Source organism: Adelges cooleyi, unplaced genomic scaffold (assembly GCF_023614345.1).
Source record: "Adelges cooleyi isolate 19-005CV unplaced genomic scaffold, UGA_ACOO_1.1 ACOO_flye_CR_arks_rails_tigmint_CR_PRNA_23, whole genome shotgun sequence".
NCBI classification, from domain to species: Eukaryota; Metazoa; Arthropoda; class Insecta; order Hemiptera; family Adelgidae; genus Adelges; species Adelges cooleyi.
In genome coordinates this window covers 41,201-113,289 of record NW_026095893.1, presented here as the reverse complement: position 1 = coordinate 113,289, position 72,089 = coordinate 41,201, and the positions used below count along the sequence as shown (strand labels likewise).

General features: G+C 29.0%; 4 protein-coding genes across 6 annotated transcripts; 2 read left to right on the top strand and 2 right to left on the bottom strand.

Moving 5' to 3' along the window:
* The first annotated feature begins 5,454 nt into the window (after nt 1-5,454).
* On the top strand, nt 5,455-11,526 carry LOC126835237 (uncharacterized). The gene is made up of 11 exons (XM_050567689.1): nt 5,455-5,563; nt 6,878-6,947; nt 7,040-7,075; nt 7,150-7,179; nt 8,434-8,484; nt 8,734-8,763; nt 8,836-8,865; nt 9,019-9,066; nt 9,839-9,868; nt 10,646-10,738; nt 10,972-11,526. The coding sequence occupies exons 2-11, from the start codon at nt 6,884-6,886 to the stop codon at nt 11,220-11,222; spliced, it is 663 nt and encodes a 220-aa protein (XP_050423646.1). The 5' UTR covers nt 5,455-5,563; nt 6,878-6,883; the 3' UTR covers nt 11,223-11,526.
* Nucleotides 11,527-35,777: 24,251 nt separating this feature from the next.
* Nucleotides 35,778-39,599, bottom strand: LOC126835708 (uncharacterized). Of its 2 annotated transcripts, none has more exons than XM_050568468.1 (11): nt 39,477-39,599; nt 39,029-39,113; nt 38,931-38,960; nt 38,792-38,842; nt 38,335-38,394; nt 37,921-37,950; nt 37,805-37,828; nt 37,599-37,649; nt 37,314-37,346; nt 36,663-36,755; nt 35,778-36,194 (listed from the first exon to the last, which is right to left on the bottom strand). In XM_050568468.1, exons 2-11 carry the CDS (start codon nt 39,105-39,107, stop codon nt 35,947-35,949), a joined length of 699 nt encoding a protein of 232 aa, XP_050424425.1. In that variant the 5' UTR covers nt 39,108-39,113; nt 39,477-39,599; the 3' UTR covers nt 35,778-35,946. The 2 variants fall into 2 exon arrangements, with proteins under 2 accessions (XP_050424425.1, XP_050424426.1); XM_050568469.1 differs by having other exon boundaries at nt 39,047-39,113.
* A 585-nt stretch (nt 39,600-40,184) lies between these two features.
* LOC126835796 (uncharacterized) lies at nt 40,185-44,457 on the bottom strand. Its single transcript, XM_050568617.1, has 11 exons — nt 44,355-44,457; nt 43,997-44,063; nt 43,896-43,925; nt 43,721-43,771; nt 43,360-43,413; nt 42,724-42,753; nt 42,614-42,637; nt 42,428-42,478; nt 41,898-41,924; nt 41,333-41,425; nt 40,185-40,453 (listed from the first exon to the last, which is right to left on the bottom strand). Exons 2-11 carry the CDS (start codon nt 44,055-44,057, stop codon nt 40,185-40,187), a joined length of 690 nt encoding a protein of 229 aa, XP_050424574.1. The 5' UTR covers nt 44,058-44,063; nt 44,355-44,457.
* A 4,648-nt stretch (nt 44,458-49,105) lies between these two features.
* On the top strand, nt 49,106-54,604 carry LOC126835480 (uncharacterized). 2 transcript variants are annotated; one of them, XM_050568105.1, is made up of 11 exons: nt 49,106-49,244; nt 50,372-50,441; nt 50,560-50,589; nt 50,687-50,734; nt 51,883-51,930; nt 52,064-52,093; nt 52,711-52,746; nt 52,873-52,923; nt 53,002-53,031; nt 53,490-53,570; nt 54,284-54,603. In XM_050568105.1, exons 2-11 carry the CDS (start codon nt 50,378-50,380, stop codon nt 54,523-54,525), a joined length of 660 nt encoding a protein of 219 aa, XP_050424062.1. In that variant the 5' UTR covers nt 49,106-49,244; nt 50,372-50,377; the 3' UTR covers nt 54,526-54,603. The 2 variants fall into 2 exon arrangements, with proteins under 2 accessions (XP_050424062.1, XP_050424063.1); XM_050568106.1 differs by lacking the exon at nt 50,687-50,734 and having other exon boundaries at nt 54,284-54,604.
* The last annotated feature ends 17,485 nt before the right edge of the window (nt 54,605-72,089 follow it).

Here is a 72,089-nt window from a genome sequence, read left to right as displayed (position 1 = left end):
CTAACTTTTATACTCTTATAACTTTAAGTGAAACAATATAAAGAATTTATTTTATGGATATGGTTATTGTCATTAGGCTCACATTTTTAAGGGCTGATATTTTAAACGTTTTATCCTCTTTATTTTTAAGTTTATCTTCTTTCAAGTCTATCTATATAGTAGTCAAAAGTACAAAATAACAAAGCTAAACACCACAGTTCCAATTATATTCGCTGTGGCTGTTTATATCAAGTGTTCGACGATCAAGTAGACAATTAATGAAGTTTTTGAAGTGAAGAACATTACTATTAGCTATTTAAAAACAGCTATAATTTAATTTTAAATACTTAAACCTAATTTGAGTTTAAGGCATTGCATAAGATTTAGGTTGTTTATCCTTAAGTGTTATAAAGCGTTTGATAGGAATCGTAGCCAATTGTAGAGTTTCGTTATGATTTTTTCCTTTTTTGACTCTTTTAGAGTTAAAATTATGTAAATTATGTCCTTAAATCGTTAAAAATTATAATTATACGATTCTTAGAGGATTTGTGATTTATTTACATCGCAACAGTGGTTGTAAAAAACATGTTAACATTGCTAACAACATGTTTTTATGTTGAAAAATAACCTTGAAATTCATAACCATACAAATTGTAGGAAAATATTGTATAAGGTTTTAAAAAAGTATTGCTAGAGTTTTTGCAAAAAAAAAATCATAATACCTAAAAATGCCTATAACGCGTGTGATTCTACCGTGCAAGGAATAAAATAGGTCAAACATTTAAACACAAAACAACTGTAAACATAATATGTTAAGAAAAACAACTGGTTTTCGATAAAACAAATTAGAAATAAATCTATACAAATTGTTTTTATAAAATACGAAGACTTATTTATTTTATTCAAAATTTGTGATACCTATAGGGTCTTACCATTTGCTTACATTACAACAGTTGCTGTGAAAAACAGCTCGGTTTTAATAAAAAAATATCGGACTACATTTTACACGATAAACGATTTTACAAAAACTTTTTGTAATAAGTTTAATAATTATAAAACATTTCTGATTTAGGAAAACGCAATACATTAACTGTATGTAAATTTATAAAAATAGGTACTCACCCCAGTTATTATAAAAATAACGTTCTACAATGCATTCAAACACAATCGTCAAAACAAAATTTGTTACAAAAAAATAACTCATGTTTTCAATTGTTTACAACACCTCAATCGAAGCAGATAACAATTTAACTTCAATTTAAAAAATAACTACAATAAAAAACGCTCTGATTTGTCTATCTCTAGACCTAGAACGGTTAATGTAAAATACGTATCAATTGAAATTTTAAATTTTAAATACACAATATTAAAAATATTTTGTTTTATTATTTGTGTACCTAAATGTTTATACCATTTTCATTTACTACTTATTATAAGTAACGAACATTATGCTACCACTATTTTTAGGCATCTTGAAATAATAAACAAAAAATTACAAATATGTATTTCCTTTAAACAGTGATTTAAAATTAGTAGGACCCGGTTATTTTATGTATTATGCGCTGTAGCCACTAATCACAGTAATATTGTCCATAAAAACCAAAACAAATAACCCAATATATCACAACTCCCAATTGTAATATTTAAATTCAATTCTAATTTATATTTTGCCCATTAGTGGATACAACTATACAAGTGATGGGAACTGTTCGACTATCAATAATTCTTTTAAAAATTGTCTTTATTCTTATAGTGGAACAACTTTGTATAAAACATAATTTTTATTTTCTTTGTTACTCTAAAATATTTTCTAACTTGTATAATATTATTTTATGCGAACGCCTAAATTAATTTAACGAGTACGGTTAATATGGATTTTTCTTTCACATTTATGGTGTATGATAATATAGCTGTTGTATGTAAAAACATCAATCATCCTGACACGGTTCTAAAATAGGTATTACACAAAGTGACAAATTATAGTGTTTTTGAGTAGTTTATATATCAAGCTATGGATGTAGTGTCATCCATATACAATTTACTAACAATTAAAAACCATTAATAATTGTATCTTTTAACTATTCTATACTATAACTTTATAACTATACTATTACAGTATTTTCCCGAAAGTTGAAAAAATATTATATTATGTAATTTAATTTATTATTATGAAGAAATATCCGTCGGTACTAAATTATATGAAAAATGTTGTGATATTCTTCTATTGTTTAAAAAAGAAAAATCGTACTACGTTTTAGAATAAAAATTTTATTAACTTGTTTTGTAATTGCTTCAATTATAAATAATACTGATGTAAACATAAAATTCAAGACATAAGGAATTAAAATCCTTATTTTTTAAATTATCGTATGTCTTTGAGTATCTATAGACATAATGTTTTACCTCTAGTTTCACCTAATTCATTCAGTTTTAAGATTTAAATTGCGCTTTTACGATTAACGTAACAATTCCATTTTTACAATTTTTTTGAAGTATTGGGCAGACGTCAGTATCTCCTTTTTTTACTAATAATATGTAAGGTTGCATTTGAACTTATGGTCCTACGTATATTAGATATTTAAGTTTTTATTATTGTAAATAATTGATTTTTATTCCAACTACCAAAATGTTATAACTACAGCTGATATTAGTTGTACATTTCTTTTAGTTATTCTAATAAATATTACATATGTAATTAATAGTAATTATTAATTACAACTATAATATTAAGTCGAAATCAGAAAAATATAGAACATGTATTCGCTATAACTTATTTAAAGTAGAGTTCTACTTTGCATGTTTGTTTGTTAAAACATATAAAGACAAATAACAAAAAAAAAAAACCAGTACAGTGGGGTCGGGGCATAGTGGGGACGGAGCATAGTTGGGTCGGGCATATTGGGGACGGGGAGGTCACAGGTTTACAGGAATTTTTAAATCTGAAAGTGATAAAATCACTTTCGAAAAAACGCTTCGATGCAAATCGGTAGTTAGTATTTTCAAGCCAGTACAGTCCAAACCAAGCACAGTATAAACCAGCAAAGTTAGAAAGTTTTAAATGAAGGTTCTGTATTTACAAATGAGCATCAAAGCGTTTATTTGAAAGCGATTTTATCCGAGAGGACTAGTACAGTAGAGTATTGGCATAATGTAATCAAAGCAATGAGGAAACGGAGAGGTCCCAGGTCTACAAGAATTATTATAAATAAAAGTGATAAAATTGAATAAAATCGCTTTCAAATAAACGCTTTGATGACTCATAGGCTGTGAGACAGTTGTTATTGAAATTTGGGTTTCAAATCAGAGGCTCAACGAAAAATGATGTTATATTAAATAAAAATGTAAATTAATTTCATAAATACATTATTTCTACTGACCCCATAAGTGTTATAACGAAACACATTTGTAAGAATTGAATCAACTTCTCACCCACACTTTCCTTCCTGTCCTAACTTTATGTGAAATAATATAACGAATTTATTTTTTACTACAAATAGTCTTATTTCACTATCCATGGCGGACCAAAACATCAACTGTTTTGCTCTTGAAAATGTCTCCATTGTGCCCCTTATCTTATCCCTTATCCTATCCTCATAATAGACTACACCCTGTTCAACACAAATACTATTTTTTAAGTTCCAATATTGTATTACATTTTCTGGCAATTGTTTTTTTTTTTTCGTAGGCCAGCCACTTGTATAAACTTTTATCACCTCACTCAACTTAACATCATTTTCAGTTTCTTTTGCTATTTCCCTAATGTTAGTATTCTTATATTCAATTGCATATATCATTTCCTCCAATATTGCGCTCCGTCATCCTTATCACACATATAATTTCTTGACAGTAAATCTGCTAGAAACATTAACTTGCTAGGCAAGTATTCTACACATAGATCATAAATTATAAGTTTCATTTTCATTTTCTGTAACCGCACTGAAATCACTTTATAACATTTTTTTTTAAATATTAAAACTAAAGGCGACTGATCTGTCAATATATTTTGTTTATGCCCAAATACATAATTGTGAAATACCTTTCAAGCATTTAAGATACTTGGCATCCCGTTTGTGATTTATCACATTGTATTGTTATCTCAATTTCTGGGTCAAAATTCACTTATACTTGAGAACTTGCAACTATTTGCTTGAGTTTGTCTAATAATTCAGTACGAGCTTCACTCCACAACCAATTAACAATTTTTTTTAAATAAGTCTCTCAGAGGTGTTATTAAAGTAGACATATTTAATATAAACTGTCACTAGTAGTTAAAAGCTCCTGAAAATCTCTGTAATTCCAGTTTGCATTTAGGTGGTTTTAAAGACATTAACGCTTTATTTCTGTACTCATTTGGTTTCATTCCCCCACTGCCAAACACCATACCAATATAATTAAACTCATGCCTTTTATATTTAATCTTAAAACTATTAAACTTTATATTTAATTGTTTTGCCCTTTCTTATACCTGTATTACTACATCATCATGCAGAATTTCATCCTCTGTTGCTATAAGCAAATCGTCAAAGTATACGTACACATTGTTTATGTCACCAAAACACTCAAAATTTTCTTTTGAAATTCCTCAAATGCACACGGCAAACCAAAAGTTTAACTTTTACCGCTCATCTCACAAAAAACCGACTAAATGAGATTTAAAAATGTAAGCAAATCAAAACCCTACTCAGCTCGGAGTAATCACTGGTAGAAAAAAAAATCTTTACGAGAAGTTATTGTTTCAGAACTGAGTATCACTTGATGTTCATTGATGTTATGACTGATTTAATATTATAGTAAAGTGTTTTGCACAATACATTAATTTCTAGAATTTGGTCACGCTAAGTTAAAGAGGGTTTCAGTTATAAGTAAATGACAAAGTTCACCCTCTCGTTTTATCTAATCTGTGATTCAAGAGAGCCTTAAACATGAGGGGTCAAGGTTTAATCAATTTTCGGCATGCATTTTTAAAAAATCACCTAAACGACTTCTCATTTTGTGCAACTCGCATAAGCAGACAGCCGTTTTGAATATAATAGGCGAAACATATTGGTGGACAAAAGATGTGGCTTTGAAAACATATTTTGGAATATTTAATGACCCTTCGAATTATTCATTAATAACAGCATTCGAGTTATAGTAATACTAATTGGATTCTATGTTGGGATTTATTAACAATTACGTTAATATTAGATACTAAGAGTAGTTTAATGACATTGTTTTTCCTAACTATAATCCCCGTATAAACTTGATTCTACATTTTTATCTTGGGTTAACAAAAAGTTGAATCTGATAGATTTAATATCGCGTTTCCATTTGCGGTGATCGTTTGCACGAACTGTTTTGTAAGGTTTAGTATTTAGTATACAAACAAAATATTATACTCTGCTTGTTATTATGATTCAGAATTATGTAAATATGTTGTTCATAACGAAAAATGACTAATGTTGCTGTTGTTAACAAATTCGCATAACAAATTCTGCAAAATAAATCTAGATTTTATTGTTTCGGTCGGCAATATGTAAGCCATTCGATCAGTCGTAAAAAAACCATTGAAACAGTCAGTACAACTATCATTGCAAATATTTAAGTAAGTAATAAACGAAATTGTGTTCTTATATTTAATGGTTTTATTAAAACCATGTATTTTCAAAATATGTGTTTTGAACTAACTGAAAAATATCACCAGCAATTGTTGAGTACTCATATTATTATTATTATTATAACTATTTAAGTACTTCAAAAAGAGTTATCCAAAATTTTTTATCGATCATTTAAAATGTTTGGTACATAATTCTCAATTTAAAAATTTTTTTAGAAACATGCTTTCTAAAAAATAGTAAAAAAATTAACTAAAAAGTAAAAAAAATATTTAACTAAAAAGTAAAAAAAATATTTAACTACAAGAACAATTTACCAATTATTTGTAGCACATTTTATTTAAAATGTCATTTACTTTGAAAATAACCAAAAATTGAATACAATTTTAAATAATGTTAAACGTCTTTAATTTTCGATTAAAAATAAAAGCGTGGGTCTAATCAATTAAGTTCCTAATAAATTTATTAGTTAACATTCCAGATAATGTTTTATATATTAAGTTTTTTTGTAATTTAAATTTGGTTGAATAAGGCCCTTGCTTTTTTTTTTTAGTCAAAAGCGAGTTAAAAAAAAGCATATTGTAAAAAGTTAATAAAATTTATGTTTAAAAAGTTGCTATCAAAAAAACTAAGATTGAGGAGCTGAAAATGTATACATTTTTTGAAAATCGAGATCACATTTTTTTGAAAAAAAAAATCAAATTATTAATTGAACTAAGATATTGAGTGGCCTATGATAAAATAATCACACTGTAGAAATATCGATGACCTATGCGGTTATATGGTATCGTCTATACAATGTTCTAGTGTAAACATTTATAGAAAAGATACTATTTTCTTAACTGCGACACATTAATGAATGTAGAGGAATTTAATTTATTTATTAAGAGATCTAAAATATCAACACAGTAATGAAAAATGTGTGAACTAGAATACATGACATACGTAGGTAAAAACCATTTGTTTAAATATTTTTATTGGTTTCCATACAAAATTTGTGTTTGATATAATATTTGTAACAATAAGGTACTATCATGCAAACAAATGTAAACGTTCAAAACGACAAATGATAAAACGTAATACAATCCAAAAACGATTTGTTATCCATAAAAAAAAAAACACATTAGTAAAATTTAAAAAATTGTATTTGTAAAATACTTTAGTTTTTTTAACGTGGAAATTCAAACAAATGTTGATGATAACACTGTTAGCTTAATAGTCATTTGTCTTTTTTTCTACATTACTTCGAGTTCTTAGGCCAATAATTCCGTTTAATATGTTTTAATTTATATTATTACTTGCAGACAAAAATGAAATATATATATATCTTACTCTTCTGTGCTATTTCAAATGTTTTGGCAAATCATTCTTATGGTATGTAATTCGCTTTTACAAGTACTTACCCAAGGTACTTAGTTTACGTTTAAAAAAAGCTTAACAAAATTCAATATTCAACTTTTTTACAGATAGTACAGGCTGGAGAAGGACGCTTCATGCTACAAGTCAGTACATTTATTGTTAACAAAATACTTTTTAAGTTTTAAGACTTACAGTTTTTATACATAATTTGTTACAGACCTACTCATTGAAATACATGATGAAAAAGGTAAGACATACTTAAAATTATTAATACTATAAATTCAATGGTTTTATTGTACTTGCATTTGACCTGACTATAACGTAATTTATATTTGTGAATTATAATCTCTATGAAAAAATGCCACCAAATATTGGCCTTTGTGTGTATTTTTTTTTTTTTTTTTAAATACTTTTTACCGAAAAACTCCAGGAATTATCAATATTAGTGAAGTCAAGGTTTGTTGACAGGCACGGCGCCAGAATTTTTTTCCTAGGGGGGCGGGAAAGGTCAATTGAATTTTTCGGAGGGGCAACCACAATAGTTTTACCTACTTCTGTCAATAAAAAACAATCATAATGATTTATCAGTGAATGACTTTAATATTTATCAGTTAAATAGTATAAAATATGAATTTATTACAGATTAAGGAAAAATATATACTAGTGTACAATTTAAGTAAGGCAGCTTTTTAAAATAAGCGTTATTTTTACCTGTCGGCCATCATATAGCTCTTATTGTACTCTATGAAAGTCGAAGTAAAAATGAAGGCTTATAAAACGCCCAACAACCAGACAGTGGAGATTATAGTTATCGTGTTATACCTACATTCTATTAAACCAAAACAATCCGTCAATAAACACTGAATTTTTGGAAAACACACACACAAACGTAAATATTATAATTATATATATATATATATATATATATATATATATATATATATATACACACACACCAAAACACATAATTATATGGACGACGGATTATTGATAACCGATTGCAAAAACACTCAAAATATATTGATAAAAAAGGCCACATTTGGTGGCAATGTCATAACTAATAACTAAATTTGTATATATAAAAATACAGTTAATCAAAATCTGGGTTTTAGGAATAATAATCAAATATTTAAAATTATACCTATTTAGCAAAATATCTGGGGGGGCGACCGCCCACCTTCGCCCCCCCCCTTGGCGCCGTCCCTGTTTGTTGAGGATACTAAGCTCAAATAATGCAACTTGTATTGAGAATATTTCTCAAAAGAGTCTTCCACACGAATAATATCATTATATTATAATTCAGTTTGTACAATATTAGTGATGATCTATAATAGATTTTATATAATAATTATGTAATAAAATTCCAACACGGTTTATCACTAGTTCAATGGGCCACTTTTAACTAAAAATGTACTTCTAGTCAGAACACTTTTATACATATTATGTCTCATTAAAATTTCATGTGATTTTTTTAACGCAATCAATTATTTATTTATTTCAGGGACCCTTTGGAATAAAATAAAAGAAATTGTTGCACTTAATCTTCCCATGAGTAATTATTATTCTATAAGCAAACCGATTAAGTAATGAAACAATAATTGCAAAAACAATTTATCAATGCAAATTTATAAGTGATGGAAATATTAAATTTGAATCACTCAATTTTAATTCGTATATTTAACATTCTTATTATTATTAAATGTGTATTTTATACCTTGACTTTCTCCTTTAAATTTATAATTGAACATGAAATTAAGTCCAATATCGTTAAAAAATCAGTTTTTTGTAATCATAATTTCAGAGTCATTATCTCATATGTGTGCAGTATCTGGTAATAATTGAAAATATTTTCCTATATTTGTTTGTTGTTCACAATTATAAAATGTTATCGTTTTAATTTCAGACAATCCAATGGATGACTTAACATTACACCGTAATTCATGTTTCATATTTATAGTATTTCATATTACACAAAGCTTTCAGATTAGTTTTTAAACTATGAGAAAAATCATAAGCACATTCATTTTGAAATTGACAAACAGACATTAGATAAATATAAAAATGTGTTTTTTTTTTTAAATTTTAGAGATGATATTGGAGAACCAACTGCGAAAAATAGTACACAAAGGCTCAGGTAGTTATAAAATTCAACATATTTTCACATACCTTTTATAATACTGATAGTGAAAATATCGGGTAATTAAAAATAACCGTGTTTCACATAAAATTTTACTTAAAAAAGTTATAAAAAATATTTTTTATTCTTATGCGCTATACTTATTTTAGTTTGTAAGTACTAATTTTTCAAATTTATTGTTTAACCGACAGTATGAGTTTTAATTGAACGAATTTGTCCATTTTCACCAACAATGAGTTACTTAACTCCGTTGTTGAATAAAATTACTGAATCTTAAACGGGATTGTGTGCAATAGAGTGATGTAAACCAAAAATCTTTACTAATATTTTTTTGTATAATCTAATATTTTCGGTGTACCCTCGTTAATTAATCTTAAAGTTTACACTGGATGAACAAGTGTACAAATTTAAATGAATGAAAATGAAAAATAAATAAAATAATGGAAAATTTGTAAAACCTTATCGGCCGCTCGACCATTAGTGTCTTTTTTATTAGATAATATTCTATCTACACGTTTTACGCATAAGACTCTAGTACTTTTTCTTAATAAAATCACATTCTAGCGTGGATTGTTTGGGCATGGATGACTTTTTTAATAAAGGCTCAATCAATTTAATAATTAAAGTAATTTAAAAAAAAAAAATTATGTTGATTAACTGGCCTAAGTTATCTTTTTTTTTAAATTATTATTCTACTCAGATCTACTAAAATACTCATATTCAACAATCGAATAAATATTTATTGCATAATTTTATGTTTTTGTTCCAGACAAAACTTATATTGACGTTGCATTTCTTGGTAATTACCCTTTATCCGACAGTCGTAAATAGAGCTTAAATCTCGACGGTCATTCAAAATTTATTTTAAGTCAATCCAGGTTTCCGTAACGTAATGAGAGCAAACTGTTAAAATGAAAACGGTCAATTTACAAGTTTATAATTAACTAAACATAACATAACACAAATATTTGTTCAACAACTGTACGTTCATTTAAACGCTATATATTTTACTATTCAATAAACTTTACCCCAAACTGAAAGCAAAAAATTTGTACTTTTATTGAACTTTTAATTTTAAAACATTACATAATTTAACTTCTAAATTTAGATAGAAATGGGTATAGCTACCCATTTATATCTGACACACAAATATTAATCAATAAGAATATTTAGTCTTTTTATTTTTTTTAGTTATTTTAATAAAAACCAATATAAGCTAGCAGAATGGCTTGTATTCACTAGTCGAAACTTGTGTCCGATATTTATTTCAATTGGCATTTTTATTGTAAGCGAAAAACTATACCAGTAATTGTAGTTGCTGCACATCTTTTTACTATAATAAAGTACCTATCACAAAACGTTTTTGACATTTATAATTGTAACACACGTACACGCATAATTCCAATAAAAACATATTTTAACGATTTGTGTGTTTGTTAAAATATGTTCGTTTTTCGAATAATGTAATTTGTAATTTTTTAATTTCGCTGTGTTAACTGAGGTTACCAAATTGTCATAATAAAAACACTTAAAAAAATTATTTATACTTTGTTTAACACATTTATTGAATTTTCAGGTAATCATGACTTGACTGTTTTTGATCGTGGAGTTGATCGAAGAATGTTGTTTAAAAAAACTTTATCAAAGTTATTGACCGATATTGATGAAAGTAAATAATAATCTAATACAAAAACTAGTGGTTACACGGAAAAAATTCATATTTGGATAATATATATAAATTTGTTTTTCTCCCTCCTTTAAATTTCCATTTTGTGACTCAATACACTTTTTCTCTTGGGTGAGGATATAAGGATTAGCCTTAATTTAAGTTTGTCCAAATATGTATTTGTTTGTCCGTGCAGCAAGCCAAATTTAGCTTACTTTTGAAAACTTTTTCTTTAGAACCAAGGGACCACAACATGAATTTTGAACACGTATGTCAAATGTTGGGTTTGTTCACGAGTACAAAATTCCCAGTAGAGTACATAACACAGGCTGATGTTGTACACGGTGTTTGTGTCTTACGTCACGGACTGACAGTCAAACAGTCTTTCAAAATCTTTGAGAGCCATATACATTTTGTAAACAACGAAAACGACAAAGGGGAACGCATAAGTACATATTTAAATGAGGGAATTGACTGGCGTTTATAGTTTAACATAACCTATTCTCTCAGGCATGGCTTATTCTAAGGATTTTTTTCAACTGCGCATGTTATTATGGAACCGAACCTGCATCACCCTAACCTAACTTGGCTTAATAAGAGCGTTTGCACTAAATAATTTAAATTTTAACTTCTAATTATAGTATAGTTTATGTTTCACTTGTATCTAATTCTGCCTACTAATATAAATAACAATAATAAATAATATAAACATAGGATTAAAAATGTCCTTTTTTATTAAAATTTTACTTTTTTCTTGTTTAAAATAATATTTTTTTTTGTATTTAACACACAGGTACAAAAACATAATAGTATTTTTATTTTAAAATTGTCTTCTTTTTTTTGAAGTTTCACCATCTTCTTGTTCAGAATTTCTTTTTGACCCTTCCTCAAATATACCATGACACCATTCTTGTTCCTTAGCTTTTGGTGTATCCTTAACGCGACGTTCATTTTGTTTTAACCATATCTGTACGCTTGTCTTGGATCCAAATTTTGTAGGTGTGGCATGTTAAAGTGAATAAATAGATATTCATTTTCAGTTTCTACGTGCAAACTTTGACGGTTTATTGATTTAAGAATATTACTTTTACTGATTAAACGTTCAACGTCAGCACTGTGAGGTTTGTCAGCTATAATACAAGAAAGTAAAATATTTAGATTTTTGTACGCATCAAATTCAGGAAATGCTGAACAAGCTTAAACAAAGACATCTGGCGTAGGTCCTCTATTTTATCATGTTCCAGAATGTCTGTATATTCCATATCTAGGCCGGCTAAATCTAAATCATGACCCAAAACGTTGAATGCGTTTTTTATGTTAGCATTTGGATTTAAATTAGCCGCTGGTTTAAATGTATTCACAATATGCTCATCGCTATTTCATAACATATAGCTTGTACAGATCTGTTTTCAGTGACGTATAAATTATGTCTATTATTTCTTTTTTCTTGTGTATCTATTAATTTAATACTTTTCAGTGTTTTACCATCAGTACTGTTAAGTTTGTCTTCAAGTCCATTAATCCATCCTCCAACTAAATTATTGAACGAAAACTCTGAAATACCCGACAACTTAAACACTAAATGGGAAATTTCCACCGCTGTAGAACTTATATCTTTCCATGCCAAATTTGATCTATGCACTGCACACCAAATTTTAATTAACGGCACGTTAAATTTATTTGTTTTATCTCTCCATTTACTTTCAAGTAATGTTCACAATCCTCCCTTGTTACCAATATTCACAGCAGCACTATCCGTAACAACCGATGATATGTTTTTAAAAATACATTCAGTTACCTCTTGACCAACGGTATTTTTACAAGCTGTTTCAATAGCGTCTAAAATTCCCTCTGCACTTCTTTGTACGACTTGCCCAGCTCCCAAAAAGTATTGCTCTGCTACTCCTTTTAATGACACGGTTTTTAATATGACTTACATTTTATCCACCTGCGATCGATCCACCGACACATCACACCCCAATGACATAGATAATGTATCCGAAATTAATTATTTTGAAAAAGTTGTTTTATAACTTTTCATAATACATTGAAGAAATTCTTTATGTGATGTAGGAGTTAAATATTGAAAATCATAAGTATTATTTTTATTGTATTCATTAAAATTAAATTGATTAGCAATTTGACTTGTAACTACTCTTATAGGATATGGGTATGCACTTAAAGTCAATTTTTTTGGATCTCCATATGCATGTACCATTAAGGAACCAATTCTATTTCCAAGTTTTTCATTGTATTTTAAAATTGCATGACCTATTAGAGTATATTGCTTAGAATTGGGTTATGATAATGTAGAAAGGCGAAGCATTTTCAGACTGAATGTATGATAGGATTTCGTTAAATGATTATCAACTACTTCTTGTCCAAGCAAAGCACCAAGATCCTGAGTTATTTTTGGAAGTTGTGACTTTTCTGAATATATTTTTACTGTGTCAGGATATTTATCACAAGAAATACATTTTTTATAATGTTTTCCATTTCTATGCACACGATGAAATATTTTAGAAGTACTGATCATGTCCGATGTGTTATATGAGATAGAGACAGTAGCTGATGGCGTGGACGTAGGAACAGTAACCGAAATAATAGTCGAAGTTTGAGGAACAGCAGTTGTAGTGCAAGATGGAATTACTGTTGTGGTATTGGTTACAGAAGACTGACCAGTGAACCCTACTTTAGCAAACAATAACCATTTGGTTAATGAGTCATTCGTATTTTTTTTTTCATTATCTAAGAAAAAAAATAGATTTTAAAAATAATTAATCCATTAACAGAAAATACACCATGTTTTAAGATTTGATATTTATGTAATACTACAAATTTCTATTAAGTTTTAACTTTTTAGTATTATGCTGTATTATGTTATGCATAGTATTATACTTACTTTCACGGTTCTCAGGTTTATTTCAATAAATAATAAAGTACTTCTGTTTTTATATTTAAATACTTTTTGCGTGCCACACTAATATAAAAAATTGTCAAATAATTTAATGTACCTACTGCATGATAAAAATTCTTTGCTCAAAATAGCTGGCAAGTAAAGTAGTAAAGTTGCATAGTAGCTGGCAAAATTAATGTCGTTATAATTCATGGTGCCTTCATCTAATAATGAGAATTCATACCTTTTAATTAGCAAAATGCATTGGTAAGTTATTAATATATAAAGAATTTAAATTAGAGCCACTTCAGTACACTCAATTTTGTTACCAACGACAACGGGGGTCACTTTTTTAGTTACCGTATAATTCGTACAGGTAGTCGGCATTCGAACTACAGCTAGACGTCCGAAAATAGTAGTAGATAAGGTGAAGGTACGTTATGTAGCTGTACCTCTCTTATTTCACATATTACAATGATTACTGATTAGTAAACACTAAACATTCTACTATTTTATTCACTGTACACAATATTATGATAACACATGCATTGTCGTTAACGGTTAACCTTAAAAGTTAAAATACTCAATAATATCTGCTTACTTTAGTGACTAGTTTGTACACACGATGATGCAAATAAAAAAAAAATATCATTATTTTACACTACTCCCCCCCTCCACCCCAAAGTACCAACTAGAATAAATTTGTGATTTATAGAGTTGCTATTCGAAGTAATTGATCCAGTATTAAAAAAGCTACAGTGTATACATATAAAAAAAACACATCAGAGTAAAACCAACACCTTCGCCGCTATGCTTTGAAGCTAAAACATTTTTCTGGATTTTATAAATAAGGCTTCAAAAGTGGTCAAATTATATGTTTTTGGGGTCGGTGATTATGAATTTAATATCAATTTTCATATTTACTCAGAAACAAAAAAAAATTGAATAGTCAAAAGTGGTACTTGAGCACAAAACCTAATAGTATCATTCTGCATAGATCTACTGTTAACGCGTTATCGTTGTTGTTGGTTGGCATTTTTCTCCCTGCTTGTTCCGTTGTTGTGTCCGTCCTCTGTAAATTAAAATTAATCTAACCTGTATTGTTGTTGCTATTATTATTTTAATTACCCAGCTGCCACGCCACATACCTGAATTGTGTCTATTCATTTCGCTTGGGTGTATGCGGAGTTTGCTGTTTGTATAACCATTCAATTACAAGAACGAGTTCGCCTCCGTCAATAGTTTTTAAGTTAATTTTAGTTTAGTTTGAAGATTTTTCTTTTAGCCATTGCACAAAACGGAACCCACCATAAGAACCCCCTTGTATATAAACTCTATTTTCTGTTGTCCATTGTAAATATAAACTGATTCATTCCGTAAAAGTCTGCGTCGATCCCGTGTTACTATCGTCCAATTTTCCTACCGTTATGCCATCTGAACAGCTACTTATGATAGTGTGCGTTAGGTTGCCTACCGAAAACTAATTAGGCGTAACAACTCAGTACTGCTTCCTTTTTCTTCTCGTGCCGAAAGACTTCGGCTGGTCCTTCGATACATTTTTTTTTTGTTGTTGTATCATACATCTACATAAAATGGTTTTTATGATTTGATAATTTTTTTTAAGATTTTAGGCGTTTTTGTTAAAATATATGCAGTCTGCGAAAATTATGTTTTTATTATAGTTCGAAAATGGGATAAGTACAACTAGTATCTATGTTTTTTTTACATTTTTAAAATATCAACTACTTGCTGCATTATTTTACTCCTAAATCAAATGGAAAATTAAATTTTAACAAGACAAAGTTTGTTTATTTTATTTTATTTTACTACATGTAACCATTTTTAATATTAATTACATAGACATTTATTTGTTTTTTTGAATATTGAACTGTACTTATTCTGTCCTTAAACTATGATAAAAACATTCGGTTTTAGTGTCAAATAAAAAAAGTTTTATCAATTTTAATAATGCCCATTGCTTTGTATTCAACTCAATTTTAATATATTTAAATTGGCGGTGATCATAAAAAATGGCCAATACGAACCAATAAGTCAATGATTATACAATGTATAGGTGTAAAATTATTTTAGTTTAATTGTAATTAAACATTTTAATTGTTAGAGAGGGAGGGTTTTGTATAATTTCGCACATTGGCCCATATGTTTCAAAAGTAACCAAAGATTTAAAAATATCATTTTCTATGGAAGTATTATTTATCGAATTCTTGCCTTAGCGTTAACTCGATAACACAATTTTTTCACTTCAGAAAAACACTTGGGTGATTCGATTTGCGTGTTTCCATTTCGACTGTTTACTTAAATGAAAATATACGAATCAATTAATACGCACATACATATATTATTTAGCTCAAGGTCAACACGAACAATAACTGAATAGCTTAAAAAAACCCTTTGGTTTTGACATTATATAATATTTTATTTGTGTATACAACCCATAATGTTAAATGTAAAATTCAAAGTAAAATTTGTAAAATACTGCCACAGTAAGTAAAAATATTATGTAAGCCCGTGTGCACAGCTGCCAAAGCACCATACACATTTAATGTGAAAAACAAAACCAATCCCTTGTGTTCTAAACGACATAACAATTTTTTTTATACTAAATTCGCTTTATGCGATTTTGTATTATATTTTCTATACTATCTGATACCAAAAATTTGTTATTAAATAAAAAAATCACCATACTTGTATATAGATTTAAACGAGTGTCAATAAAAATTTGGTGGGGTTGTTATACTAGAGAGAAACCATTGTCCAAATATAAATAACCTAATATTTTCCTAGGGATATTTTGTAATAAATTGATTACATTTCTACAGGCATCGTGTATTATGCTATACATATATTATAACGGTTACATTATCTAACCGTTCCCGTTTACTCCGAACGACACACACATAGGCACTAATTAACCCATTTAGAGGGAGCAGTGTGGACACACAGATATGACAGCTCGCGCGTTATCCCATTGTTCTAACCAGTTGATAACTACCATCCGTGCCAACACCTTTACAACGGCCTTGATATAATTCGCGCACCCGCCTACTAAAATTGTGTATTGCCCAAAATGGTCTAATACAAAAATAGTCTACAATAATGTCAACTAGAAAAAAAAACAGTACAGTGGGGTTAGGAGCATAGTGGGGACGGAGTATAGTGAGATCGGGGCATAGTGGAGACGGGGAGGTCACAGGGTTACAGGAATTTTTAAATCTGAAAGTGATAAAATCACTTTCGAAAAAACGCTTCGATGCAAATCGGTATTTGTATTTTCAAACCAGTACAGTTCAAGCTATGCACAGTATAAACCAGCAAAGTTGGAAAGTATTAAGTTGAGCTGCTGTATTAACAAATAATTAACAATAATGTCAACTTGAAAAATTACTGTTCAACCCATCCAAAAATGTCTATTATGTAACATGCAAACAAAACTACATGACAACTTATTCAGTTCTGTTAAAATATGTTTTTGTTTAAAAAAAGGCCGTTAAAAAAATAGCCCAACCACAGGGCCGTATTTGAAATTTTGGTGCCCTTTGAACATCTAATTTATGCAACCCCCTCCCTTAATTATCAATATTACACTTATTTCATCCATGGTCGATATTCTTTATTATTTTCTACATACAGGGTCCACTTATCGTGAACCACTCAATATCTCATAGGGTTTAATAAGAAATTAAAATTACATATATAATACATTATTCTCAATTAAAAACGCTAATGAAATGTATGCGTTACCATTTAAGTTACAAAAGTTGCTATCAATAAAACTAAGCTGGGAGGGGGTAAAAACAAATAAATTAGTGAAAAATTGAGATCATATTGTATAATAACACTATAATAAATAAAATTTTATTTTCTTATTAAACCTTATGAGATATTGAGTAGTTCACGATAAGTGGATCACCCTGTGTTTAATCTTCGTAATATTATGTAGTTCAATATTAAAATCTAACAATTATTAATAAATGAAAATTGTTTAATTATTAAAAGGTTTTTTTATATAACAAATTGACCTAATAATATACAATATAAAATAACAAAAACATTTTTTTTTTTAATGTAATTGTTTTCTTGATTCATTATTAGCGAAATCATTAACTTTATCACTATAATTAGTTTTTAGAGTTAGTTGAGATTCAATGTTTAGAATTTCCAGCGTATAATGCGTTTATTTTTTTTCATTACATTTTTAAATTAATTTTGCTCAAATATCTTGCCACCCCTAAGAAATGACGCATTAGACCGTGTAGCTTTAAATATTATGCATTTTCGTGGGTACTCTTATGTTTAAAACAGATAATGTGATAACGCTTTTATAAAATGTGTAAGAAATATAATATCTGTCGTTTTTTTTTTAAAACCGATAAATTTGCTATATGAGTGATCATGATATTTTTTACGTTTAGTATAAAAATCATTTTTTTCGAATTATTTGAACAATACACGTGCACATTATTTTTGTACTTATTTACTTGTCTTTAGACGTGTAAGAGGCCCTCGGTTAGGTTAGGGTGTTTTTCAATTTCAAACTTCTACACGACGTTTACCGTTTTGAAATAATATGTCCTATAAACTACACTGTGTATTCTACCTACAGTATATTATGCCACACTAGAAAATGTGTCAATACTAGTCTTCAGTAAAAGAACACTCAATATAAGCATGCGAATATAGTAAAAAGACTTTTGCATAGTATGTTATTTCCATAATTCTGCAAATATGATAATAATTCCAACTATCTTATCAGTCCCACGGAGTTGAAATAATAATTGTTAATAAATACCCGTCAGCCTAAAATAAATCACATTTTAGATGTCTATAAAATTTCCAGATTTGAGAGCAGAGGTGAACATAATTATTAATATTTTGGCAATTTATTGAAAATAACAATTCATTTGATAGATATGTTTATCATCTAGCATGGTTAAAGGAAAGGAGGCTGGTATTTCATAGAGAGAGCAGGATGATAGCTATCACAGGGAAGTAGATAATCAAGAGATTTTTTTAACAGATGCACCTCGGAGGTTTGAAGAAAGTAAACAGAGAAGGGACTCAGAACGGTTGCGAATTGTATTTAATTGAAGAAAGTCCATACTGATAAACAGATCACCAATTAAAGCCGACTCGTTGTTGAACGTACCGGTGTAAATTAAACCTTGGTTAACGGTATTCCAAGACACTCCTGGAAGGTTGAAGTCCCACAAAATATACCAAGTTCACAGTTCGCTAATTCCCAGGCAATGTTGACGAAATTTACATAGCTGTCATATAATGATTTGTCGCAAGAATATATACCACACTGATAAGAGCTGAGGGGCAATTATGAATGGAAATCCAAATAAATAGTTGTTTAATATGTAATACACCATTGGAAACAAACATTGGATTAAGAGATTCCTGAACGGCGATTAGAACTCTACCATCACGGAAGCGAATACAGATTTCTGTCACATCAAAATATTATGTCATCGGTAAAACTTAGTTCAGCTTTGTTTATATCTTCAGAGAGCCATGTCTCTGTGAGTACGAAAATGTCATAAGACAAAATGATAAAATTGGAATACAAATTGATTAATTTTGATACGAGGCCTCTAACATCCTAATAATAAAGACTTAGATTAAACATAAAATTATTTAATGGTTAATAGTAACTTTTAAAAAATATATCATTGAATAAATAAAAGTCTTGGATAACATTATCTAATAAATAATTAACATTATTACAAAAAATACATTTAACGATTACCGAGGATATTGGATGATGACTAATTTTCAACTTAAAGGTCCTAAAATTACGGCTAAAAAACTAAAAAAACAAAAAAAGTTGAACTCCTTCTAGGGTTGTGGGAAATAGGTTTAATTTAAATTTGATACAACTGACGTGAGCGGGCATACCAAATAAATGTTCCTCGTAAATTTCAACTCGATCCAACTTTTTTTCTCGAAATTATAGCCAGTAAAAGTTTTAACTTGAAAACTCTTACGGTTTTTTCAAATTTCGACTGTGAAGAAGTAAACTTTTTGAACTTTTACCCCCCCCCCCCTATATACTGTAATCAGTTACACGATTTAGTCGTCTGTGATATCATGTAATAAACACAATATTATGAAACGACCATTGGGCCTTAACCTAACCTAACACAGGTCGACGTTACTAACCGACAGTTTTTAGCGTCTGTTCGTTTCTCACAACTGATACACTGTTTTTGTAGTTTAATTTAATAAAACATTTTTTAAGATTTTAGGTGTTTTTGTGTTAAAGTATACGCAATCTCCGAAAACACAGTTTTGAGTGCAAACAAAATAAATATTCCTAATAAATTTCAACATGATCCTACTCTTTTTCTCGAAATTATAAACAGTAAAAGTATTAACTTAAAAACTCGTATGGTTTTTATTTGTTATTTCAAATTTCGACTGTGAAGCAGTAAACTTTTTCAACTTTAACCCCCCCCCCCCCCCCAAAAAAGTACCAACTAGATGAAATTTGTGATTTATAGAATTACTGTTCGAAGGAATTGGTCCAGTATTAAAAAAGTTACAGTGTATACAGGTAAAAAAACATCAGTGTAAACCAATACCTTCGCCGCTATGCATCGAAGCTGAAACAATGAAAAAATTAAAATTATAAACGTTTATAATAAAATTAAAAAAACAGAAATATACCTAAAAACGAGTAGAACGATTTTTTTTCAAATGAGTACAGAAAGTGGGGCGAGAGTTAGGTTTCCAAATGTTAAAGTATTAATTAATTAATTAAGTTTTCATAGTACGGTCACAACTAGAATAAGTTGTTTTCAATGAAAAATACATAGGTGTAGAAGTCCCTTTATGATATCGAGGTGGATTTTATTCGGTTTCTTTAAATAAGGTCTATGTATTGACGGGGATCCATTTAAAGAATTGCACGTCAAAAAAAAAAAAAAATGATTTTAGTTTTTACATTTATGTTAGCCCCACAATGATACTAGTAGTTAAGACGTGTACTGTGTAGTTAACTGAGTGTCTTACCTAAAATGAAGCACCCTGTAGAGAAAATAAAAATATATTGTTATTGCAATTCATACAAGTAAAAACGCAGTATTTTTCTAGTTCACACTGTTTTCGCAACTGTACCGTTAGGTCGAAAACAACTCTTAGTACATAATACATGCTATGTAAATAAAAGAAAACAAAAAACAACTATCTACCAATATTTTCCATTTCTGTACTGATGTTGTTTTTGTTAATCGCACCTTAACGAAGACACCTTAAGCCGTATCGAATTACTCTGTTCATCCGACTTTGGTATCGAAGACTTACCCTCTGGTGCAACATAGTGTTTGAAAAAAAAACCATTATGCATTTCAAAAGTGCGGTTATTCTTTGCGCGTTGTACTTCGTGACTGTGACACAGGTAAAACCACATAAAATACAGTTTTGGTAGGTTATGTTGTGTATTATTTTTATTGTAATTATGATACTTACTAGAGCGTTGGACTCAATGGGGAACAAATTGATATGCTTCGTCCTTTATTCACAAAGCACACAAGAGGTATAGAATTCATTTCCAAGAATGAAATCGTAAATATAGGACAAAGAATTGGCGTGGATAATTTTTCAGATTTTGATTACGATAGAGGTAATAAAATATCTTTTAAACAGGTTTTAAGTTTTTGACAGTATTTAAATGTTACCCCACCCACCCCATTTAAAAAAATTGACTGTTTTCCATTAGTTTAGTTAACAATTTCTCAATTTAACCCACTCGTCTTGCCCAGGTTGATTGAAAATTATTTTTAATTTGTTTCAATTTTATTTTTAATTATAGATGTGACTATCGCTCGAAAATTAGAAGATTTCTTGGTATTTCTGGCCAATAACGACAAGATAACTGACACCTTTGTAATATCGCAAAAAAATATTGAGATATTTCCAATTAATCTGATTTTCTTATTTTCAGACACGAAATTTATCATCCTTCGAAGTAAGACTTTACGTGGGCATGTTTAGAGAAAAAGACCAAAGGGGGGATGGTCTACTTACCTACCCAGAAGTATTAGAAGTCATTGACGCTTTAAATCTAAAAAAATGGTCTAGTAGAATTAGTGTTTCTTGTTCAGTCAAAGAAGGTGTAGAACAAGTATTTAAAAAAGGTATTGTCGAGTTGACGTTGTGGTTTATTATTTTGCACATGTTGATAATTTAAATTAATATTTAAAGATGAAAAAACTAACGTTTTGGAGTTCTTAGACTGCATGCGGGCAGTAAAACCAGAAGTAAGGATTTATGTTTTCATTAAAGGCTTGGAAATCTACACATAAAACTATGATTTTGCCTGATACGGCATTTAAACATGTCCAAAAAAAATAGTTTTGTAAATTTTAGCGCATTATAGCATTTAAAAAAAAATTAAACTCCATTTGTACATTTAATTTTTACATGATTTATATACTTTTAATTAGGGTAAAGGTTTAGACAGGAGACAGGTTCGGGAAGTGAGCAATTTACAAAAGGATCACACAACATATGACGATAAAATTGATCCTGAGAAAATAACACTGTTTTTCAAAAGGTTATTTATAGTTAAAGAGGACTACGAAGTTGAACTTGCTTTTAGTTCTAAACGTAAGAATATATTTTTTATATTATCTCGTTTTTTATTAATATCGTTTTATGTTGATTTGGCAAACTAACTTTTTATCTATACAAAGCGATAGGTATACTAAACTTTTAATTTATATAACCCTATTAAAACCCATACGGCCGTTAGCTATGGGGCAATGCTAAAAAATCCAATGCTTTCAAAGCTTTAAGAAAATTAATCAATCAACCTCCATCTAATTATACACTCCATAATGATCATAACATAAAAACAGTCAATGAAGAAGCCATTCCACAATAAATTACTCTCCTACTCTAATCTTTTAAAGAGGCTCCATACAGACCATTTTTTCAGTCAAAACACATCATTTTCATTCCATCGCACAGGCCTAACCAGTGATTCGATAAGCAATCTAAAAACAGATTTGAATTCGTCATGCAGTTTTCTTAGGTCAGTCGAGGTACTTTTTTCAATTTTTAATTTTAACCCTTTCTAAATTTTATTTTAAAATGTTGAAATTTTATAAAATGTTCAAACGTGTTTTATACATAGTAGGAAAAAGATATCAAAAAAGTACGTCAACCGATCTCAAGTAAATTTTATGACAAATTCCAATCTGTTTTCATATTACTTATCGGATCACTGGTTGAGTCTGTGCGATGGAACAAAAAATGTATGTTTTATTGACTAAAATGGCTTTTACTCATAGATAAAATGATTTAAATTAAAAATAATACCTTGAAGCTTATATAAATTAACCGGTAAATTTATTGACATGATCGAAATTTATTTAAGCCTATTACTTCTTAAATATTGTCTATACAAAACTCCTTAAAAATGGTCTGTATGGAGCCCCCTTAATAAAAGACCTTTCAATCTTGACCATATCTGGAAACCCATCCAGGCGTTTAAAACGTAAGTGGTGCCGTGATCTGCTTTCTAATTATATTATTTAATAACTCTATATAATTAAGTAAATTAAAATAAAAATATAAAAAAAAATTCATGGAAAGTGTCACTAATGAGTGGTTTCTTTCTTCAAAATTGTATTAATGCAATTTCTTTCTTCACTTATCCTATATGCTTATTGTTTAAAATAAAAGTAAAATAATAAAAAAAGAAGCGATACTAAAAAAATTATTTTTTGTTAAATCATATTAGCTTCGATGCAGAGTGGCGAAGGTATTGGTTCTCTTCTAATGTGGGTTTTTTTTACATGCTTTTCTCTAGCTCACTAACACATACTTACGTACATACGTTTGTATGGGTATTTTTCAAATCTTGCAAAAACAATTTAACCCACTTCCCGACGTCGTATAAGGCTAAAACTTGGCACAAACATTCATCCGAGATGACAACACAATATCCTTTAATCGTATTGGGACTCGGACATGCAGGTCGCCCCACACAGGGTCAAATGTGGTGGTCATTTCACTAAAATTTCGTTTTTTTCAAATCTTCCAAAATTAATCTAGTAATCTATTCAGCAATTATTAAATACCTTTAATAGGACTAAAAAGTAAAAAAATAAAAAAAAAACACTTTTAAAAACATGCTTTTCTAAAAAAAAAAAATAGGTTAAAAGTAAAAAATAATTTTATTACAAGGCCAATTTACCAATAAATTGTAGCATATTTTATTTTAAATGTCAATTACTTTGAAAACAACCGAAAATTAATTACAATTTTAAATAATGTTAAACATCATTAATTTTTTACTAAAAAGAAAAGCGTGGGCCTAATCAACAAAGTCCCTAATAAATGTATCAGATAATGTTTTATATTGTAAGTTCTTTTGTAATTTAAATTTAGTTTAATATTTGTGTGTAACACATACATTTCATAATACTTAACTCAATGATTTGGACTTTGTTGAATAGGGCCCACGCTTTTCTTTTTAGTAAAAAATTAAAGATGTTTAACATTATTTAAAATTGTAGTTAATTTTCGGTTGTTTTTAAAGTAATTGACATTTAAAATAAAATACGCTACAATTGATTGGTAAATTGTTCTTGTAACAAAATTATTTTTTACTTTTTAGCTCACTTTTATTATTTTTTTATTTTTAGAAAAGCATGTTTTAAAAAAATTTAAATTTATTTTATCTGTATACACTGTCATTTTTTTAATACTGGACCAATTCCTTCGAATCGCAAATCTATAAATCACAAATTTCATCAAGTTGGTACTTTGGAGGGGGGGGGGTAGTGTAAAATAGTGTTATTTTTTTTTTTATTGGCAACATCGTGCCACTAAAGTAAGCAGAGTATTTTAACTTTTAAGGTTAACCGTTAACGACAATGCATGTATTATCATAATATTGTGTACAGTGAATAAATATGTATTTATAAGTAATAATTTAATATAAACTGTATGGTTCTTTAGTGTAAACAGAACGTTAGCAAGCTTTGTAATTTTTGTTTTGATTTTTCTATCTTTTAATGTTGAACGAATAATGTCGACTGTTTTGGAGAGTTTTTGTACATCAGTGCCTGTTTGCTTATAAATATCTTGAATGTGTATGTTTTTATCTTGTGAGTTATCGATAATGTATTTAAGTTGATTGTAGTTGGCGTATGTTTCATCGAGATTGGATATCACCTCCTGTGCGGGGCTAATAGGCTGTCCAGATTGTCAATAGTTCTAGTAGACGAATTTGATCGGGACCGTACTTTAGCTTTTTTTGATGTGTGTTTTGAATCTTTTTCGGCTGGGATTTCATCAGATATTAAGTTTGTTGTTTTTTTGAGCTGAATGGGTGATGAAGAAGTTGTAGAGGATGGTGGGGGTCTTTTAAGAACTCCGGTTTGTTATTTAGGTTTAAAATCGGATGTCACTGGTTGGTGGGGGATGTTCATGTGTTTGATCGTATTTTCATTGATGTTTATGATATTTTGTGTTTTATCAGTACTTGTACTTGCATTTTCAGTGAATGTAGGTGATGTTGGGGGAATTGATGTTATCATAAGATGAGGTGTTCATTGAGATATCTGTTGTGTTTTTACATGAAGAAGAGAAATGCCCGATTTGTTTGCAGAGAAAACAGACAATTTTATCGTCTGTAATAAATATGCGAAAAGTAGTATTTTCATAATCTACTGTAATGGAATTTGAAATTTTGTGAACATCGTCTGGGTTTATGAAAAGTTGTCTGCGAAAACTTAAAATATAGGCGAACTCGTCTGTAGAGAAACCAGCTTTTAAATAAGACACAGTTGATGTTGTTCTAATGCCAAGATTTTGAAATGATTGTAATATTACGTCATGTGGTATAATGGGGTAAACATTAGCGAGTATAATCCTTTTGGATGGATTTATAAGTTTTCTTATTGTAATGTAAATACCGTTGATATTAATAGATAGATTATTCTCGACTAGATTGTCGGCGATTTGTTGAATAGCCAGGAAAATGCAGAACCTAATGTTAGAAGAGATTCGCGAAGAAGATAGGATGTATTTTGCCGAAGTGATTTTGCTGAGTGTTTGTATATAATCTATATTTTTAGCATTTTCGATAATAGGAAGGACTATGGCTTGGTTCATTTTAGGAAAATGGTTTGAGGCAGTAGTTTCCGAGTAACTTTTTGTTTGGCTGGAAGTGTTTATTATTGTTGTTGTTTTAGAGTTATCAGGTTGATTTTGAGTGTTGTCTTTGTATAATGGTTGATCAGTGTGGTTTTTGTTGATTCTAGATAAAGCTAGAAGTTTTGACATTATAGTTGGAGATGCGGTTTGCGTATTTGTACGCGGTGTGTGAGTGGACGTTTTGTCCATTTAGTTGTTATGATTAGCGGTTTGTTATGTGAAACGCCGATAACGGCTATTTTCATATTACCTGTAATGAAGTCCAAGCTATCGAAAAGCAATAAAAACGCGATGTAAGTGAAAACACGTGATGCACGGTCGAGAGGCAAACACGAACTGAAAATATTTTATTATTTTATTACTGTGTTAAAATTAAGATATATTGTAGTAATAATTAAAAGTCATGAATGATAATACTTTATTTTATGACTAGATCAAATTTTGTGAAAATTTAACTTTTGGATATTACATTAATTTTATATAACATTTAACTTTACTATTATTAAAATCTATTTTTTCTATAAAATTTTTTAAATCTCTAGGAGTGAGGGGTGTTGCAGACTCGGCTAAAAAACTTTTTATTTCACTTTTTCAAGCAAAGTTTTAAAGATTAAGATCTGAAAATTAGATCAAAAGTAGATATAAAATGGAACTATAACATATACCATTTTCTCAAAAATCTGTAGTCAAATTTTTTTTTATTAAGGAAAAACACCAAAAATAGGGTAAACTTACATTTTGGACGTAGTTAGTTTCTAGGTGGCTATGTGTGAGTGAATCAACCAGGTAATGAAAATATTTTTATTATATTGTTAATATCCATATATGGGTAACTACGACAGTACATTCTTATAGAGAGACGATCAACCCTTATCGTATCCACCCTGCACAAGACTAAATATTTAATTTTAAGTACATTATTGCTGGTCCCACGATATCTTCTAAACCACTATAACTGGTTTGAACATACTATCCTCAGATTCGCATCAAAGCGTTTATTTAAAAGTGATTTTATCACTTTCAGTTATAATAAAATCTGTAGACCTGTGATCTTTCCGTTCCCGCTATGTCCCGACCCCAATGTACTGGCTTTTTTAATTTAAAAATGTTGCCCAACTACGATTCTACAAATATATTTAAAAACAAACAATTTATTTTGAATATAGGAAAGTCTCTCTTGGAGTTGCAAGAGCTGTTAGTTGTTTCTGCAGAACACTGCATCTATTCCAAAGTAATATTAACATTTTTATTACGATTTTATTTTATATGATTATATTATGAGGACACACCCATGTTAACACACTACAAAATATGAGCGAGTAGCGATTTCTCGTGCGCCCATATAAATCGAAAGAGGTACTAATTTGAATTACTTTGTTGATTCCTCAGATTAGAACCGTATATTCTACCTGTTCAGTTAGATTTGTTATATGGGATTTCTCACAGCGAGACACTGACAAAGATGGTAAACTCAATAAGGACGAAGTTTTAGAATTGGTGATATGTTACTTGGACACCTGGAATGAAGAAATAAGAGATATTGACACTTATATGCTGGCACACGATGCCGATAGTAATGTTGCAAAATATAGTTTGAACGAAATCGGCTTAATTTTTTAAGATAATTAGCATAGCGAGATCAAGCATAGAGTAGGATCGATACGGTTTTTTGTGCATGGATATTTTTACAGTTAGAATTAATAAAATAAATCTCGAGAAACCGCCATTATGATCTAAATAAAATAAACGATATTAAGTTGAAGAGTTTCCCTAGGTAAAAAAATATGTTCGACCAATGATTATAAGGAAAAAAAATTTATAAAAAAAACATTAGATCTCATTAGAACATTAGATTAGGTAAAAGCTACCTTTAAAACACGAGGAAAATGTCCATTGGTTAAAGGTGATGCGATTATTATTAGAACAGTTTCTTAGGGTTTTTCTATGATCCTTAGAGTTAAGATTTTATGTATAAGGTAAATACATTTTTTCTGTACAGAAATTTTCATAAATTCGACGCGAAGGGCAAAGAGCGCTTTTACAAATATGCAAGTATCGGTAAAAGATTACTAATGTTTCCATAATAAATGTTATAATATTATAGTGGTTAATGTATTGAAGATACCCTAAAGACAAAATAATATTAACTAAAAATATTGTAATATTTAGGAGACGGACACTTGGACATCGCGGAGTTCTTCATGGCGCTATTTCAGGAGAATATATCTCTATCAAAGTGTGATATAAATGTGAATCCCGATTTTTTTAAATAATAATAATTTTTCAAAGCTGTACAATAATTTTACACATTTATTTTGATTTAATACTAATGAAAAATATACTGTAATGTTAATCCATATTGATAATTAATATAACATGCGATTATTAAGTTCGTTTATGTAGCTTCATAAGACGAATAAATAAATAGTGTAATATCATACAAATTATGTTTTTATTTAAAATCAATATAATTACCAATCCTAGGTCTTGCAAGCCATCTAGTTCCTAAACAGCACGAAGAACAAGTTAATGTATTTTCGAAAACGGTATAAACAAATGCAAATTAAAATGTAAATTTTCCCAAAAAAAGTCACAAGGGCCGACATTTATCGCAAGATAATGAGCGGACTCGACTGATTTACAGAGTTAGCTAAGGAAAACAAAAATCAAAAGAGGATATTTAGTAAGGAGATTGTTAAGGGCATAGCGGACAAAGCGACTGCAATAAAGAGTCTGATCCAGGCGGAGGCTAAGGCCAACCCGATGCTGAACAGGAGAGCGGCCAAGTTTACAAATCGTATGAATACATTTTGTTGTACCTTATTTTGCTTATTTACTTAGAGCTTAGAAGGTTTAATATACGACAAAAAGTGATGTTATGCGTTGTATTCTCATCTCGTTAATAATTTTCGTTACATAGCTGTGAGACTTATAGTAATAAAAGTGTTATTTTATTTTCTTAACATCGGTTGAAGAAATTTTACATCTACGTCGACCAAGGCGATCAATTCAATGTAATACACTCATTTTGTATCTTTCTTTTTCCTTGGCAATAGTTTATGATATGAGTTCCACTAATTTGATTGATCCGACTTTATTATGCTTTAGCCTGTTTCATTTTTTGATAAACTGATAGATTACAATTAATGGTAGTTAGCAAAATCTTAAAATTGTCTAGTTTTATTACTATTGTTTGCACTTTCGGTTTGATACTTATGCCCTTTGGCTTCATTCCAACTACTCCATGAATTTTTTAGAAACAAACGAATTATATTTTTCGCATTATAATGATACCTATTTTAAAAGACTAAAATACTATAATATATATTTAGGGAGATCCAATTATTTTCTTTTAAAATAATTAACAATTTTGGCTTCGATGCAAAGTAGAGATGCTATTGGTATTACAATATTGTGAGCTTATTTTGTGTCTGTATGCACTGTAATTTTCTTAATACTCGACCAATTTCTTCGAGTAACATCTCTATAAATCACAAACTTTGTCTACCTTATACTTTGGGAGGAGTGAGAAGTAAAAATTGAAAAAAAACACTCCTTCACCCTTAAAATTTGAAGATAAAAACTTTACGATTTTAAAATTTTCAACATTGACCAGCTATAGTTTTGAGGAAATGGAGTTGAAATTTACAAGACATATTTGTTTCATATACCCCTATTATCTCAAATTTAAACTATACCCATTTTCACCAACCCATGGGCTTGCAAGTTCTTAGATGTATTTTTTTATTTATAGTATAAATATCGCATCCGCGCAACTTACCCTAGTACCCACAATTTACAATCTGTATACTACCTTGACAAAAATAACACAATAATTGATGTGCTAGATGTGATTAATTTGTGACAAGTTTTAAAGAAATGACGATGTAAAATATACTAGAAAATTACGTTGAACCAATTTTGGCGGTACCTCTGTATTTTTCATAAGACGGGCTAAGATCGATGTCAATACAATTTTGTTATATCATCATGACCTGACGCGACAAGGGTTAAGTGTAAAGTTTTTTTATTTAATAATTTTATTATTATTACAATGTTAAAATTATAATATAATAATTATGTTATACAAGAAAATATTTTATTTATTAAATAAAATAAATAAGTAGAATAGAATGGAAAATTAGAATTGTATAATATACTTAAAGTAATATTTTATAGTATGCTATACATTATATATAGACCGTAACAAAAATTTAATAGGTAATTATTTAATAAAAAATTTTAAATGAAATTTTAATAAAGAGTGAATATATAAATAGATTACAAAATTGAAAAAAAAACATTTAGGCCTATTTTGAAACTTGAACGGTAACCCATATATTTCATTAAATTTTTAAATTAAAAATAATGTACTAAAAAATTAGACTGGTCGATAACCAGTTTTAGATTAATGTTTTTAAAGTTATAAGAGTTTAAATGTTAGGATGAGAGGGGAAGTGCGGTTGGGAAATACGTGCAGACAAAAGTAATACTACACTCCACCTTTCCTTTCACCTTTTGCAATATTTAACTATATACTACATCTACTAAAATTTTAAAAAACACTAAATACATACTATAAGTCGATCATAGCATAACTAATTTCAGATAGATAAAAGTGTGTAATGCTAATAATTAAAAAAAAATCTATTTTAACCGATATAAATTTATTTTTATTTTAAAAACAATTTAGAGAGCATTGGTCTATCAACTAATTCTAGAAAAATCAATGCCAACACCATTTTTATGTAATTGTTTTCGTCAGAAGATGGTATTATGTTGGATCAAGGATATTAGTTTACAAAAATGCATAATTCTATTAGTTTTTTTTTTGCTGACCCCGTGTAGTTTAGAGAGTAAGGCGAAGATGAAGAAGAAGAATTAGTTTTGTTTTTAACATGACAATTTTTTCTTTTTAAAACAAATTCTAAAGTGATACATAGAAAATGTTTTGCTGCTAGTCCTTGTTAAGAGTATCAATGTCAATAAAATATAACACAATATCCTAAGGCAAAACCTTTGGATACTGTATAGCATATTTTGTCTGAGTCTTGTTGCACCGGGTTACACAACAGAAAAAAAACAACAAACCGTTCTTTCGTTTGTACTAATACTCAATACTATAAGCGTTTAGCTATGTTTTTTTTGTTGACACTTTTGAGAAAAAAAATGTTTTCGAGTATATTTACAATCGACCGCAGAAAAACAGAAAAATATGGTTAAAATGAGTTTGGTACTAAATTATTATGGTACGTTAACTGTAACTACTAAAGGTTTGCTGTAAGTATACCATTTTAAACCCGTATAAACGCGTTTTTCGTAGGTCACGAACAAATTCAAGTTCACCTTAGGTAAATTTAAAAACATAAGTATATGGTTGAGTTATTTTCAAATTGATCAACAACGCCAAATGTCGTTATGCCGTTGAATATACACCGTGAAACACGTCTGCTAAAAACTCAGTTAAAATCTCATGAAAGTACATTCAACCATAATATGGAAATCAAAGCAATTACATTGTATCATAAAGTGTCAGTTATAATGAGATAAATTGTTTATTACAAAACATTTTTTAATAGACAGCCGGAGTATTAAATTATGTCTAAGAAAATTATATGATATCTACTAAAATATACTTATTAATATATAAGTTAAGAATACAAAAATGTACGCTTTCTGATACTACGGCAGTTTTTTTTCATCCTGGAAACCTAATTTCCGGTAGTAATTATTGACGACCAAGTTGATGAGATTTTCAATTTCTATTTGGGCGTCTTCAACTGACTGAATAACGCGGGCTTGATGCACACTTAAGGTCTGAGGTTCGCTTGTGTTTGTAGTGTGTATCATTACGCAGTGATCGTTTGTAATATAAATCAAATTGTTTACTATATGGTGTTTAAACATATTCTTCCATATAACGGGAATTCTCGAAATGGTCTTGTTGTATTTACCACGGTTTTCCTCGTTGTATTGGCTTAAAATATACTTCACGTTACGCAATAGAAAGACACTTGTCTTTATAAGCTCTATATTTGAATCCGGTTCTTTGTTTGGGCCTTCACGTAGTGTATTCAAAGATTCTTCCAGAAAGCTCAATGCATCGGTTATACAGTCAAACATCTCGTGACTTTTTTTTATTTGGCCCGACGCTAGATCGAGCATGTCCCAAAATCTGTCATAGTTTAAATCCGGTCCTTTATCTTTTGGAGGAGATACCTTCTTGATTTTACGGTAACGTTTTCGGCAACGCATCTTATTGCTCACACTTTTTCCCTCGCGCGCGCTCTCGTCAACAATAAATAGAATACAAGATACATAATCTAATATGGCCTTTGCATACACACATCCAATCAATCGAGCCGTCATCGAGTATTTTTCGTAGACATTTTTGTCGGTTACGTGGAAAAGGTTGGGTTTTTCGTTGGGCACAAACAGTACATTGCCAAAAAATGAACTTGTAGACCCTAGTCGTTTGCCTTTAATATGGTCGATTTGACACCATCCAGGATTGCTTAGTATGGCGTTGATTCTACAGATAAGATTTTCCTTGTTGTTACATAATATCAACATTTGCCACATACTGATTATTAAAAACATCATAAAGCCATTTGACACACTGTAAAACATTTTATTCGAAAACTTCTGTATTATTATTATTTTTTTTTTTTTTAAATAAAATTAACAACTAAGTTTAGTCATGAACGCGCTTTAACTAAAACTACTTAAGGTTGCTATCCATTCCCTATTTGTAAGCCATACGAAACATGTTTCAAACGTATAACAAAAACAAATGCATGTTTTTTTTTAAGTAAACTGAAAATAACAGTGTATTTCTTGCGATTATTTATTCGAAGAGTTATTTTTTTTTAGCATTTGTGCGAATACCTTATAAAGCGGGTTTTACAATACAGTGTGATCCACTTACCGTGAACCTCTAAATATCTCACTGAGTTTAATTTATAATTTAATTTTTTTTTCTCCATAATATTCTCATATAATGTTATCTCATCATGTAAACTAATCGATTTCGAGATAAATTTTATTTGAAAATTGTTTCGTCTTTTAACACGGTGATACACATCATTTACTCTATTAGTCGTTGACCGATTTAAGGTAAGATTTAAGCAAATTGGGTATTCAATTTTAAAATGGTACTCAATCAATTTGTTGGTCATGTTTGGTTTTAGATAACTACTCGAAATTGTGAAGTATTTTATTTGTTTACCAAGTATAGTTCAATTCTAGCCGCACAATATGAAATTTAAAAAAATATATTTACATTCAACTTATGGCAATGAGCTGTGCATCGTACAAATTATTTATTAATGTACTTATGTTTTATTTTTTGAAAGACATCTAAAGAGAACCCATACACAATAGTAAATCATTTAGTTTATTTTACTCTTGCTGCATCATGTTTTTACTTTAATATGACTTAAAGATGAAAATATTACTAAAAATTAGTATAGCAACCTACTTTAATTTATTTAATTTATTTTTGTACCAACCTAGATAATCACTACTTTTGTTAGCGTTACATTGGTATTTTAAGTATTGTGTTATAGACCACAAAGTTATTTATTAAGTTAAGAAATATTAATGTTTTAAACGAATACCTAAATAATAACATAAAGTAAGTTACTGTAAATTAGTTATTATATTTTAAAAATCGATTGACATTCTACAATCTATAATGTTTTATCAATTTAGTGTGTTCTGTTTCATAATAATAAAAAAAATAATGATATTATATATCATAGTGCTCAACCGCAAATACCGCAACCAAGGTGGATTTGTGAAAGCAAAATAGTGATAATTGATAAGTATGAAATGGTTAACCGAAAATAAAAGGTATATTTTTTCATTATTAATGGGGCCACGTATCTAAGAAAACTTTATTATGTAGAAACCTATGACCATTAGAACCTATGACCGAATGCCCAGTTGATGATAAATTGATTCTATAATTTGTCAAAAGAGATTATGATATTTCCCAATAGCACATACATAAAAGTTTACACCAGCAGCATCGACACGTGTTCTCCGCCCCCCCCCCCACAGTAATATTAAAATATATGTATTGAGTTGAGATCACATTATATAAACTCAGAAAAAAAAAATTATTTTAATTAAATCCAGTGAAATATTGACTGGCTCTGACCTATATAGTATTTATCACATTCTTCACATTGTATTTTATAAATCCCTGATTTTTTCTCTTCCCCTATTTTATCTTTGGTACTATCTAATAAAGATTTTAAGTTATTAATTTTTTATGCAACTAGAGTAATACCGTAATTTTTAAAAATGTTTGTTAACCCCCTTGAAGTACCTGGAAAATAAACCATACCCGATCTTATAACTTTTTCATTGTCCCTCCCACTAGGCGTACTGACTATTCTATCTCCCCTTGACAATTTATGCTTATTAACTAATCTAAAAATCATATTTGCATCATACCCGTTAAATTTAGCTATTTCAGTTATTAAATTAAGTTCTTTATCATATGTTAATGTAATAGAAGGATAAGGAGAATTTATATCGTGAAGAAAAACATCATTATTGAAATCTTTCTCTATTATAGCAAACATGCCATCTACAAGCCTTCGGAAAATTATTATTACTATTTTAAATATTTGTTTCAAACCTACTCATGAAAACTTTCGCTAAAAAAGGTGATAATGGATTGCCCATCGTTGTGCCTTCAGTTTGTTGCAAGGAATCTATTCTGAAACTGAAATACATTTTGACTCATAATTTTGTTAAATTTATTAATTCATTCATTTTAGCTTTTTCTATATTAATTTAGTTTTTTATATAAATTATTTAACCAATCTATTAAAAACCTATTGTTATGTCTGTGGGAATACTATGAAATAAAGTTACAATTTCGAAAGACATCAGTCTGTCGTTTGGTTGAATTTTGTAATTAGTTAGCTTGCTAACTAGTTCGATGTTGTTCCCAACTGAAAAACTATCAAATTACGATGCCTTTCCTTAACTCGCTCGTCCATTTTCATTTCTTGTTCGTCCCTTTACCTTGCTTGTATAACTTGTAGGTATACACAGCAAAACCAATTTGTTTTTGTTTTTTATCGCAAATTAGAGAGTGCGATCCGGTTGTGCCATGCAATATCGCCTTTAGTGTAATATTTTAGTGTAAGGAGTGTTTGGAATCAGGAGGTGCTTTCTCATGTCAACACCGCCGCCGACCGGCCAGACTACTATCAGAGGAGTCCAGGTCATAATCAGGTCGTGCTTACCATCATTACTATTATACATCATCTTAGTCTTTTTTTTAGTTGTTTTCATACGCACAATATATTATTTACAGTTAATTTCAGTTAATAAAATTTTGTGGTTATTTGTTTTAATATTATTACAAAAGTATAAACTCTATTCCTTGCCTATGTATACAGTCCATTTTTTCTTCTTAATCAGTTCATGTGCAACCGCAATCCGCACGGTTATACATAGAAATATCAATTCAAATAAAGATTTTTTTTAATACATTTAACGGTACAGTGTACTGTTCACCACTACTTTAACTTTGCAACTTTTTTTTTAGTTCAGAAGAGGTGCCATAAAAAAGTGTATGGCTAATATTTTTACAAAATTAATTAGCAACTCGTTAGAATATATCTTCTACATCTAACTCACTTGTAGCGTATATTTTTATATATGTAGGTTAAGGGGTTTATACAAAATTTAAAGTACTATATTTATAATTAGTTAGGTGAAATTTATACATGGTGATAACGGTCGAGGGTTATTTGGAGAGAAAACGGAAACTAAGAACTCAGTTGGACGGATAGTGTACAAAAGGACCTAAACTTGTTAGGAATAATGATGAAGATTTGGCAATAGGTAATATTAGATGGAGAGGAATAACGGGCACTGCAAAAGGCATCAATTATTATTATGAATAATACATTAATAATAAATGTGTTTGAAATAATGAGCAAAAACGTTTATTATGACATTAAATTATTTGACAATGAGAAAATTAGTGTAGTGTGCAAACAAATATTTAAATACAATGACAGTAGTATTAATCAACAGTATTAGTTATAAAAAACAAACTTAATTGTAATGTTATTTCTTACCCAAATGTTACTTAATCGAACTCATTTAATTGATCAAGAAATTTTCCTATTCTAATATTAACTTGATTGTATCTTACTTCCCAAAGGTTGTTTTCAAACTCAATGTATTTATGAAAAATGCCGTTCACACTTTTTATGACACAAAAAGTATCATTTTGCATCGTAACAGTTTTTGTAAAATCGATTCCATCTTTTGTACTCAATCCCAATCCAATAAAATAACATTTCTGCATAAGTGTGAAATCTCCTTCTTGGTTAACTAAAAAAAAAAAAATAATAATAATAATTACTTTTCAAATTTAGTTTACTAAATACTAGTTTATTTTTTTTGTACTACACACAACTAATACAAGTGTATTAAAAAAAATTTCGGCGTGTTTTAATATTTTTTAAAACAGTCGAATTTGGATTAAATATGTTTTCGTTATTCTCTAAATATAAGTACTATCGGTGTACTTAAAAAAAAAAAATAGAAACCCTTTTCCCTAAAAGAACTATTTTTTTAATTCCTCTTTTCGAACAAAATTTTAGACTTGGAGAAGATTAACTGCTAACATTTTTATTGTGTTTTGTTACATTGTCAAAAATTTGACTTACACCATTTTTCTTTTGGGGAGCTCATATAACAATAAAATAATATAAATATTTTTGTGTGTCACTGTTATAGGGATGAATCTGCAATATGCATTAAAACTTAATATGAACGAGAATTTAGTATCAAACTCACATATCAATTTCATCATTTCTTTGAAGAGCAGATTTTTTATAGCTTGTCTAGTCATTCTTCTTCTTTTATCTCCAAGACTTTGCAAACTTTCAACTGCAAAAAATAATTAATAATCGTGCTACTAACAAGAATATAATCTTATTGATATAATTGCAGTTGCTAAGCATTGTATAGCAAACTTTATCTAGGACCCTAGTGCGACGGCGGAACGCGTTTTTAATCATGCCAACACAAATTTCAAGTTTAGCTTTTTTATATTATATTTCTATAAAAATGTTTGATTTGATAAAATCAAAATTAGGTTTTATTTTATCTATTTTTTTAAATCGAAAAATATTTTATAAAACTAGTTTTTTTAAATAAAAAAAAGATTTAAATAATGACCAACTCTGAGAATCAATCTGGCCAGTAATAAATAACATAGCATAGTAAAATTTGTGTGACCTTCCTCCGCCTCTAAATTTTAAACTTTATTAACTGTTAAACTGTATTCTCAAAACTGGTTATTTATTTCCAATTTTTAGGCTAGTAAAGAAGAATTTTTTTTTTGGTTATCAAAAAATCATTCAAAATGGTATCGATTAAATTTTAATAATATTGTTTGATAATATGTTCTAAAAATTTACAACTATCAAATAAATGGGTGATTACCTGGATTTTCTCTTGCCGTAGGCCTATCGATGACTAAAAAAACATTAAACCAACCAATATTTAGTCAATGTAAAACATTGTGAAAAATAATATTATTTCTAGTAGCCGTATTTGAACAACAAACTATGTGTCGAACGATCATGAAATCTTCGAGGATAAAGATTTATTTTTATTGCTTTATGATTGATTTTGAACTCAATTCGAACATTTTTTGTTTTCATTAAGAACTAATTAACTATCAATTTTGAAATAAAATTTGCATAACTTTTGCAGTTTTTTATTTACCTATAGCACTCATTATTTCATACTGCATTTTGTCCTGGAATTTAATGTATCCTAAATTCAAAACAAATTTAATTTTAATGTACATCTTTTTGCATACTTGCAATCAATATGGGAATATCTAAATGATTATTATCTATAATGTATTTTTTTAATGTACATTTGAGACTATGTAAAATATTTTTTAAAACGAAATGTATTAAAGTTACTTTCGAAGTATCTATGCACGTGATCTGCAATGAAAACAAAAACATTTTATACTTAATGAATATTTTAACAAATTTTGTAAGAATATTAGCATAAAATATTTAAAAAAAATTATTACCCGGTATTGCCAACATGTAATTCAATTGGTCTGAAATTAACGTAACGCAAATTGATTATTAAATTACATTGTATTTTGTTTTTTATTCTATTCTAAACTAGAAGACGAAAGTCAAAGTAAAAAATAATTGCCGTGTATTAGTAACTCAGTGAAAATGTGCTTGGTTCTTATAAAATGGTTTATTAAGCATAGTGCAAACTTAATGATAGTGAAATGACCGAATTAAGCCAAACGTGGCGAGTAGAATAAAATATATTGAATAGAAGATGTCTTAATTGGGAGCTACTGTTCTAAAAAACTTGTAGAAACATTTATTACTCATGATTTTAAATCAGCATATTCTAACCCTAATTTATATTTATTTTATTGAGGACCAATGTATATCACTTTCAAACATATATATTATTATATTACCCAATTTATAGTCTTTATGAAAGAGAACAACAAGTCTTTTAATTGTGTACTCAAACCCATCTGGAACAAATACAATAATATGGTTTGAGCTAAGTATTATCATAATCGAAGTATAGATTTTCAGAATAATAGTTCACTGTGCTTTTAAGCTGTTACTATTTAACTTATCGCTTCTCACTCTGTTTGGTTAAAGAGTCACTTCTCATAGTCAGGTGTCCACTAAGGAATTTATGAAAACTGCTAGCAATTTTAATTATATATTTAATGTATAAATTACTTTCATAAATTAAATGATTACAGTGAGTTTGAAACACTAATACTATAAACGTAGTGCATTTCTAATCCGAACTGTTTGAGAACCATAGAAACTATAGTTTTTAATTTATATAGAACTTTATAAGCGAGAAAACATAAAAAACATTTATATATCAGTATATTAATGTTAAACATGTCTTACTCTGGCCTGCATTAGCAACATAAACGTGACGAGCAGCCTCGATGATCCTGTCTGTAATAATTTTTTAAAAGAAACATATTTTTAAGAAAAATACGATTAAGAAAATCGAGAGTTATTTTGTAAGAAAAAAGTTACTGACTCGTAACGTCAACCTCTTTAAGATAATCACCTGTAAAAAAATTTTAAAAACGTATAATTTAATTTTTAACTACCTTGGGAGGGTAATTAAATTATTACTCGCAGTAACTGCATTACTCGGATCAACTGCCAAAATATGCACAAAGGTGAATGGTATTAAAATACAGTAATACATCATTTTTACCTGCAAAGAATGGTAGACATTAAAGCTTTTCTTTTATAAATACTTTAAGCACGGTGTGGTGTATAACATAATCGTTTTTATGTAAAGGCTCTTTTGCAAAAAAAACGGAGATAGTAAAAGATAATTAATGTAAATTTTTTTTATTGAGTAAATTTGTTTATATTCGTGTTATTGAATTTTTTGAAGATTCTCAGTAAAAATAGTTTTACTACACTTTTATTGAATTTTTGAAACAAAATCGTATAGATCTATTTCATTACATCTGATTAGAGGTTAAACATTTACTGAACATTTTGATGGGTCATTTGGAACATCCGTAATAGTATAAAAAGAGCAATAAAAATGTATAATATGCGTACTTACAATTTTTAAATGTTGGGAAAGTTGCTTACTTAGAGACTATTTGAAACGATTGAAGTGGTTTTCTTGTGACTTTCGACGGACTTATATATCGACCATAATAGTATAACTCAATTGTATGTTCTAGATTGCCTATGATAGTTTATTTACATAGCTGGTTCATATTTGCCAGTATGATTACATGTTTAACTTTGTCTGATGAGGTGTTTAGACTATTTTTTCTTCAGTTATGGGTTTTAAAAATAATGTTTGCATTAGATTCATTAAGCTCATACAAGGTGATTCATTTATGATGGGAAATTTTGTAGTTTTAGGAAATATTTGTATTTATGTTATTGTAAAATACCATACAATTACTAAATATTTACCTTTTTTAGTATTTTTCAGAGCGATATTAACTTTTGATAGATTGGAGATGGCCAGTTTTATATAATAACTTTTAAATTTATTAACGTTTTGGACCAAAAAGAGATTATAGAAAACTGAGGTGTATAAGAGATAAAAACTGCAAAATCTTATATCGATTAAAAAATGATATAGTTGCAATAATGAACAAAAAATTGTTTAAAATCGCAAAATTGTATAATTAACAGAAATAAAATCAATAATTTTAAAATGACTATTTTAGCGCTGTATGTAAAAAATTATTTAAATAAAATAACAATAGTGTTAAATAATTTAAACATTTAATTATTAAAAACGAACTTGATTTTAAAGGAATTCGATAAACTGGTCTAAATCGTCTGGCTGATATAACTGATCAAGAAGTTTTACTTTTTTTGTATGATCGAGTTCTAATTCCCAAAATTTGCCTTCAAACTGTTTGTATTTTTTAATATTGTTATTAAAATCAGTTATGACACAAGTAGTATTATTTTCAATATTAGCGGTTACTATATAATTCGATGGATTTATTGTACTCATTGCCAATCCAATTAAATGACATTTTTGCTTATGAGAAAGATCATCTTCTTGCCCAACTTTAAAAAAAAAATCAAATTTGTTAAATTTATCTTACTAGTTTTATTTACTGTGTAAGACACAATTAATACACGTGTATAAAAGCAACACGATTGGAAATAATGAAATATACAGTATGTCCATATTGTACAGCTATGTTACTCTTATTCGACAACTTTATTTTACTTGGAGGAACATAGTAGATCACACTGTTTAATATACAAGTGCTCTTGAATAATTTATTTATTTGAAAATTATTATTAAAAAAAAAACACAGATATTAGAAACTAAAAGTATAACTTGTTCAGTATACATCTTTTGGGAATTGTTTATTTAAAAAAAATATGTTTTAGTGGTGACTAAGTATTGTATTATGATACCGGGTGATTCTTTAATGGCCTACACCAGTTTTCTCTTAAAATAATTGCAATTTTGTAGTTTTTTTTTGTTGTTATAAGGTGAATGTAGAGGAAAAGAGAGTAAGAGTGATATGAGGATAGCTGAGGTGATTGAAAGAGATGTAGGAGATTGGAGCTCTATGGAAATAAAGGACTAGGGTGGCCGACCCCATGTAGTTAGGAGTGTAAGGCGAAGATGAAGAAGCTTTAATTATATTTTGTACCTAGTCCCTTATTATATAAATTTAGCCATGGCTCCAGTCGCCATTTATTAAGCCAAGATTTGAAAAAGAAAATTAGTTTAAGTATTTATATTGAATTAAAAAAAAAAACTTGATTTGTGTGTTACTATGATAGGAATGCATCTGTGATATATATGTCTAGAATTTAATTAGTTAGAATTCAGAAAGAAATATTTGTATAAACTAATTATTTTCATTTGTTCACACGGATATTTTAGTTAAAAAAGCAAATCTATGATAAGTTTAAATAAATACTTACGTGTCGCATGTAGCATAACGTTGTAGAGTAAGTGTTTTATAGTTGGGCCAGTTATTTTTCTTCTTTTATCTCCTAGACTTTCCAAACTATCACCTGCAAAATATGTTTAAAAAAATTATTTTACAATTGTGTATATATTTATTTTTTATACATATTTTATTATTTACATATTCACCAAGAAAAACTATTTGCCACACTCCATATAATATATAACATTAAAGGCTTACTAAACTTTTTAGAGTTTAGCAGAGAACTCAGAAATCGAATTATGACTGACTGCAGCTACACTTGCCTAACAGCCACCAACCACCAGCCCAGCCCCCCGGTAACAGTGCAGTGAACGTACTTATAAGAACATCCAGTCTCCAGTTTGGGACTATACTAAACTACTGCCCCCTCAAATTACTTCTAATATATTTTTTTGCACATTCGGTCTTTTAAATTATTGTAAAAAATCAACAATTCTTCCAAGTTTGAGGCGGACGAAGTAGATTTTTATTTTTTTTAATTCAAAAATTCAATTGAAAAACTAAATTTTATGATAATCGAATAAATGCGAGATTACCTTGTTTTGCCTTAGGAATATCAATACCTGTAACAAAATATCAAGATAAAATAAATTAATTAATAAAAACTGGTTGTTATATTTTATTTATAAAAGTTACACTCAACCAGAAATTAACTAAACCAATTAGTCAAGGTAAAATATCTTATACATTTATATATAAATAATGTGAAGATTAAAATTATGAAATATGATTTATAACACAAATTACTTGTTGAAGAATCGGTTTGTCTAGTAATAATAAAAAAACTAGATTTCCATATAATTTTGCCTATATTTTAGATTTAACATCAAATCCTTAAAATCACCCAATTCTGAACAAAAGCTACAACTATACTTTACAAATATCAGTGACATTTAAATAATAACTGAACAGCGAATCTTCCAAACAATTTTCGAATCCGGTTAAATACTTTGGAAATTTAATATTAAAGCAAATACCACAACTATTTATAGATGCATTTCTGGAAGACATCATCTATTTAACATGTTAGTCGTTATGGTTATAAATAAATACATTTTAAATTTACCTATGGCGGTGATTATTTCACGTTGCATTTTTTCCTGATATCTGGTGTATCCTATGTTCAAAACAAATTAAGTTTTAATTTAATAGTTTATGTATGTGATTATTCTCGATATATGTTAATAATATACATATTAGACTGTGTAATGTATTATAGATATGAAATATAATATAGGTATATAAAAATTACTGCTGAAAGATCTGTTTGTATAATCTGAAATTAAAACGAAAACGTCTTATACTTAATGAACATCAAACGAATGTGTACATATGACCATAAAATTCCAAGAAAATTGTTACCTGGTATTGCCATCATGAAATTCAATTGCTCTGAAATCGATGTTACGTTAATTGATTATTAAATTATACTGATTTTAGTTTACCATTCTAAATTAAATAATAAAATTGAAAAAATGTGCTTTGCTCTATTGAATAGGCAAAAAACTCATGTGTTTGTATTTGAAGGCCTAAGCGCACAAGACTTGGGCTAAAATTTAAATTTCTACCTATACCTAAAAGCCTGCGAATTTACCTACTAAGACAATACTACTTATGAAGAATACTTTGTTTTCTTAGTTAGAGCTTCAATTAAACAACTTCCCCTAGATAATCTCTCCGAATCGTTAATTTTTATTACCTTAAGATTATTAAGAAGGTTTCATTCAAAAATCGAGGGCACAAAGACCACAAACTACTCTGGACCATTCTTATAAATTGAGTGCTGTGTTATAAAAAAAAAAACAGTTGTAGAAATATTTCATAAGTATACTTATCTTTCAGCTAAAAAAATTCCATTTTTGTTTGTTTTTTAAAACCAAGTTTAATTTTATAAAGTATAGAATTCTATCGGATGAGTTGTTGTTAGGATATTCATATCAAATGTATTCCTACTAACAAACTAATTTTATTTATGTTTTGTTATATTATTATGATTACCCATTGGATATTTATCTTCGCGAAGAATTCTTTTAATTGTATACTCCAATCCATCTAAAATAAAACAATAATGGTTTGTATAAAAACAATTTAAAAAAAAATAAAATCATAATGGTAGAAAAAATATTCATAATAAAAGTACACCATGCTCTAAATGGTAATTATTTAACTTAACGATACTTTCTCTGTTAGGTTATACAGGCAATGTCTATTAACTTTAGCCAAGTAGACTCTGAGGAAATTATAAAAATCTGATACTTCTAAGTTAAAGAGACTATAATTTTTAATATTTATAAATAATTTGATAATCGGGAAAACCAAAAATGTTTATATCAGTGTATTCATTTTAAACATTTCTTACACAGGCCTGCATTAGGAACATAGACTTGACAAGCAGTCTCAATGAGTTGGTCTGTAATAATTAATTAAAAATGTCTTAAAAAAAATAACAATAATTCATATATAAGAAACATATTCTTAGAACAATACAATTTAAAAATTAAAAGTTATTTTGTAAGTAAAAAAAAAATACTGACTTGTGATGTTAACCTCTTCTATATAGTCGTCTGTAAAAAAAGCAAAACGTTTTTAATTAATTTTTTTTTCTTTGAGTAGGTAAAATAAATGAAATTATTACTTATATTATCTGCCAAAATATTCACGAATGCATACGATAACAAAACGGAGTAAAATATCATATTTAACTGCAAATAATAAAAAAACATTTAATGTTTTTCAAAAAAGCACAAATATTGAACTTGTTTATTATAAGTATTTTTTATGAAACTATAAGCACAGAATAATACATTTGCAATCATATATAAATATTGTAATATAGTTATTTATTTAAATGTATTGACTCGAAGCACGGCTCCTAGTTTAGAGAAAAATGTATGTAGAAATTATTGAGTTGGAAGAATAGTTAAAAACTATCGCTGGGAAGCTATAAACGTATACAATTGGAATAATGTATAAAGTGTTCAGTGTGTACTTACAATCTTTGGAAGTTGAGAGTGTCACTTGCTCAATTGATTAAAATGTTTGAACTTTTAAGACAAAGATTAACTCGATCGACTTATTAAACAAGATATCTTCAAGTGATTTTTTTGTGATTTGTCGATGGGCTTACATACATCGGTCGAAAAAGTAAAATGAAATTATATTTTGCAGAGTGTTGTTGTTTAATTGTTTACAAAGCTGGCATACTCGCTCTCGTAGAATTGTGATAAATACACGTTATTTTTACACTCACGATTTTTATTGCGCTACATGTCAATTTTTGGTGACAAATGTTGTATCGTTACAACCACCAGCATGGCCAACGCCACAAAATCATCTACTAACAAATTCAAATAATCGGCAGGTAATGATAATAAATATTATAATCTGTAATCACTTACCGCCTCATATGCACGCTATTTCCGGTTGACAAACTCCCTATCTTAATGACTAATCGGCAAAACAGATAAACTGTTGTAATATCTTCTTTCCCTCATATAATATACTTATATACTCATATAATATATCTTCGCGGTAAAAATGGCGAAACTCCTTGTCGTAGCAGCATAGTCTCCGGTCATTTTTATAGAGTTTACGAGATTAACAGAGTGTTTTATAATCAATTATTAAAAGTACAATTATTTAAACAGCGAACAGTCTGCAATCATATTTATATTTATTACTGTGTCCATCACAATCCTACTGTGTTGTAATTTAAGACAGAAAAATACCAAATATCAATACAACAACGCGCAAACACAATTATACAGATTCTGTTGACTTCTAGATAAACTTCGGCAAGATAAGTAAAAGACTTAATAGTATTCATGTAATAGGAAGTTATGATAAGAAGCACATTCCCAAATAGGGTATACTCGTACAATAATTTCACACACCCCACTACCAAAATTAGTCCTCTCTCTTTCGCCATTTTCGCGTTGCACTTTCACTTTCAAAGATAGAGAGATTAAAGATAAAAGATAAGAGATAACATATCCATGGTTAAATGTTTTTTTGTGGAGCGGAGAAAATAACTAGGTTTTTAATGTGCGATTTGTATAAATTGTAAATACATTTTTCTTAATACAAAAAATATATATGTATGATGTATCATAGGTTGTTTGGCAACGGCCAAAGTTGTGGGTAAGATATGTACTTAATAAATATACCGAAATAACATTTAGTAAGTAAACATTATTAAACGTGTTTTAGCCAGTTAAAAATATGGTCTAAACAAATATAGATACAGTACTCTGTTTATTTTTTTTATAAGGCGATATGAATACGAATAAACAAAATTATTAAAATGTTGTCTAGTTAATTCTAATAATATCTTTAGTCGCAACGTTTCTGTACAAATTAAATCGTATTCAAGACTAAAACATGACACACTGCGGTCCAATGAAAATTGTTTTGGTCTTGATGTTGTTCGTTTACATTTCAGTGTGGTCATTAGAAACCGGGTACGATTATACGACAAAACATATTTCAAACTATGAACTCCATAAAGATTTAAAATGCGGATACATGTTTAACGGGTGTACACACATGCGGGTATTTAAGCTTTTACTTGAAGAACCCTACAATACAGAATTCAAATGGTTGACTGGCTACATTGGTAAGATCAACAACATAGTGAAATCGCAGATAGTTTCGCTTTTGGGATTGAATGGAATACGTATTGGCGCCATGTGGTTACTACACTTGTTCACGGGTTTGGTAAATGTCTTTTACCAGGAATCGAAAAATCCGACGGGAGACTATCCGAAAATTGTTGAAACACTTGTCTATGTTATCAATAAACTGGAAGCCGACCTAGCCGGGTGTCGTCAAGGCAATTTATTCGACTGGTACGATAGCGTGTTAGAATCACGTCAGACGTTCGGATTTTATACTTATAAAAAAATAATATTCATACGGCACTTCGGCGAAGCCAAAGCTCAGCTACAAAATAATCATATAATTAGTAATAGTTTGTTGAAAGAAAGGCTCGAAATGAATACAAAAACCAAATCGCTTTTTTTGAATAACTTGGGCTTGTACGATAAGCTCAAAGACGACTTGCAAAACGTATACAACTTGAGAATGAAATGGAACGACACTAGCTCGATACTGTATAAGGCTTGGGTAAATGCGCGTTATCTAGACTGGACCAAAACCAACCTTTATCCGATAAAATTATACTATAAAGCGTGCTATGACTTTTTAAAAATCATCATGTTCCGTCTGACGTTGAAACACATTACATATTTACTGCATTACACTGTTAATTCAGGCCCCTACTTTTATTACGCGCAAGAATGGTACAAAATAGTGGTACAATTTGGTACTATGTTAAAGTTGACCGAAGATTCACATGTCCACAGCTTGCTGAACGCTCTCAGAAATCTTATCAACGGCATAGAGACAATAGCCAGTGTGGTCAGCTTTTTAGTTGCAATACTGGTCACGCTTTGTCAGACTTTCGGATGCGACGCTAGCAATCAATTCGCTGTAGACAATCGAGAATTTACAACACAATACACAAGCCTGACCGAAGAAGAAATTAAATCTCTGAAAATAACCGTCAGTGCTGTATGGATCGAATACAATAGTTTGGAGAACGCGAAAACTTTCTTGTCTCATCTGGAATTGGCTTTCAGTACGGTCAATTTCAGCGTCATTCGGTTACTTACAGATTACATCGACGAACTCAATCCGATAAATGGTGTTGTGAGGTCGGAAGAATGTACCGAGGAGTTGGAAATTCTGCATCTCAATATATCAGATTTCGATTAATAATAGTCGAATATTTTTTTTTGTAATGCAACACAGATTTATATTATACTATAAAACTACTACTATTGCATTTATAATCAACGTGTACGCGACATCACAAAATTCACTCTATCTCAAAATAATCTCGAACTTTATATATTTTGCTATAAACTATCCCTATGGTACATATTAAGTTGATTATAATGATTATTTTAACTAAATAAATTGTGCGATTTTTTCCATTTGTAAATTTTGTCAAAATCAATACACTATTTGCCAAATCATCAGGAGTTTACGATTCTAAACATAATTATAACTGAAAGTGATGAAAATCATTTTCTGTAAATATTTCAATAAAAACATAAGTCGCAAAAACGTATAATATTATATGGATAAATATTCACACTGGCAATTTAATGTTTCTTATCGTTTTTATAGTCATGTCCATTCAATCCATTTCTAATTTCATGCAAAAAAAAAGAAATATGGAAAGATTATAATATTGTTAATGCCTTCGTTGACAGGTCTTTGAATATAAAAAGCGCGTGTTAATTGGTCTTGTTACACGTTGTGGATGAAGATCGTGTTTGGGTGATAATTGTATTATATTTTTTTCTGTTATAGAGTAAAATAAACACTAGTGGGATGTAGATAAAATAATATTCAAATAACAATTATAAGCAGTTAGGACATTCCAGCACCGGTTTTTGATAGATTGGTTGACGGTTATAAAAATCCGCCGTTTCAGTGGCACCCGATTGTTACAATTAAGTACACAATATTCGTGGAGGCTCCTTCAACATTTAAAGAACAGGTGTAAAACAAACGTTTCTCCACTGGCGAGTACGCCTGCCCAATAGGGAACCAACCAAAACATATTAAACTCGTCGATACGGCACTAATTGAAACTTGTAGGTTGATAACAGGATGCCTCAAAGTTACGCGATTAAAATTTATCCATTAGCGGGGAAATACAGAGATATGTGGCCACATGCATTGAAAGAACAAAACAATCTATAAACCAAAGGCACCCCATGTATGGTTACTTAAAACCACGAAGGAGATTTAAATCGAGAAGAAGATTCATTGTCAATACAAATGTGATCCAGGATCCCCTTGACCAGCATCGACTACAAAAATGGAGTAAGCTCCATTTGTAAGCTGAAACACCAGACACACCTGATGAACGCCTACCGTCAGGCGAAAACCTACCATGGCCCATGTGGAAAACGATAAATAGGCCAAGAGCCGGAGTAGCCAAGACAAGAGTTAACATGGTAAAATGGGGATACCAAGAAGGACCGGGCATATGTAAATGCGGTGAGAGTCAATCAGATGAACGCCTACTACAATACGTCCTTGCTCCGCCGAGATGCACAATTGACGACTTGGCGCTTGTCGACGAAAATGCTATATCAGTATTGGCTCGGGCAAAATATTTAAAATTATTTATTATTTTTTAAACACTGTTTATATTTTACTTATTTTTTAATGTATTTTAACTATAATTATAAAGTCCAGCACCGGACACGATACGAAGAAGAAGCAGTTATGGCTTTTTACAGGTAAAGACAGGCAAGTGGTGTGAAATGCAAGCTAGCGTCATCAACATACACCTGACAAAAAAAGATAACAATATTACATTATATAAGAGTTTTTCTTCATTTTTTAACTTTTTAAACTTTTTTCTTTTTGTCCTTAACAAAAAGAAATTTGACTACATATTTTGAAAATATATCATTATCTAAAACCACTGTATATACAAGTCTAATATTTTAACATAATTCTTAAAACTACACCTACATTTAATTAAAAAATTCCACGTTTAGTTCTTAAGCCATATAAATCGAATTTTAATTTAAATTCTCTAATGTAAACTTAGTTGAATGAGTAATTTTAAAAGCAATAATAGACAAAAAAAAAAGGTCTAAAACCAAAAGGCGGTGTAATGTAAATATTAAAAAAAATTACCAGCTATGTCAACCAACGATTGAACGCTGCAAAATATACTTCTATTTTACTATTTTTGTCGAAATTTTAGTCAACTAAGTAATATAGCAAGACACAATAAGTCACATTAAAACAGCTCGTTTAGCAATTTGGTCGGATGAATATTGTATTAAGAATTTGTAAGTATACTTTTAATTTAAAATCGGCAAATTGTAAAATATTTTATTTTTTAATATTTAATGTATTCAAGATTCATAACACATCATTTTCATTCCATCGCACAGGCCTAACCAGTGATCCGATAAGCAACCTAAAAACATAATTGAATTTGTCATGAAGTTTACTTAGGATCGGTTGAAGTACTTTTTTCAATTTTTAATTTTAACCCTATCTAAATTTTATTTTAAAATGTTGAAATTTATAAAATGTTCAAACGTGTTTTATACATAGTAACAATAAGATATCAAAAAAGTAAGTCGACCGATCTCAAGTAAATTTCATGGCAAATTCAAAACTGTTTTTATATTACTTATCGGATCACTGGTTGAGCCTGTGCGATGGAACAAAAAATGTATGTTTTATTGACTAAAATGGCTTTAACTCGTAGACAAAATGATTTAAATTAAAAATAATACCTTGAAGCTTATACAAATTAACCGGTAAATTTATTGACATGGTCGAAATTTATTTAAGCCAATTTTTTCTTAAATATTGCCTATACAAAACTCCTTAAAAATGGTCTGTATGGAGCCCCCTTATGATATAATATTTTCTTGTATATAGTCAAAATTTGTTTAGACCTATAATCTATATGGAATATTATTTAGAAACCGCACTTATAGTTGTATCGTCAAAACTAGACAAATCTGATAAGCATAGGAGTGAAAACAATTACGGTTTGGTGATAGTTTTTGGACCACCTCACTGCGTCTAGGTGTACTGAAGGAGCATACACCGTGGCAAGGAGGTCACAGGTTTTTCGTAACTAGTTATTATAACTGAAAATGATAAAATTACTAGGAATATTAAATATCGATAAAATCATTTCTTTTTTCTCATTCCCATATAAGAGTGGTACTGCGCAGAAACCAAAAGTCATTACTCTCGTATGCGGCTACGGAGCCATGAATAACGCGTTTTAGCTTTTTCACAGTACAGCTCATAAATGGGATGGAGTATAGTCAAAAACATAAAATATATCAAATAAAAATATCATCTTAAAACCAAAACGTTCTTCTTTCCACATAGGAAGCGCCTGAGACTATAAATTAATATGAATTGCATTTAAGTTTGTTATTATTTACAGATAAAAATGGAAATTTCTTTTGTTTTGATATCATTGATGGTTTTTGCAAATGTTTTGGCAGATAACAGGAGTAATTATTTTATTTTTATATTTACTTACACAAAGTAGATATTAAAATAATATCTACTTTATTATTGCGGAAGTTCAAAAATTAAAAAAATGTATTTTTATTTAACTTTGGTTTACAGCGGAATATGCGGAGGTGGTTGATATTACAAGTGAGCAACATGTTTTTATTATACAGACTAACAATATATTCTTGAGTTTTTCAATTTTATTGTTTTTAAACATTTTTTAATCAATAATTTACTACAGACCAGTACATCAAGCATGCTTCTAATTATACACATAGTAATGTAGGAAGTAAGATATAATTGAAATTAATATACTAATATATTATAATAATTGTTTTCTTATGTTCGCCTGGTTGTTAAATGATTTCTTAAGCTAAATATTTTAGTTTGAAAATATTAATTGTTCAGACTTCTAATGCACAAGTTATAACATACATCCAGTGTACCGAACACTGTGTAAATATTTAAGTTATGAAAATTAAATGATTTATATTTATATTTAAAGCAGTGGGTTGCTGTGTTGTACAGTTCACAATATTTGCAAGTAACATTCTGCAGAGTTTTAAACTCTATTTTCACAGGCGTGATATGCATTCTTTCTGCGTAAAATCAAAAAAAATAATTTTCATTCTTATAAATTGTATATTTAAATTGTTGAATATAGTTTTAAAAATACAAATATTTTAGTTAATGATAATAAAATATACAGGGTGATTCATTAAGGATCTAAAAATGATTAAAGCCTTTTAAAATAATAAGAGTTATTTTAACTTTTTTTTTTTTAAGACATTTTAGTTTATATTTTTTTTTTACAATAATAGACAATATAAGTTTTAATTTTTTTCCAAAGCTCTATCAACTTTTAAAACTTTAATGGTACTATATATTTTAATTAGTGCTATTTAAATTTTAAATTAAGATTAACTTGCAGACATTTTTGACCGGTCGATTACCAGTTAGGGATAATTACTTTTAAATTTATTAAAGTTCAAAATTTAGAACAGGAAGAACGGTAGAGTGTAATATTTAAGTGTTAAATTAAGAATAATTGGCTAAAAATGTTAAAAGGTCATAAACTAGCTTTGGAAATATTTAAAAGTAAAAAATTTAGTACAAAAAGTGGAGTGCGATAGAGTAGTGCATACAAAAAAACATAATACTACACTTTACCTTTCCTCCCACCCTAAATTTTAAACTTAACAATAAAAACTTTAATAGGAATTATCCAAAACTAATAACTATCGAACAGTCAACATTTTTGGCCAATTTATCTTAATTTAAAAAGCAAATTAAATATAAGTTTATGTTACTATTTAAGCTCCCGCTATGCCTCGACCCCACTATACTGGCTATTGGTGTAATTTTATTCTAATAATTTGTGCACCTGTAATGACTTTATTTGATATTTTTACCATAGCTTAATATTTTATGTTCTAGATGTATTGGAGTATGTAATTAACCTAATTACAAATGTATATTCAACGGGTACTAAAACTGATATTATAATAAATAAGTCTGGCTAGTAAAATAAATTCATATTTAAATATCTAATCAATTGCATCATTAAAAAAGTTTTTCAGATTGTTAAATAAAACATCATTAATTTTTTTAATTTCAGAGACTATGAATTATATGTTCACTGTACCGGGTAAAATATTTCATTACACTTTTTGGAAATATTTCTAAACAGTTAAAAAATTATTGAAACTTGAGTGGGGTATTATATTTACACTATTTACATGACTTCAGGTTACTTGGATGTCTTGACTAGTTCGCCAATGTTTCCGAACACTTGATGGATCCATCTGCAGGGCTGTGGTTCGATGTTGTTCGTACCGCGCTCTCCTGCAGACTGACCGATTCGCTTCCGTGGGCGTAGGTTATTTACCATTCCCCCCACTGCATTCTCCGCTCCCTCATGCCGTTGCCAGCTGTTTTCTACGGCCACGCCCCTTCGCCTTGGCCGGCTACCGCATGACTGATTACCGTTATCAATTATTTCTTGCTGCCAGCTGTTTTCTACGGCCACGCCCCTTCGGGGGGTATGGTAAATAACCTACGCCCACGGAAGCGAATCGGTCAGTCTGCAGGAGAGCGTGGTACGAGTAACATCGAACCATAGCTCTGAAGATGGAACGTGCAAGTATTCCGAAATGTTGGCGAACTAGTCAAGACATCCAAGGAGTGACCTCACGTCATGTAAATAGTGTTCTTCACAGTTGTTTGATAATCGTTAAGTAAACAATGTTTTCGTTTTATTTTCAGATGCAGCAAGAATTGACAGCCTAAAATTCCTAGAAGGTAGTCAATAATCACCTTCATATATTTTATATTTATGACGCTACACACAAAATCAGTACACTATTAGTTATTAATATTATAACAAAATATGTGTATTTAAGTTTATTTTTTTTTTTTTAATTTTAGAATCCAAAATTATGCAGGAATATGTACAAAAACAAATACGTCAGATAATAGGTAATTTAATTTGTATTTTTATAAAAACCGGTAATTATGAGTTGTAAATTTATTTGATATTTTATATTTTCGTTACAGGTCGTCCTGAGCCTAATAATCTAAACCAGAGTAATTACGAATTTATTCGTTAATAATAAATAAAACTTAAGGATTTTTTAAAGATAAATTTTTTTTATATATTTTATTGTTTACACTATAGTTACAATAAAGTAAACTAATAGTTGGGGAGGTAGAGTGAGACTTAATAACTGTAGAGCAATAATTTACAGCCAAAAAAAATTTTACATCTAGAAAAAATTATACAAATTAAAAATAATACTTTGAAGCTTATATAAATCAACCAAAAAATTAATTAACATGGTTGAACTTTATTAAAACTACTTTTTTCTTAAATATTGTTTATACCATACTCCTTAAAAACAAACCGCATATAATCCCCTTAAGGTTATATGACCAAAAATAATAAAAGTTTTTTTCATCGAAATTAAATTATTTTAGCAAATAATAAAACATAAACACGAGAATATTATTAAATATTTATTTTTAACAAGGTTGTGGTTTTGTAGATTTAAATTTGGCCGATCTTGGAAAAGCGAGAAGAGTTCTTACAGGAAAAGCTTTAAGAAATATAATTGCCCGTAAATTAGGTTAATATTAATACAGTCTTAATGGTATTGCTTTTTTAACCATTATAGCAATTTAAGCTTTGGTGCAAAGTGATTTTATTCAATTTTATCACTTTTTTTTTATAATAATTCCTGTACACCTGTCTCCTCTATGCTTTGATTCCATTATGCCTACACTCTTTTTTACTAGTCCTCTCGGATAAAATCACTTTCAAATTAACGCTTTGATGTTTATATTTTGTAAATACAGCACCTTAATTTCATGCTTTTTAACTTTGCTTGTTTACACTGTGCTTGGTTTGGACTGTACTGGCTTGAAAATACTATATACTGATTTGCATCGAAGCGTTGGTTGGAAAGTGATTCTATCGCTTTTAGATTAATAAATTCCTGTAAACCTGTGACCGACCCGTCTCCACTATACCCCAACCCCACTGTACTGGTTTTTTTTAACAATAGTTATAATAATAGGACAGATTATACAGAAATACACAGATTTTTTCTTATCGCAGTATCGCACAAATTTAGTTTTTCATATAATTATAAAATTCACACAACACATACATATTTGTCAAAACTAACGCAGGCCTATCATTCAAAATATTTATTGACTGGGTATAAATTCATTTTTCTTATACACGTGTAGTAGTTATGTCATGCACAATAAAGATAAGTAGTGGCTAATATGCTTATAATTTGACAATTTTGTAAAAAGCTATTTTGTAATTTTTTAGATAAATCGTCACAAAATTGGATGTGTAAATTGTTAGGGTTGTGGATGAGTACAAGAACTTCATTGTTAACATTTGCTGAAAATGAAGGTAATGTTGATTGTAAATTATCCGATAGAGACAATCATGTTATAAAATACAGATATTTCGAGGGCAATTATTTTCAAATCGATGAAATGGAAGGAATAATAGGTAAACTAAAAACACAACTACTTGAGGAAGAGTATGCGGCTATGAACGATTAGACCAGGAATCAACTGTTTATTTCTTTAAAACCATGCAAACCATTAACTGTGAATTTTTTTCATAATAAACTGTTTTGTCTACAACTATAAACAAATTGGTTGCAAATTTTGTATTATCATTATTATTGCGTAACACTTTATTTTAACTGAGGGTGGATTTAAAGCGTTAAATTTGTAATTTATCTTAAACTATAGTCTTACAAGATGCAATAGTTACAAAAACTGTTTTAGATATTATGAGTTATAATATTTTGTCATTGGGCTTAACAAAATTAATAATAGTTAAAAAGTTCTGTTTTTAACAAAAATAATTATTATTTTATGAGGATTATTATTTTTCAACAATGAAAGATCAATGGAAGATGAAGATGCTAGCCGTTCTTACTAGGATTTACTTATTTAACCGCTTTGTTTCAGATTACAGTTTTTCATAATTCATAAACATTGGTAGGTTAGTATTTCCCTACCCCACTGTACTGAATTTTTGATAATGCTTAAGGGGAATTGAAAGTGCCGTTTAAGGTACAAAAAATAGGCAATATTGTACAAAAATTGATTTAGTATCCATTTTAAGTAAGTCGACTAATTTTAATGTAAAAAGATATTAAGTTTTTCTACATATGAAACTTTTAAGGTTATTTTTCTCCAAGTAAGTTTAATAAAAATTGGTTTTTGTAAAAGGCATTTTCCGGTGTACCTGTTGGACGGATTTCAATTTTTATTTATTTTTTTTATGAGATGCTTACTATTTTTGCTATCTAGGCCTAAAGACCGATATTTTATTCAGCAATTAGAAAATTAGTTAGATTTATTAGAAAAAAAAAATAGAAAAAAATTGAAAATGGATTGATATGAAATAACATATAAATAATAATAAAACACATAAAAATACTTAATAACAGTCTATGTACCCAGATTTTTCGTACTATGCGATAGTATTTAAAAAACCATAAAATTAATGCACTCTTTGCGTATACTTATTTCAGCCAACAATGATGTAATTTTCAGCGCTGTTTTTGCAATGATCTACGATGAGATTGATACATTGATACAATGAGACAAGTATTTACGAATGTATATCTGTTTTCATAGTACGGTCACAACTAGAATGAGTTGTTTTCGATGGAAAATACATAGGTGTAGAAGCCCCTTTATGATATCGAGGTGGATTTTATTCGGTTACTTTAAATAAGGTCTATGTATTGACGGGGATCCATTTAGTGAATCGCACGTCAAATAAAAAAAAATTAAAAAGACAAAGGGTAATAATAAGTGTATATAAGGTCAAAATAATGGATAGCTCGTCACAACTTTATTCCGTGGTATCTGGCTGATTTTAGTTTTGACATTTATGTTAGTCCCACAATGATACAAGTAGGTACTGTGTAGGGAACTGAGTGTCTTACCTAAAATGAAACACCCTGTAAATAAAATAAAAATATGATGTTATTGCATTTAATACAAGTAAATACGCAGTATTTTTCAAGTTTACACTGATTTCGCTACTGTACCGTTGGGTTGAAAAGAACTCTAAGTCCATACTACATGCTATGTAAATAAATGAAAACGAAAAACAACTATCTACCAATATTCTCCATTTCTATACTGATGTTTTTTTTGTCAATGGCACCTTAACGAATACACCTTAAGCCGTATCAAATTACTCTGTTCATCCGACTTTGGTATCAAAGACTTACCCTCTGGTGCAACATAGTGTTTGAAAAAAAAACCATTATGCATTTCAAAAGTGCGGTTATTCTTTGCGCGTTGTACTTCGTGACTGTGACACAGGTAAAGCCACATAAAATACAGTTTTGGTAGGTTATGTTGTGTATTATTGTTATTGTAATTATGATACTTACTAGAGCGTCGGACTCAATGGGGAACAAATTGATATGCTTCGTCCTTTATTCACAAAGCACACAAAAGGTATAGAATTCATTTCCAAGAATGAAATCGTAAATATAGGACAAAGAATTGGCGTGGATAATTTTTCAGATTTTGATTACGATAGAGGTAATAAAATATCTTTTAAACAGGTTTTAAGTTTTTGACAGTATTCAAATGTTACCCCACCCACTCCATTTAAAAAAAATTGACTGTTTTCCATTAGTTTAGTTAACAATTTCTCAATTTAACCCACTCGTCTTGCCCAGGTTGATTGAAAATGATTTTTAATTTGTTTCAATTTTATTTTAAATTATAGATGTGACTATCGCTCGAAAATTAGAAGATTTCTTGGTATTTCTGGCCAATAACGACAAGATAACTGACACCTTTGTAATATCGCAAAAAAATATTGAGATATTTCCAATTAATCTGATTTTCTTATTTTCAGACACGAAATTTATCATCCTTCGAAGTAAGACTTTACGTGGGCATGTTTAGAGAAAAAGACCAAAGGGGTGATGGTCTACTTACCTACACAGAAGTATTAGAAGTTATTAAGCCTTTACATCTAGACAAATGGACTAATAGAATTTGTCTTGTCCGTTCCGTCAATCAATGTACAATAGACGGATTTAAAAAAGGTATTACATGGTGCGGTTTATTATTTTGCACAATTTGATAATTTAAATTAATATTTAAAGATGAAAAAACTAACGCCTTGGAGTTCTTATACCGCATGTGGGCAATAAAACCAGAAGTAAGGATTTATGTTTACATTAAAGTCTTGAAAAATATGATTATGATTAAAACATAAAACTATGATTTTGCCTGACACAGCATTTAAACATGTCCAGAAAAAAATAGTTTTGTACATTTTAGCGCATTATTGTAATTAAAAAAAAATCAAACTTCATTTGTACATTTAATTTTTACATGATTTATATACTTTTAATTAGGGTAAAGGTTTAGACAGAAGTCAAGTTCAGGAAGCGAGCGATTTACAAAAGCATCACAAAAATATATATCACGATCAAATTGTCCCTGAGGCAATAACACTGTTTTTGAAAAGGGCATCTATAGTTAAAGAGGACTACGAAGGCAAACTTGCTTTTGGTTCTAAACGTAAGAATATATTTTTTATATTATCTTGTTTGTTATTAATATTTTTTTTATTATTAAAAAAAACAAACGATTTATTTTGATTATAGGAAAGTCTTTCTTGGAGTTGCAAGAGCTGTTAGTAGTTTCTGCAGAACACAAAAACAATACCAAAGTAATATTAATAATTTTATTAAGATTTTGTTTTATATGATTATATGAGGACACACCCATGTTATCACACTACAAAATATGAGCAATTAGCATTTTCTCGTGCTCCCATATTAATCTAAAGTGGTACTAATTTGAATTGCTTTGTTGATTCCTCAGATTAAACCAGTATATTCTACCTGTTCAGTTAGATATGTTATATGGGATTTCTTCCAGCGAGACACTGACAAAGATGGTACACTCAATAAAGATGAAGTTTTAAGATTGGTGATATGTTACATGGACGCCTGGAACAAAGAAAACAGAAATATTGACACTTTTATGCTGGCACACGATTCCAATAGTAATATTGCAAATTATAGATTAAACGAAATCGGCTTTATTTTTTAAGATAATTATCATAGCGAGATCAAGCATAGAGTAGGATCGATACGGTTTTTTGTGCATAGATATTTTTACAGTTAGAATTAATAAAATAAATCTCGAGAAACCGCCATTATGATCTAAATAAAATAAACGATATTAAGTTGAAGAGTTTCCCTAGGTAAAAAAATATGTTCGGCTAATTCTAAAAAAAAACATTAGATCTTCACCTTAGTTCGTGTAATTATCCGATCTCATGTTCAAAAGCTACCTTTAAAACAAGAAGAAAATGTCTATTGGTTAAAGGGGATGCGATTATTATTAGGACAGGTTCTTATGGTTTTTCTATGATTCCTAGAGTTAATATTTTAGGTATAAGGTAAATACATTTTTTCTGTATAGACATTTTCATAAATTCGACGCGAAGGGCAAAGAGCACTTTTACAATTATGCAAGTATCGGTAAAAGATTACTAATGTTTCCATAATAAATGCTATGATATTATAGTGGTTAATGTATTGAAGATACCCTAAAGACAAAATAATATTAACTAAAAATATTGTAATATTTAGGAGACGGACACTTGGACATTGCGGAGTTCTTCAAGGCGCTATTTCAGGAGAATATATCTCTATCAAAGTGTGAAATAAAATAAAGTATGATTAACCCTGATTTTTTTCAAATAATTATGATTTTTCAAAGCTGTATAATAATTTTACACATTTACTTTAATTTAATGCTAATAACAAATATACAGTGATGTTAATCCATATTGATAATTAATATAACATGCAATTATTAATTTTATTTTTGTAGCTTCATAAAAAAAAAAATAAATAGTGTAATATCATACAAATTATGTTTTTACTTAAAATAAATATAATTACCAACCCTAGGCCTTGTAAGCCATCTAGTTCATAAACAGCATGAAGAACAAGTTAATGTATTTTCGAAAACTGTATAAAAAAGCCTTGTAATATTTTAGAAGTATTAACATATCAAAGTGCTGTTATAAACTGTCAAAATTTTAAACGACACTCATCGTATAACACTAATTTGAAAATAAAAACCTAATCAGTACAGTGGGGTCGGGGCATAGTGGACAAGGAGCATAGTTGTGTTGAGGCAAAGTGGGGACGGGGAGGTCACAGGTTTACAGGAATTTTGAAATCTGAAAGTGATAAAATCACTTTCGAAAAAACGCTTTGATGCAAATCGGTAGTTAGTGTTTTCAAGCCAGTACAGTACAAACCAAGCACAGTATAAACCAGCAAAATTAGAAAGTATTAAATTAAGGTGCTGTATTTACAAATAAGCATCAAAGTGTTAATTTGAAAGTGACTACCACTAGCTGTCGGTTGTTGCCTGTTATTTAACTGTTTTTTTTAATAATAGTATAGGAGCAGTATCGCAAAGTTTAATGTTCACGAGATTTAATCTAGTCATAAAATAAAGTTTTATCATTCATGACTTTTAATTATTATTGAAATATATCTTAATTTGAACATAGTAACAAAATAATGAAATACTTTATACAAAATTAGAACTACAAGTTGATAAACTAAAGAATTAAAATTAGCACAAAGCAGATTATCTGATATTAGATAATTTAAACAATCAAGCGTGAATCTCTTTAAATGAAAAACAGTATAACAATATGTAAAACACTAGTGTTCCTTTTAAATAATTGTGTAATCAGTAATATGAAATACATTTTGGGGCGGTAATCTGCATAAAACTCAACACTTAATCTGGATCCAATAAACAACAGTACTCTTCATAATTTGCAGGTAGGTGGACCTTATATATACTCATAGTTAACTTTCGGTACGGTAATAATAACGCGGGCGATAAAATAACGCGATAACGACAGTGCTTTTGTCAGGTCAGAACGATTATGTGACTTAATAAGTTCACGGATCGGTTTTTTTCCCAATAAATTTACTCTAATCAGTTACACGATTTAGTCGTCTGTGATATCGTGTAATAAACACAATATTATGATACCGACCGTTGGGTCCTAACCTAACCAAACACGGTAAACCTGTACCAACCGACAGTTTTTAGTGTCTGTTCATCCATTTCTTCCATCTGGTACACCGGGTTTTAAGTTAAAAAAAAAAAAAAAATTGAATTTGTGTAAACTTAAAGTCAAAAGTGGTACTTGAGCACAAAACTTAATAGTATAATTCTGCATAGATATACATAAAATTGTTTTAATGATTTGATCAATTTTTTTTAAAGATTTTTGGTGTTTTTGTTAAAATATACGAAATCTGCGAAAACCCAGTTTTCCGGAAATTAAAAGAAAACTGTAGTGCCGAACTTTTTTTCTGTTTAATATGTTATGGATACATATGAGTTCCAACTACTGTCAAATTTTCAACCCAAAAGTCTTAAAATTACGGCTAAAAACCCCAAAAAACCAAAAAAAACTTGTCCCCCCCCTAGGGGGTTGGGAAATAGGTATAAGTTAAATTTGATACAACTGACGTGTGCGGACATACCAAATAAATATTCCTAATAAATTGCAACTCGATCTGACTCTTTTTCTCGAAACTATAGCCAGTTAAAGTTCTAACTAAAAAACTCGTACGGTTTTTTTTTGTTTTTTCGAATTTCGACTGTGAAGAAGTAAATTTTTTCAACTTTCACCCTGGACAAACCGGTCCAGTATTAAAAAAGTTATAGTGTATAGAGATAAAAAAGAAGCCCACATCAGAGTAAAACCAGTAACTTCGTCGCTCTGCATCGAAGCTAAAATATACGATTTATTACAGATTCACAACAATAAAGTCCATAAAATATATCCAAAAATGTTGTCTGTTTAGACGACATAAAAAGGGAAACAAACAATATATCCAAAATTTAACAATAAACTAAATACAACTTTTTATTGCTCCACCACACGTCGGCACAGTAGAACAACACGGCCCAGAGGCAATTGGAGCGGTCAACCCTCGGCGATCGGAACAGCACAGTCGAATAGCAGAGAAGCCAACCCGTGGAACCCTTGAGCGGTTGACACATGTTATTATACGAAAGCACAGTTTAAGTGTTATTCATTGAAATTAGAAGAAAACATATTATTTTGACGTGAGGTTTTGTACGCTTGTTCAAACAGTTGCCTCATAGTCGTACAACATTTGCACTGAATAAGAAATGTATCCAAAACAACAATAATTTCGTTACCATTGACCTAGATATATTTATTATGAAAGTGTCTAAAATTTAAACAAAAAAAACATTAATAATTTCTATTACTAACGATATTCCTCCAGCCTATTTCTCAAATTGCTAATAACACCATAAATATTTGTATAAAACTTGGTTTTTTACTGGACATCTATAATATACTTAATAAATATTTAAAGAATATACCTATAATATTTTTTTTATTCTATCTAGAACGATATTTTTCCAACGTGTGCAGAACTCTTCAACCAGAGTCCAAAATTTAGGTTTCCTATTGAAGTATTGGGTGTAAAAACAGAATTATTTATCATTGTTTTTGGCGTTTAATTTTTTTCGGGTTCGTATCGAAGTGAATAACATATGAGTAATAGCCCACAGAAAAACACTTTTCTAAATCAATACACAACCACAAAAACAATTTTCGAAACTTGGAATTTAGCACACGATAACGTGTTGAAAAATAATATGAAATCAAAGTACTTTTAAAATTAAAATATGTAGGATTAATTTTCGTAATCTGAATTGTTCTTACATAAATTTTATTTAAGGCAACCAAATACCAATGTGATTGTGGCCAGCCAGAATATGTTTTTCCACAACTCTCGCTCTCTTACTATATAAACAATATAATATATATACCTAAACTCACTAGAAACTAGGCTAAACAATTGTAAAATAAAATTAAACGAAATAAAATCAGCTCGCGCCACACGGTGTCCTTAAATGAAACTACCATTTCCCAATGCTTTCAAATCAGATATTTAGGCTTAATATTTAACGAGCTTTTAACCTGGTCACCACATTTAAAAGAAAAACGCGAGGCACTTAACTATCGACTAGATATGCTTCGATACACTAAAAAATACCAATAAAAAACAAGCTCCTTCTTTACACTCCCCTTTTGAATCCAATATGAACTTATGGTATTATTTTCTGGTGATCAGCAAAACCTTCTAACACCAAAACAATTCGGGCCTTTCAATCCGTATGCCTCTGAATAATCACAAAGGGCCTTTTGGTATGTTCAAAATGTTTCACTCCATTCCAGCCTCTAAGACGACTTGAAAGAAACTGGCCCAGAACTGGCTCAAGAACTACTAAAATAATATTTTTTTAATCTTATTTGGTGTCTCAACTTTGAGATTCCTTATTCATGTTATTCACTGACAGTTTTGCATTCTTTTTTTTCTCTAAATAGCTAACCAATTTACTTATTGTAAATATTTTATCAAAAATAAAATTTAATTTAAAAAAAAATCTATTTAGTTTTAGTTTTTTAGTTAATTAAATTTAGTTAAGTTTTTAATGAGCCGATGGAATTGGAGACGTTTCTATCGCTTGCTTACAAGCATTAAAAATTTAATTTGGCTGATAAAAATAATATTTTTTAGTTATTTTAGAAACCAGCACAGTATATTAATTGGTTGATTAAAGAAGTATTATTTTATTATTCTTAAATAGTAACTGATAGGCCCAAAGGGTTTTTAGAAGATCAAAACAAACTTTATAAAATATAACAGGCGTGGCTAGTATTTAATTTAGAAATGCTATTTACTGCAGTTTTTTGGGAGAAGTTCAATAAAAATAAAAAATTTACATTATGAAAAAACATTTAGATGTTAACAAATACTTAGAGAGAGTCAAATTACTCTAAATACATTGTCAATAAATATATTATTTTATAAATTGCATTTTTTAATTTTAGTAGGTACATAGTTATATAAATATAAAATACATTCAGCTACTTAAATTTTATTTTTTACCCATTTCAACCCCTTAAAATAAAAATAATTCAGAAATCAGAATCCTTTATTATTACACGCCAAGACTATAATACAAACATACCCTGAAAATTTCAAGTCGGTAGCTGTTATAATATTAACATAAAAGTATTCAAAAAGTTTATAACTTTAAAAAAATATTAGCTTCTTTTTGGGTTTTTCTAAAATTTTCTGCGAGAATGATTTGATGTAAATGATTTATTATCATCGTAATTAATAATTGTTTTGGTTATAGATTACTCTATTCTTAATATGGCTAAACTATTTAATATTTCTGACGATATAGTTGATTCTATGTAGGGTTTAAGTGTTAAAAGTCGATAGACCTTAGGATAATTCCAAAAAAGTGAAATATTTAGTAATTTCTTAATGTTGTAAAATTACATAAACAACATTTAAAAAAAAAAAAAAAAAACTACAAAATTGCAATTTGCTTAAGAAATATTGAGTGTTCTACGATAATTTGATCACCCTGTACGTCTTAATATGGCGTTACGCCGTTTAGTTGCTACGAAAAATGATTGATACCACTTGTAAGCGTAAAGCGGGTTTTTTGTGACCCAAAAAATGTCCACCTAAAATTGCGTTTCAGACCACTGTGCGAACGGTTTTAACTAAAGCTGATTTATACTGTTAATAGACCTCAACCATTTTAAGACAAATGTATTACCTTTTGACTTGTACTCAACATCAAATTCACCGATACATTATATTATGTTTATTTACGAAATTAATTCCATTTACAATATATAATATTACAGCAGTATAGGCAAAAAAATAACAGTATAAGAAAAACTTAAAAACTAACAAAAACATTTTTACAACTACACACCAAATGTTGATTTAATGGCACTTATACTACAAGAAAATAAATCTAATTTTACTGAATTTGCAGTAGACATTAAAATATTTACAACTGAGGATAAATTATAATTAGTATGTATATTTTTTAAAGTAAACAAATCATTGTTTCTCGTAGAGTTAGACTTAATTTTAAAATGTAGTTTTTCTAATATTTGATGGCAATCAATTTGATTGTTTAATAATTTAAAAAAGAAACGAAATTTAAATATTTTCTACGATTTATTAAAGTAGAAATATTAAAAAATCCAGAAACTCCTTCATAGCCCGAATGAGGAAGTCTTTCGACATTGCATTTATAAGATAAAAAACGTAAAAAAGAGTTTTTAATTGAATCTAGTGTTTGATTTAAAATTAAGGAATGTGGAGACCAAATCAGTACGGCATATTCTAACTGTGGTCGCACAATAGTAAAATAGACATTTTTTAAAGTAAAATAATTATTAAAATTTGAAAAACTCTGTTTTAAGAGACCTAATTTTGACGATGCTTTATTTTTTATCTTAATGATATGTTCTTTAAAGAGAGATAAAGATTGGTTGAATAAGTAGTGAATAGGATAAGATTATATGTAACGGCAGTTGAATAACAATTTAGGAGAGGATTCAGTAAGGATTGCATGTAAACACTAGAAAAATATGTTTTAAACATATTAACTATGGATTGACCATCCTCAGCATCTTTGTTATTAAAACTTATGAAGTTATGAAGGTTATTTTTAGGTTTTTTATCGTTAAAAATTTCCAAAAATATGTAGGATTCGAATTGACAGAATTTTAAACATTTTTAAATAAGTAGAGTAGTCGATGTGTCTTAAACAATATTGAGTAAAATATGGAGATATTCCATATTATTGTTAAAAAATATTTCAAGCCAGTCTTTGAGACCAGAGATGAGCATATTTGATGGTAATCAGCTTTATCTCAATCGTATATAATTTCATTACAATTAAGACTATTTAAATTATCACAACTTATTTCTACAGGCGGTTGATAGGGGTCAACATTTACAACAGGAAATTTATTTAAAATTACGTTTATAGACTTATTGTTAGAGATAACATTATCGAGCATATCATTTTTTGAGTTCAAAATATTATTAAATTGAAACATATTCAAGAAGGAAATATTATCAAAAAAAAAAAATTGTTTGTATTCGATTTGTTATGGCAGAGGGCATATTAAAATCACCAAGTAAAATTAAATCAGAGTTGGGAAAATTATAAAATATATGTGTATCACTAATTACATTAAAATATTCTGAATATACTTCTAAAGATGACCGATTTGGAATATAAACAGAGCTTAATATAACATTTTTGCGGTCAAATTTAATCAGCAAAACAACAATTTCCAAAGTATTATTGGATATATTAATACACCGAGATGATAATTTATTATCTACAGTGATAATAAAGTTGGAATAAGTTGGAAAATAGAGTTCAAAATTGATCGGTACATATTTAAACCGTACTGGACTTGTCATCCTGGGTAAGTGGGTATGGAAGGTATTAAAGTGTCTTTTAAACAGGGTTTTTAAACTTTTTGGTTGTAATCAAATGTTACCTCCCCCCCCTCTTATTTGTTTCTATTTAATTTTTAATTTTAGGCGTGACTGACGCTCGAAAAGTACAAGATCTTTTGGTATTTCTGCCTAATAACGATAAGAATACAGGCAACTTAGATGAATAACGCTAACAAAATTTCAAACTAATCTAACTTTTTTTTTTCACACACATCGTTTACACAGAAACTAAATATCATCCTACGAAGTAAGAATTTTCGTGGGGCTCTTCAGCATGGTATTTAAACATACCAATATTTTCGAGAATTTGAGTGTCTTACTTAAAATGAAAGCCTGTATAGAAATAAAAAATATGCTGTTATTGTAGTTCACATAAGTAAATATGCAGTATTATTTTGCTGGCTTACACTGTTTTTACAACTGTACCGTACAGTTGGGTCAAAAACAACTCTAAGCATATACTCTGCAAATGAAATAAAACTTAAAACAACTATCTACCAATATTTTCCATTTCTATACTGATGTTGTTTTTGTCAATCGCACTTTAATGTAGGTTGCACCTTGAGTCGAATCGAATTTTACTGTTCATCTGACTTTAGTATTGAAGACTTATCTCTGGTTCAATAAAGTGTCTAAAAAAAACATTATGCATTTCAAAAGTGCTGCTATTCTCTGCGCGTTGTACTTCGTGACCGTGACACAGGTAAAACCGCATTAACTAAAATGTTGGTAGTTAATTGTATGTATTATTTTTTTTGTGCTTATGATATTTTATAGAGCGTCGGACTCAACGAGGATCAACTTGACGAAATTCGTCTTTTATTTACAACACACAAAAATGGTATGGATAACATTTCCAAAGATGATATCAAAAAATTGGGAAAAAGTATTGGCATTAATAATATTTCGGATTTTAAATACAAAGAAGGTAAAAATATATCTTTTAAAGTGGTTTTTAACATTTTGGTTGTAATCAAATGTTACTTTTAAAAAAAAATTGTCAGTTAAAATTATTATCTGTACTTCCAGTATTAAACAAATTTTCAAATTAACTCACTCGTTTTGGTAGCTTTATTGAAAATCGCTTATAACTTTTTTTAATTTCATTTATAGGTGTGGCAAACGCTAGACAATTACAAGATCTTTTGGTATTCCTGGCCAATAACGATAAGAAAACAGACAACTTGGTAATAACGAAAAAAAAAATTGGAAAATGTATAATTAATTTGATTATCTTATTTCCATACACGTCTTTTGCATAGAACCCAAATTTATCACCCATCGAAGTAAGATTTTACGTGGACCTGTTCAGCGAAAAAGACCGAGGGGGCAATCACGATGGTCTTCTTGACTACGGCGATGTAATAGAAGTCATTGACGTTTTAGATCTAGAAAATTGGACACATATTAATTGTTCGGACTTTAATTGTTCAAAACCGACCAAACTATTATTTGAAAATGGATTTGATGAAGGTATTATTGAGTTAACGACGCGTTTATTATGTTGCCAAAGTTGATAGTTGAAATTTATTTTTAAAGATAAGAAAATTAACGCCTCGGATTTCTTACATGGCATTTGGAGAGTAAAACCTGTTGTAAGCGTTTATTCTAAATCTAACTCCATACACCCAATATTTACATCGTTTATACGCTTGTACTTAGGGCCAAGGCCTAGACCAGAAGCAGGTTGAGGACCTGATCATATTACATAATGATTACAAAATAGATGATGATAATCACATCAACCCTGTTGAAATAATGCAATTTATCAAAAAAATATCTTTAGTTAAAAAAGACTATGAAAGCGAATTGGCTTTTGATCCCAAGCGTAAGAATATATTTTTGATTAGTAAGAATTGTTCCGTTTTGTTTTTGTGAACATTTTACACTCGCGTTTTACATAGTATACAATTATTAACTTGTATTCTTATTTTGTTATCGGAATATGTTAAAGTCTAATCTAAGTTCATTTGTTACAATGACCTTCATAAATTTGCTTGATAAAATATATTTTGTGCATCCTAGCCTAAAGTGTTCTCAATCTAAATTCAAGAGGTGTTGTTAAAACCTAACGGGACACCCTGTATCGATATGAGCAATACGAGCTTAGAAAAACATGTTGTTGTACATTGGTTTCTTCGCATAAATCATAAAATATTATTTAAACTATTGCTAGTTTACACATTTTTTACTGACTACTGTAAAAAAACCTAACAAAAAAACACAAACATGAAAAAATATGTTTTTTGTGCCCATATTTTCGTACCTAATCCGAAAAAAAATTTGACAGGTTTTAAACCGGCAATTTTAACTTGATACAACTTAACCAAATCAAGCCGCATCAAATCGAAATTTGGTAAAAAACATTGATTAGGCTGCCTTACATGGCCTGAAACCCAAATGTCGACAACCCACCGCCCTCTGCGTTAAAACTTTTTTTTTATTACTAGAGCGCATTTTTAGTGTTAAAGAGCTGAAATTTATTAATATTAATATTAATAACTTTATTGCAACACTAAAATGCAAAACAAACATCATATTAATAGTTAGAAATTCAGTCCGAGGATTTTATCTAACATATTATGTAGAAACAAATAGTGTATTTACATTTTATTTTAAAACATTAAATGTGATGTCATGTAATACAAGTATTATTTTCACATGTTCAGATGGATATAAAAATGTAAAAATAGATTGATCCAAGTTCGCTTAAGAAAATAATTCCTGTAGACCTGCAACCTCGTTGCTTTTATTCCATTATACCTATACTCTACTGTACTTGTCCTCTCGGATAAAATCACTGTATGATATTTATTTGGCTTTAATCTTTGAATCAAATTTGCAATTTTATTACTATAATTTTAAAAGGGTAAATTCAATTTAAGTTTAATAGATAGTAGTCGATTTAGGTTTTTTATCCTTAAGTGTTATAATGGGATTAATAGGAATTGTAGCCAAAATAGTTATAATTTATTTTTTGTAAATTATTGGATATCTTAGTCTCTATTAAATACATTTTATCATTATTGTATTTAATCATTAAGATTCCCTTATTACATAATGTAAGCTTAAAAGAGTATAGTTTTCTAAACAATAAATAATACCTCTATTAAAGTTGTTGATGTAAATATGGCTTCTCATATTATGCTACAACTTAAGCTGTATAATGTCAACAGACATGTGTTCTTTGTTTACATTGCAACAAAAATTGAGAAAAATACTGTATTTTATGAAAACATATCGTTGGGTATTGTACAACACAGTTATTTTTACTAAAATTCAATATGCAAAATAAATTATAATACGAATGATAAGAAACAAGGGCCTTGCGTCCAGGGCATATACAAGAGGGGTATTGTACCAAAATCCCCTCACTTTAATAAACCCCAACACACTAACGGAGCGTTAAGTCGTTGAAAATTATAAGTATATGATCTTTAGAGGTATTGTGATATATTTACATCGCAACAGTCATTTTAAAAAACAACATATTAACTTTGCTAACAACATGTTTTCATAATAACCGCGCAATTTAAAACAATACAAATTGTGGGAAAATATTGTATTAAGGTTAAGAAAAAGTATTGTCATTTTTTCTGTAAAAAAAACATTGTATCTAAAAATGACTTTCGAGTGTAATACGTAAAATATTAATATTAGACATATTAGGGTATTTGCTATAATTATTGAAACATCAAGATTCTACCGTGCAAGAATAAAACTAGGTCAACCATTTAAATATAAAAACAACTGCAAAACAAACTTATGTTAAGAAAAACACCTCGTTTTCGATAACAAAATAAATAATAGAACCATAAAATTTGTAAAATACGAAGATTCTTAAAATATTCAATGTTTGTGATACCTATAGGGATTCACCATTTATTAACATTACAACAGTCTGTGTTAAAACAGCTTGGGTTTGATAAACAATAAAATAATATTGGATTGTAATTTACACGATAAACTATTTTACAAAACTTCCTTTTTATAAGTTACAATTATAAAATATTTTTGATTTAGGAAAATGCAATACATTAACTAGTAATATTACAATTACGTTCTACAATGCATTCAAACACAAGCATCAAAACAAAATTTTTTACAAAAAAATAGCTCTTATTTTCATTTGTTAATACTACCTCAATCAAAGCAGATAACAATTTACCTTCAATAAAAAAAACTGCAATTTATAGAGTTGCTATTCGTATTAATCGGTTCAGTATTAAAAAAGTTACAGTGTATACAACACAAAAAAACACACATTATGGTAAAACCAATAGGATCTCTGCTTTGCATCAAAGCTAAAAACTACAATAAAACTATACACATTTTCTTATAAAATTTGACAACTCTCATTATGTTAAAACATAAAAGATTATAATACAAACTAAGTAAACCAATGCTCTAATTAATGTATCTCTAAACTTTGTACGGTGAATGTAATCCAGCCAGTTACATTTATTTTATTATGCTAGATCGGGCCGGCCTGTGTAGAATCGGACTGAAAATATTTTTAATTACTAAATTAAAATAATTCTACATCGATATAAGTAGGAATAACAACCTAATTCGAAATGTACATTATTATACAACTATTCAAATATTCGAATCTTTAAAAAATAGGTATTCTATCCCAAATTACAGCCCTATTGGACATCTTGTATTCTAGTTAACACGTAATTTTATAATTATTGTGTTTATACATTCATATTCCCTTATTATCTTACATTACAATATAGTATAGGTTCAAACAAAAAACTTTTTTTTCCAACAACAGAGTAAAATCTGTAAAATGTTTTACTGTATAGCGCATTCATAACTGTTCTTATAACGTTAAAACTTAAAAATGTATGCCAACAGTTATTGGTAATTTGTTTACATTTCAATAGTCATTATGAAAAATACTGTATTTTATATAGTTAAATTTGTATGATTATTGATTAAACATATAAGTGCCCTCTAAATATAGGTGAAATAACATATTTTTATAGTTATTTTAAAAAAAACGTTAAACTCTGAAACTAAGTTTGAGGTTTTATCATTGAAGTTGCTTCAGTAGTTCTATATTAACTTTTAGTACAAACCATTGATCACAAATCCTCAAAACAATATTATTTTTAATGCAGCTTGAAATAATTTAAAAAAAATACAAATTAACATTTTCAATAGTTTGGTAAATACATTTTTGCTCAAACAGTGGTTCACAAATTAATACACACGGCAATTAAATATTCGCGCTCCACTTATATTATTAAAAATAGTTTAAACCATTAAGTCAAACTCAATGTTATACAGAGTATTTTGTTTACCAATTTAATACATTTTTATCAAAGTAATACTTTTTCTGTTTGTATCCTAATACATAAAGGTTGATAAATAATGTTTGTTAAAAAGATTGTTATTTCCATTGAGTGTGATAGAGCATGCCTGGAAAACATTTTTTAAAAAATTGAAGTTTTATATTATAATATTCATGTTTATGTATGTAATAGAAGAAAGCACGGGAAGCGGCGGTGAATGATATTTTAAATAAGTATGAAACTTATTTGGTGTGAGATGTTGCTCTCTCTTCCTTCTAGATTACTATTACAGACAGGTTTTAATATTTTATACAGTACATACCTTGCGGAGTCACCAAGCTCAGATGCAATTCCTTGAGTATTGATCTGATATGTCGAAATGAACGTTGTTTTAAACGTAATGTTTTCATTCATAAATATATTTCAGACACTGTTAACGTTATCTTACGTCCAATCTCTCGTAAAGTGAACAAGTACACTCTACCAATGGTATTTAAATAATCAATGCTTCAGAAATAACAAACGTCTAAGTTATTATAACCGACTACATTCCTTGCTGAAAAAATATCACATGGGTGAATAGATTGTTACTGAATTAATTTATAACGACACTTTTAGGAGGTAGGTATAGGTTATATGTATAACGAAAGAACAACTGTATTTCTTAATAATGACACGTGTGTGATAAGAAACTGTACGGTTTAAGTAATTTGAATTGTAATGAATTAGTATTTTTATATAATGACGCTAACGGACTCGGCGTATGTATTTGTAAGGAAATAAGGAAGGATTATGTTATTGGTGGCCGCGGCGGACCTGATAACAGCTACCCGACTTGGCGTCACATAAGGAAAGAAAGGATATTGTGGCCGCGGGGACTGATACCGCTACCCGACTTCGTCCACACAATAAGAGAGGAAGGTTGTATGAGAGATGACAACTACGTTTTCGCCGCTGTGGGCAATAGTGCGTTTCTGTGTTGTTAACGTCTCGGACTTGTCGAGTCGTGTGCTACTCCTTCTTTAATGAACCTAATGGTGTAAATTTACGCCTAAAACGAGTATTACGCTATACTATTCGTATTTTAAGTTTATTGAAATTTTCAAAGAGGTTCTATATCATATTCGCGCGTTGTATATGAATAATAACATGATAGTATATAAAAATGTCACATATAGTATATAATTTGAATTTATTAATTTATTACTGATAGTTTATAATAAGTTATAAACTTAAACATATCTTTATGTTACTACAGTATGCTATGATAAACATACAGGCAATACAATAGAAAAAATCACAGTCGTCTTTTTTATCACTTAAAATATATGGGCGGTTTTATACTAAAGATTCTATAATTATTTAATTTATGTCGTCA

Excerpts from the sequence above, each read along its gene's own strand:
- LOC126835708 (XM_050568468.1), bottom strand. The coding sequence starts at position 39,107 with ATGATGTATTACTGTATTTTAATACCATTCACCTTTGTGCATATTTTG. Across the intron at positions 37,829-37,920 it reads TTACATGTTGGCAATACCGG|ATCACGTGCATAGATACTTC; the intron begins GTAATAATTTTT and ends TTTTCATTGCAG. Across the intron at positions 36,195-36,662 it reads AGAAATGATGAAATTGATAT|TTAACCAAGAAGGAGATTTC; the intron begins GTGAGTTTGATA and ends TTTTTTTTTTAG.
- LOC126835237 (XM_050567689.1), top strand. The coding sequence starts at position 6,884 with ATGAAATATATATATATCTTACTCTTCTGTGCTATTTCAAATGTTTTG. Across the intron at positions 6,948-7,039 it reads TTTGGCAAATCATTCTTATG|ATAGTACAGGCTGGAGAAGG; the intron begins GTATGTAATTCG and ends ACTTTTTTACAG. Across the intron at positions 10,739-10,971 it reads ATTGACCGATATTGATGAAA|AACCAAGGGACCACAACATG; the intron begins GTAAATAATAAT and ends CTTTTTCTTTAG.
- LOC126835796 (XM_050568617.1), bottom strand. The coding sequence starts at position 44,057 with ATGATATTTTACTCCGTTTTGTTATCGTATGCATTCGTGAATATTTTG. Across the intron at positions 43,772-43,895 it reads AGAAGAGGTTAACATCACAA|ACCAACTCATTGAGACTGCT; the intron begins GTCAGTATTTTT and ends TAATTATTACAG. Across the intron at positions 43,414-43,720 it reads TGTTCCTAATGCAGGCCTGT|ATGGATTGGAGTATACAATT; the intron begins GTAAGAAATGTT and ends GTTTTATTTTAG.
- LOC126835480 (XM_050568105.1), top strand. The coding sequence starts at position 50,378 with ATGGAAATTTCTTTTGTTTTGATATCATTGATGGTTTTTGCAAATGTT. Across the intron at positions 50,735-51,882 it reads TACACATAGTAATGTAGGAA|ATGTATTGGAGTATGTAATT; the intron begins GTAAGATATAAT and ends TTTATGTTCTAG. Across the intron at positions 53,032-53,489 it reads GCCTAATAATCTAAACCAGA|ATTTAAATTTGGCCGATCTT; the intron begins GTAATTACGAAT and ends GTGGTTTTGTAG.